Below are 72,089 nucleotides of genomic sequence, written 5' to 3'. Positions count from 1 at the left end.
GCTCGTATCCTCTCCAATGGACCAGGCACTGGAGGGAGCCTTGGACCATCCTGCTGTCTACAATCTTGGCCACCTCGAATTCTACCCCTTCAGGGGTGATAACAGGGACCGGAGGTTTCCTCCAGGGAGCCAAGGACGGGGAGCAGCGTTTAAGGAGGGAGGCATGAAACACGTCGTGTACTTTAAAAGACGGCCGTAACTCCAGTCGGAAGGAGACAGGATTAAGGACTTCAATGACCTTGTACGGCCCTATATATCGGGGAGCAAAAATTTTTGGACGGGACTTTAAGGTGCAAATTTTTAGAAGATAGCCACACCAGATCCCCGACCACAAACAAGGGGTTAGCAGAACGTCTTCTATCTGCCTGAGTCTTTTGTATGCTCTGGGACGCCTCTAGGTTCTTCTGAACCTGGGCCCAGACTGTGCACAGTTCCTGATGAATGACATCTACCTCGGGATTGTTGGAACTACCAGGTGAAACGAAGGAGAACCGTAGATTAAACCCAAAATTACAGAAAAAGGGGGAGACCCCTGACAAGTTACTGACCCGGTTATTAAGGGAAAATTTGGCGAGGGGAATGAAGGAGACCCAATCATATTGACAGTCAGAGATAAAACACCTTAAATATGGTTCTAGAGACTGATTAGTCCTCTCAGTTTGGCCATTAGTTTCAGGATGGAAGGCCGAGGAGAAGGACAGATCAATCTCCAACTTTTTACAGAAGGCTCTCCAAAACAATGAAACAAATTGTACCCCTCTGTCAGAAACAATATTGACAGGAACCCCATGGAGACGCAGGATGTGTTTGACAAACAAGGTAGCTAACGTCTTAGAATTGGGTAGTTCCTTGAGGGGCACAAAGTGGCACATCTTACTGAAACGGTCTACTACAACCCACACCACCGACTTGCCTTGAGATGGAGGCAAATCGGTGATAAAATCCATGGAGATATGGGTCCAAGGTCTTTGGGGAATGGGCAAAGAACATAGTAAGCCCGCTGGTCGGGTCCTGGGAGTCTTGGACCTAGCACAACTTTCACAAGCGGCGAAGTAGGCCTTAACGTCTTTAAGCACCCCAGGCCACCAATAGTTTCTGCCAATGAGATGCTTGGTACCCAGGATGCCTGGATGGCCATATAGTGCAGAGTCATGATTTTCCCTGAGTACCCTTAGCCGGAATTGCAGGGGAACAAACAGCTTGTTCTCAGGAAGGTTCCCGGGAGCTGAACCTTGATCAGCCGCAATTTCGGAGACTAAGTCAGAATCAACAGAGGAAATGATTATACCTGGAGGCAAAACACATGCAGGATCTTCCTCCGAAGGAGGGCTTGCCATGAAGCTACGCGACAGTGCATCAGCCTTAATATTTTGTAGACCCAGCCCTATAGGTGACCAAAAAGTTGAATCTAGTAAAAAATAACGCCCATCGAGCTTGTCTCGGGTTTAGCCTCCGGGCAGATTCTAAGAAAACCAGATTCTTGTGGTCGGTAAGGACCGTTACCTGGTGCCTAGCCCCCTCCAGGAAGTGGCGCCATTCTTAAAATGCCCACTTAATGGCCGAGAGTTCGCGGTTGCCAATATCATAGTTACTCTCAGTGGGCGAGAACTTCCTGGAGAAGTAGGCACAGGGACGGAGATGGGTGAGGGACCTGGTACCCTGGGACAAGACAGCACCCACTCCCACCTCGGAGGCGTCAACCTCCACGATGAATGGCTCCATTTGGTTAGGCTGAATCAGCACAGGGGCCGAGATAAAGCACTTCTTAAGGACCTCAAAAGCCTGGACCGCCTCTAGAGGCCAGTGGAGGAGGTCAGCACCTTTGCAAGATCCGTAAGAGGCTTAGCGATGACCGAGAAGTTAGCAATAAATCTCCTGTAATAATTAGCAAACCCCAGGAAGCACTGTAACGCCTTCAGGGAGGCAGGTTGGACCCATTCAGCCACAGCCTGAACCTTGGCAGGGTCCATGAGGAATTCATGAGGAGTGAGGATTTGACCCAAAAATGGTATCTCCTGCACCCCAAACACACATTTTTCGGTTTTAGCAAACAGTTTGTTTTCCCGAAGGGCCTGGATCACCTTCCTGACATGCTCAATGTGGGAGGACCAGTCCTTGGAAAACACAAGTATGTCATCAAGGTACACTACAAGAAATACCCCCAGGTAGTCTCTTAAAATCTCATTTATGAAATTCTGGAAGACCGCGGGAGCATTACACAATCCAAAGGGCATGACGAGGTATTCGAAATGACCTTCCGGCGTGTTAAACGCAGTCTTCCACTCATCCCCCTCTTTGATGCGGATAAGGTTATAAGTCCCCCGTAGATCAAACTTAGAGAACCATTGGGCCCCCTGAACCTGATTGAAGAGATCAGGAATCAAAGGAAGGGGATACTGGTTCATTACAGTGACCTTATTCAAGTTTCGGTAGTCAATGCACGGCCTAAGACCACCATCCTTCTTCCCTACGAAGAAGAAGCCAGCACCTACCGGAGAAGTAGAGGGGCAAATGTAACCCTTGGCCAGGCATTCCTGGATATACTCTCTAATGGCTTCACGTTCGGGACAAGAGAGATTAAATATCCTACCCTTAGGGAGCTTAGCTCCTGGTACCAAATCGATTGCGCAATCGAATTCTCTATGAGGAGATAACACTTCGGATGCCTTTTTAGAAAAAACATCAGCGGAGTCCTGAATAAACTCAGGTAGAGTGTTCACCTCCTCAGGGAGAGAGATAAAATTAACAGAAAAACATGACGTAATGCATTCATTACCCCATTTGGTAAGATACCCAGTATTCCAGTTAAACGTGGGATTATGCATCTGCAACCAGGGAAGGCCTAAAACCAAATCGGACGATAATCCCTGCATCACCAGTACAGAGCACTGCTCCAAATGCATGGAGCCAACAAGGAGTTCAAAAACAGGGGTATGCTGTGTAAAATAACCATTAGCAAGAGGAGTGGAGTCGATACCCACTACCGGGACAGGTTTAGGCAAGTCAATCAATGGCATAGCTAGAGACATAGCAAATTCCACAGACATAATATTAGCAGAAGACCCTGAATCCACAAAGGCACTGCCGGTGGCAGACCTACCCTCAAAAGAGACCTGAAAGGGAAGCAAGATCTTATTAGGTTTCATACATACAGGAAATACCTGTGCGCCCAAATGACCTCCCCGATGGTCACTTAGGCGCGGAAGTTCTTCCGGCTGCTTATTCTTACGCCTAGGACAGTTGTTCACTTGATGCTTGTCATCCCCACAGTAGAAGCAGAGACCATTCTTCCTGCGGAACTCTCTACGTTGTTGGGGAGACACGGAGGCCCCGAGTTGCATAGGTTCATCCGAGTTTTCCGTGAAAGAATGAAGCAACGGAACCTCAGGAGCCATCATGGGGGGGGGTCAGAGGGGAAGGCACAAAAATGTTCCAGTCGTCGTTCCCTGAGACGTCGGTCAAGACGTACCGCTAAAGCCATAACCTGATCTAGGGAGTCAGAAGAGGGATAGCTAACTAACAGGTCTTTCAGGGCGTTCGACAGACCCAATCTAAACTGGCACCTCAAGGCAGGGTCATTCCACCGAGAAGCTACACACCACTTCCTATAGTCAGAACAGTACTCCTCAACGTGTCTCTTACCCTGACGTAAGGTCACCAGCTGACTCTCGGCAAAGGCAGTCTTGTCAGTCTCGTCATATATGAGCCCGAGAGCGGAAAAAAAAAAGATCAACAGAGGAAAGTTCAGGGGCGTCAGGAGCTAAGGAGAAGGCCCATTCTTGGGGCCCGTCCTGGAGCTGGGACATAATTATACCCACTCGCTGGCTCTCAGAACCTGAGGAGTGGGGCTTTAAACGGAAATAGAGCCTACAACTCTCCCGAAAGGAGAAAAAAGTCTTCCGGTCCCCTGAGAACTGGTCAGGCAACTTGAGGTGGGGTTTAAGAGGTGAGGTGGGGGGCACTACCAGGGTAGCATCATGCTGGTTGCCCTTCTTAGCCAGGGCTTGGACCTGTAGGGAGAGGCCCTGCATTTGCTGAGCCAGTGTCTCAAGGGGGTCCATAATTGCGTCAGGGACCAGGGTAGAAAAGGTATATGGGCCTGTGATTATATAATGACGGGGTAGGGAGACAGACAGGTGAGCCCTAATCTACCCGCCACTCAGTCCCTGCCTTCTTGCAATGGCCCGTCCTAGGCGATGGCGTACAACTGGGCGACGGTCCCTATGCTCAATAAGTGCACAACAGACAAACAAACAAAGGTACACAGAAGCTAAGGGAAATGGGGCAGTGGCACGGCAACACAGTGAGCAACAAGAGTAGTGAACGAGCCGAGTCAAACCAGGAGTGTACGAGGTACAAATCGCAGAGCAGGGGCGTAGTCAGTAAAGCCAGGGTCAAAAATTAAGCAAGGTCAATAATCATAGCAGGAGCAGCAGAGCCAGGAAACAGAAAAGAATCACAGGCAAAGGAGGAGCAGGAAATGCAGGTATAAATAGACAGAGGGCGGGAGCTAGCTCCATCTGGCCAGGCTGTGATAGGCTCTCCGACTCCTCAGCCTCCCAGCCTGACTGGTAGAAGATCGTGTCACTCTCTCAGACTTAGGAGCAGGTGCAGACTTATTACCCACGGGCGTCGACACAGAAGCTGTGTCTGGCAGATCCTTTACAATAGTGCTATTAATCCCATCCTCTATATCATTAATAAATAAGTTGAATAATAGTGGTCCCAGCACTGAACCCTGGGGTACACCACTTATAACCGGGGACCATTCAGAGTAGGAATCATTTACCACAACTCTCTGGATATGGTCCTTGAGCCAATTCTCAATACAATTACAAACGATACTTTCTAAACCTATAGTGCTTAATTTACCCATTAGGCGTCTATGGGGGACAGTGTCAAATGCCTTTGCAAAGTCAAAAAACACTATATCCACAGCGGCCCCTCGGTCTAGGCTTCTACTCACCTCTTCATAAAAACAAATCAGGTTGGTTTGACAACTTCTGTCCTTATAAGACCAAAGAAGAAAGAATGAATGCTGAGAAACACGGGGGTAATGAAAAAAATACGACAATATTTTATTAACATCAAAAGGTTATACAATGATAAAAAATCCATAGACCAACAGTAAAAACACGGACACTCAACTGGGGCGTGTCTGTTGCTTGATCCACGTGACCGGGTCCTTCTGACGCGGTCACGTGTTTCCGGCTCCAGCTCGTCGCTGCTGACGCCGTCGTGGGCCTTAGCGTCCAGGAGACAGCAACCTGTAAGTATACAGGGTGAACAGTCTCATTAATTGAGCTAATACATCAGGTGCAGCAAACTTAGTTCATTGGTCCGTCCCCGAATAAATAGTCACTGACTTCAACCCAATACCACCCCCAGACGAAGGCATTAGCGCCGAAACGCGCGTTGGGGTGGACCTCAACTGTGGTTTGTCTCGTTCTTTCTATCATGGGTATGTTGGTCCTTCATGTTATGTTATATTTATTTGTCTAAACATACCACTCTCACCTTTTGCCTACATGCTTGTTCTAGTCTCCTTACACACAGTGGCGTAACTACCGCCGTAGCAGCAGTAGCGGCTGCTACGGGGCCCGCGGCATGAGGGGGCCCGTGTCGCCCGCCGGCACGGGCCCCCACCATGGCCGGAGGCTCCGCTAGCAGCTGCTATGGTTGCTACAGCGGGACGCCACTGAACAGTACGGCAGAGCAGGGAGGTATCTCCCCGCTCTGCCATTAACTGGTTCCCGACCGCTGGCTGTATTTTTACGGCCAGCGGTCAGGGACGGGTCCTTAAAACCCGAGCCCTAGACTTTCTACGGCTCGGGTTTTAACATGCTCCCCGCGCGATCGGGCAGCTGAATGTCGGGTCTCCGGCTGTCAGTGACTGCCGGGGACCCTGAGGAGAGGATAGAAGCAGCTTTTGCTGCTTCTGTCTTCTCCGATCACTTGTACACAGCGCTGAATGCGCGCTGTGTACAGGAATAGAGACGACAGCAGCAGCAGCGGCGCTGTCTCTATTCCTCCCGGTGATCATGTGACTGGTCACATGATCGCCGGGTGCCGTTAGTGGCAGGCTGCTGCTGGGTCTTACTAGACCCTGCACAGCCCTATTAGTGACAATCGTCACTATGAGAGGGCTGATTTCCCCTGTAACTGGGGCTGCTGTGCAGCTCCAGTTACAGTGAAAAAACATGGTGTAAAAGAGAGGAAAAAAATATATAAAGTTCCATAGTAATAAAAAAAATAGTAACGTAAAGTGCAAAAAAAATTTAAATTATAAATACACATAAAATACCCACCCCAAAAAAAAAACATTCCCCCCGCCAATCATTGTTGTAACGCTAGCGCTGACCCAATTACTCTAATATAGACATGTAATATATAAAAATTTACGGTAGACAATGACGATCACAAATAAAAGGTCTATTTTAGGGTAAAACTATGTTATTACCCAAAAAAAATAGCTGAAACGTAAAAAAGCTTATTTTTTTACTATTATTTTCAAACTTTATGAATAAAAATTCTAAAATAGCAAAAAAGGTGTTTATAAAAATGATAAAAAATGAAACCTGCATTGTCTACGGAAAAAACGTCGCAAAAATCACGTCGTTAGCCCAACAAATAAAAAAGTTATAGCCATTTAACTAACACGTGCTAAAAAGGGCTAAACGGTGTCTGGTCCTGAAGGCGCAAAATAGAGCAAAATACATGTATCCCCTCTCCACAGTACATGTATCCCCTCTCCACAGGACATGTATCCCCTCTCCACAGGATCTCCACTTGATCTCCACAGGACAGGTGATACATGTGTGATCGCTGGCATTGATAGGGAGAACGGGGGACTGAAAGTCCCCTGAAGTTCTCCATCACAAACCTCGGACTTCCGGGGTCTGTGTCGGCAGCTCCGTAGAAATGAATGGAGCGCCGGTCGCGCTTGTGCGTATGCGTGACCAGCGCTCCTTTCATTTTTATTGAGCTGCGCAGACGCCGGAAGTCAGAGGTTAGTCATGGAGAAGTTCAGGGGACTTTCAGTCCCCCGTTCTCCCTATCGCTGCCAGCGATCACTCATGTATCCCCTATCCTGTGGAGATCCTGTGGATAGGGGATACATGTATTTTGTAGGACACACTGTAGGTCGCATTTTTTTGGAAGGGGGGACGCTGTATGGCGTTCCCTACAGGGGGGGAACGCTGTATGGCGTTCCCTGCAGGGGGGTTGCTGTATGGCGTTCCCTACAGGGGGGGAGCTGTATGGCGTTCCCTACAGGGGGGGAGCTGTATGGCGTTCCCTACAGGGGGGAGCTGTATGGCGTTCCCTACAGGGGGGAGCTGTATGGCGTTCTCTGCAGGGGGGCTGTATGGCGTTATCTACAGGGGGGCTGTATGGCGTTATCTACAGGGGGGGCTGTATGGCGTTATCTACGGGGGGGGGGGGGCTGTAAAAAAGGCACTATCTACAAGGGGGGGGGGTTGTGTGACACCCAGGGGAGGGGGGGGGCCCCAGTCAAAAGTTTGCTATGGGGCCCAGTCTTTCCTAGTTACGCCCCTGCTTACACACATAGCATGTGTATGGTGCCCAGCATTTTTTGTATTTTTGTTTTAAACATTAGTTACTGTTTATTAATAATGTTGGGCTACAACTTGTGCACATTCTATGTATACCGTGTGCCACTTTGCTCTAATATATGCTCAAATTTGCTTATTTAAGCTGATTATATCTGATACTATCATATATACGTTAGCCATTACTTCTACTAGGGGATTTACGCATGTTTAACTTTACATCTGTATATATCTGGGCAATTCCCAGTTGAGTGTCTGTGTTTTTACTGTTGGTCTATGGATTTTTTATCATTGTATAAACTTTTGATGTTAATAAAATATTGTCGTATTTTTTTTCATTACCCCCGTGTTTCTCAGCATTCATTCTTTCTTCTTTGGTCTTGTATATTCAGTTGTGATGCTGTTTGGGTTTAACACCCATGAATCAACCCTTTTGAATTTTATATGCCATTTATTTATTCATGTTGCTTTCTTCGGTTTTGTTATTTGCTTTGTTTCTGTTCCTTTACAGATAGTACCAGCAACTCCACTATGGACTTTCGGGCCAGAGATGCCACACAGCCTCCCTGTATATGATGCCACACAGCCTCTTTGTATATGCCACACACCTCCCTGTATATGCCACACAGCCTCCCTGTATATGGTGCCACACAGCCTCACTGTAGATGCTACACAGCCTCCCTGTATATGATGCCACACGGCCTCACTGTATATGGTGCCACACATCCCCCCTGTATATGGTGCCACCCAGCCTCACTGTGGATGCCACAAAGCCTCCCTGTATATGATGCCACACAGCTTCACTGTATATGGTGCTACAAAGCCTCACTGTATATGGTGCCACACAGCCTCACTGTATATGGTGCCACACAGCCTCACTGTATATGGTGCCACACAGCCTCACTGTATATGGTGCCACACAGCCTCCCTGTATATGGTGCCACACAGCCTCACTGTATATGGTGCCACACAGCCTCCCTGTATATGGTGCCACACAGCCTCACTGTATATGGTGCCACACAGCCTCTCTGTATATGGTGCCACACCGCCTCCCTATATATGGTGCCACACAGCCTCACTGTAGATGCCATACAGCCTCCCTGTATATGGTGCCACACAGCCCACTGTAGATGCCACGCAGCCTCCCTGCATATGATGCCACGAGCACCCCTGTAGATGCCACACAGCCCTCCTGTATATGATGCCACACACCTCCCTGTATATGTCACACAGCCTCCCTGTATATGGTGCCACAAAGCCTCCCTGTATATGATGCCACACAGCCTCCCTGTATATGATGCCACACAGCTCCCTGTATATGATGCCACACGGCCTCACTTTATATGGTGCCGCACATCCCCCCTGTATATGGTGCCACACATCCTCCCTGTATATGATGCCACACAGCCCCCTGTAGATGCCACGCAGCCCCCCTGTATATGATGCCACATAGGCCGACATGAATGCCCTACATACTCACCGATGCTGCGCTGTCGTCTTCAGGTAAGGTCTCTCGTCTTCATGGGATCTGCGAAGACAACGCGATGTCACTCACCGATGCAGTGATGTCTTCTTCTGGTGTGGTCACTAGTCTCAAGGGATCTGTGAAGGCGGCGGGGTGATGCCATCGCGCCGCCTTCGCAGAACCCACGAGACTACTGACTAGACCAGAAGAAGTCGGCGCTGCATCGGTGAATCGGTGAGTGTGTGTCGTCGCGCCGCCGATAGCCAGCAAGGGAACTAGTAGTTCCCTTGCAAATCCCCATGTCACAGATCCGTTTTTAACGGTTGTTACATGTATTGACAGCCGTTAAAAACTGATCCATTGACTTCCATGGGGGGAGCTGGGGGCGTTAGGCCGTTAAAATGGCCAAAAATAGGACATGTCCTATTTTTTGACGGCCATTAATCACGGGTCGTTAAAAAAACGGCCGTGTGAATACACCCATAGAACATCATTGTTCTGAAAACGGCCGTGCGACGGCTGTTAAAAGAACAGCCATCACACGGCCGTTTTTCACTGTCATGTGAATACGGCCTTAAGCCTACGCGTTTCTGACAGATCACTGTGCCATAACTAAGGACAGGTGATCTGTCAGAAACGCGTAGTCTTACTGCTGAGACAACCACCCTTACTCCTAGTGGATTTTCCTTTTGTCTGAAATAAAGTTGGAATATGACTTCCTTTTAATGAAACAGCGCTGGATCAAATTCTTCCGTTTCTGCTACATTTAAATAAGTCTTGTTTTTTGTTGCGATATTCAGAAAAATGGTGCCGATTTTGACATGACTCTAAAAACCCTTTAAAAAATGTCATGATTTTGCCTGTGAGGTTTTCACACATTTTCACACATTTTCTCACGCAGAGACAAAAACTGAAGCAAATCGTGGTAAAATCGCGTGTGTTTTTCTCGCGATTTTTAATGCGTTTTTTACCACGTGGCCAAAAACAACTCATGTTAATTCACCCAAAAAACACCCATGTAAAGGTACTCTTCCTCTAAGGCTAAATGTACACGTTGCGTAAACCACACATACCGTAAACGCAGATAATTCCGCAGGTAAAATCCGCATGTAATAATGCGTTTTTAGGTGCGTTCTTTACATTTTGATGCGGAAACAGGTGCAGATTTTATGCCGTGTATTTTGGTGTATTCTTTTATAAACTTGTCAGATACAATTCTGGGACGGAAACGCAAGATAAATTGACGGTGCAGATTTTAAAATACGCACCGCAGGTCAATTTACGTTCGGGAAAATTCTACAACGTGTAGATGAGTTTACTTGGAATCTCAGTTACTTTGCTGGTGCTATATTATGCTGTGGATGTGCCGCAGGAAAATCAGCACGCCAAATCCACACGTAATACGTATAGTGTGCGAGTGGCCTAAGAGTCTATTCACACGTGGCGGTTGAGGTACATCTGAAAGCCGCATGCATTTTTACTGCATTTTGGTGCGTTTTTTAATGCAACATCATCGAAAAACGCACCAAATTGCACCAAAAAGGCATGGGCTTTTCGGATGCATTTTTTAAGGCGGCTCTAACCACACCTTAACCGCAAAGTGAGAATGGACCGTATGACTGAGTTCAAATGGTGCGGTCAAATATAGTTTTTTCCGCCACGACCGTGCAAAATGAATTTATGGTACAGAAATAATGGTTCAGTATTCTAAACCCGGATAGGCCACTGAGGAAAACAACATGGTGCCTTACGGGAAAGGGTACGTTTACATGAGTGATTTTTGGGTGTATTTAAAAGAGTAATTTTTGACCACATGGAAAAAACGCACGCACATATAAAAAATCGCGGAAAAACAGCACACGGTTATACGGAAGTTTGCTGCGGTTTTATAAGCGGTTTTCGCCAGTTTGGTTTTTACAGCTAAAACTTGTAAAAAAAGGGTCGTTTCACACTTTTGACGTGGAAACTGCGCCGGAATCCATGCCAAAAAGCACCCTGAATCGTCCCCCATTCATCTCCTGCGAGGCTTACGGACATTCGCCGAAAAAAAAGCGGCATGCTCCTTCTTTGAGTGGTTTCCGCCTCTAACCTCCCATTGATTTCATTGCCTAAAAAAAATGTCTAGAAAAAACCTTCAAATTTATTGCAGGCAGAAAATTCTGCCTGGAAAAATCAGCTCTGTTTTTTTTTACGTGGTTTGGATCACACACGTTTTTTGGCACATTTTTTTGGCGCGTTTTTCTAGGCTTTTTTTTTTTAGCTATTTCTACAACAGACAGAGGGAATAACCGCGAGCCTTTTTTTTTTAGAGAAAACGTGGCAAAAAACGCGTTTATATTCGTCTCCCATTGATTTCAATGAGGTTTTTGAGGCATGTTGCTACTTTGGCCCTGTTCACACTGAGTTTTTTATACACGTTTTTTGACGCGGAAACCGCGTCGGAAAACATGCAAAAAAACGGACGGCTCGCGCGAAAAAGAAGCGACATGCCCTATCTTTGGCCGCTTACGTCTCTGACCTCCCATTGACATCAATGGAAGGCAGAGAAAGCATTTTTGGCTGCGTTTTTGCCCGCGGTGCTCAATGGCCGCGAGCGAAAAGCTCGGCAAACAGCTTGCAGGCAGATCAAAATCTGCCTCAAAATTCCAGACTGATTTTTGAGGCAGAGTTTTCTGCCTGCAAAAAACTCAGTGTGAACAGGACCAAAAAACATCTCCACCTCCCATTGAAATCAATAGGAGGCAATTTCGGGCATGTTTTCCCCTGGTATTTGCCGCGGCAAAAACTCAGTGTGAACATGCAGCTTCAAAAACGGCTGAAAATCAGAGGCACAGCTCCGTAGTTTTCAGCCGTTTTTGACTCGCGTGTGAACATAGCCTTATCTGATTTAGCATGGGTTTTAAAATGTGTTCAGCAATGAAAGGGTGTTTCTGATTAGAGCTCCGGCGAGCGGGGGTGGGGGCGTGGCCAACTAATTAAGAAGATATAAATACAGCTGCTCGGCACACTGCTCGTGTGGTTTTCGGCCAAGTGTGAGCAGAAGATGTGGAGGAGCCTTCCAGGATAATGTAAATAACGCCATGTTGGTTTGTGCCCCTCCATGTGCTGGCAGCGATCTGCACGTGATGCCCATTTCATTGCTCTGTTTGTATCTGTTGCTGTGTTTAATCTGCACCTGTAATTTATACGTTAGTGCTGATTACAATCTGTTTTTTAATGTTTTATAATTTTATATTCGCTCAGTTACACATTTAGTAGAGGAACTGCAATAGTAATAACTTTACATAAAGAGTTTGGTTCTCCTGTTGTGGTATAAATGCATATATTACCGAAAATCGTGGTAAAACCGCGTCGTTTGGCCGCGATGTTGCGGAAATCGCGGCAAAAAATTGCGTTTTTTTTTGGTGCAAATTGCACCAAACTGCCCATTTTTACAGTGATCTGTAAGCCTAGCCTAATGGTGAAACAAAACTCCTTCCCAACAGCCTGCTTCACCTCGATTTTGATGCAATTTGCGCCAAGACCGCGCCGTTTTTTGCTACAATATTGCGCGGTTTTGGAGCAAATTGCATTAAAGCATGTACGAAGAATCAATGTAGCCGGTGCGCTGAATTTATGAGCAAAAAACCAAGTTGCCGTTGGCAAAATAATAAGGGTATGTTCACACTGCCTATTTACGGATGTAATTAGAGCGTTTTTGCCCCGAATTACGTCCGAAAATAGCGCCTCAATAGCTCTGACAAACATCTGCCCATTGAAAGCAATGGGCAGATGTTTGTTCACACGAGGCGTAATTTACGCGCCGCTGTCAAATGATGGCGCGTAAATAGACGCCAGCGTCAAAGAAGTGACCTGTCCCTACTTTGGGCGTAATTGGAGCCGTTATTCATTGACTCCAATGAATAGCAGCGCCAATTACGTCCGTAATTGACGCGGAGTTGAAGCGCCTGCACATGCCGTTACGGCTGAAATTACGGGGATGTTTTCAGGCTGAAACATCCCCGTAATTTCAGCCGTTACGGACGCCCTCGTGTGAACATACCCTAAGGCTGGGTTCACACGACCTATATTCAGACGTAAACGAGGCGTATTATGCCTCGTTTTACATCTGAAAATAGGGCTACATTACGTCGGCAAACTGCCCATTCATTTGAATGGGTTTGCCGACGTACTGTGCAGAAAACCTGTCAATTACGCGTCGTCGTTTGACAGCTGTCAAACGACGATGCGTAAAAATACAGCCTCCTCAAAAAGAGCAGGACACTTCTTTCAGACGTAAATTGAGCCGTTCTTCATTGAACTCAATGAAGAGCAGCTCAAAATTTACGGCTGTCAGAGAAGCCTCGCAAAATGCGAGGAGGAGCAATTACGGCTGAAACGAGGCAGCTGTTTTCTCCAGGAAACAGTGTCATTTCAGACGTAAAAGCCTGCTACCGTGTGCACATACCCTGAGCCCTTGTTTCCCAGTTACCGAACGGATTATTATAATTATAAAGCGCAACTTTTCACTGTATTCAAGAACAAACTGGTATTAACCCCTTCCCGCCGCAGCCGTTTTCAGATTTTCGGTTTTTACTCCCCACTTTCCAAAACCCATAACGTCTTTATTTTTCCGTCGATATAGTGAGGGCTTGATTTTTGCGGGACAAGTTGTAGTTTTTTGTAGCCCCATTTATTATGCCATATAATGTACTAGGAAAGGGGAAAAAAATTATTTGTGGGGTAGAAAATGAAAAAAACAGCTATTCTCCATTGTTTTTGCGCTTCGTTTTTACAGAATTCACTGTGCCATTAAAACAACATGTTAGCTTTATTCTGTGGGACAACACGATTACGACAATGCCAAATATATATATATATATATATATATATATATATATATATATATATTGTTTTTTTCTATATTTAACTACTAAGTAAAAACCTAAGTGTAAAAAATAAAATTTATTGTCGCCAAATTCTGAAAGCCATAACTTTCTTTATTTTCCGTCGATTAAGTGGTATGGCTATGTTCACACGGCTCATTTTCGGCAGTTTTTCGGGCCATAAACGGCCGAAAAATCGGAAGCAGAACGCCTCCAAACCTGTGCCCATTGATTGCAACGGAAAAAACGGCGTTCTGTTCCGATGGGCCGTTTTTTAATGCGGCTGTTTTGAAAAACGACTGCGAATAAAGTATAGGACCCTTCTTGGGACGTTTTTGGAGCTGTTTTTCAAAGACTTGATTATATATTACATATCTTGAAAACCGCTCCAAAAACAGCCGTAAAAAACGCTGCGAAATTCGGGAGTGTCTTAGGCTATGTTCACACGCTTTTTTGCAATTCTGTTTGGAAGTTTGAGGACCATTTTCCTCTACCTGCACGCCGATTTTCGCGGCGTTTTTCGCCCGCGGCCATTGAGCATCGCTTGCATAAAGCGCTGCGAAACACGCTTTCTCTGCCTCCCATTGAAGTCAATGGGAAGTCAGAGGCGGAAAACGCCAGAAGATAGGGCATGTCGCTTCTTTCTCCTGCGAGCCGATTCTACTGCTCGCGGGAGAAAACCGCCCCCGCCTCCCATTGAAATCGACGGGAGGCATTTTCGGGCCGTTTTTGACTAGCTTTTTGGCGCGGTTTCCACGTAAAAAAACTAGTCAAAGAAACTCTGTCTGAACTTGGCCTAAACGTCTGAAAACCAGCAGCAGTTTTCCTTTGAAAACCACTCCGTATTTTCAGAAGTTTTTAGTCTAGTGTGAACATACCCTAAGGCCTCATGCCCACGACCGTAAAAACTCCCGTAATCACGGGCCCATAGACTTCTATTGGCCACAGGTACCATCCCGTATGCTTACGGGAAGGTGCCCGTGTCGTTGAAAAAATATAGAACATGTCCTATTTCAGGCCGTAATTACTGCACGGGTAGCCCATAGAAGTCTATGGGGCTCCCGTAATTACGGGTGACTACGTGTTTGTACCCGTAATTACGGAAGCGTTGGTAGGCGACGTCAGTACATAGTCACTATCCAGGCTGCTGAAAGAGTTAAACGATCGGCAGTAACTGTTTCAGCACCCTGGACAGTGACTACCGATCACAATATAGATAAAGCTGTAAAAAAAAAAAAAGTTCATACTTACCCCGAACTCCCTGCTTCTTGCTCCAGTCCGGCCTCCTGGGATGACGTTACAGCCCATGTGACCGCTGCAGCCAATCACAGGCTGCAGCGGTCACATGGACTGCCGGGTCATCCAGGGAGGTCGGACTGGATGTCAAGGGAGGGACGTGTCACCAAGGCAACGGCCGGGTAAGTATGAATTTCTTCTACTTTTACCTCGGAAAGGGCTGTCCCTTCTCTCTATCCTGCACTGATAGAGAGAAGGGGCTGCCGATTAGTGCAATTTTGCAGCCAAAAACGTGCCCGTAAATACGGGTGCAATACGGGTCGAATACATGTGACCAAGGACCCGTATTTACGCCAGTATTTACGGATGGACAAAAATACGGTCGTGTGCTTGAGGCCTAAGGGGTTATTTTTTGCAGGATAAGCTTTAGTTTTTAATTATGCCATTTTGGAGTACATGTGATGTTTTGATCACAATTAATTTCATTTTTTGTGGGAGGTTAGGTGACCGAAAAATAGTTTCTGGCGTTTACATTTTTATTTTTTTACGGTGTTCACCGTGCGGGTTAAATGATATATTGTAATAGTTCAGACTTTTACGGATGCGGAGATATCAATTATGTCTATTTTTTTACTGTGCTCCAGGGTGAAAAGGGGGGATTTTTTGACGATTTAATTTATTTTTAATTTATTTTTTTTACAAAAATGTTATTATACTAATTTTTACTTTTTTCTTTTTATTAGTCCCCCTAGGGGACTTAAGCAGCGATCTTAGACTGCTTGTAGATATACAGCAAAACTAATGTATAGCAGTATATAGCGATTCTGACAGGCTTAATAGCAGTGCAAAGATGGCGGAACTGGGGGCCTTCATTAGGCCCCCAGGCAGCCATAGCAACCATTGCCATCCTGCGATTGCATTGCGGGGGGCACGATGAGCCTCTTAGAGGGGGTCTCCCCCTCTGTCTAACGATTTAAATGCCGCGGTCGCTATTGACTGAGACATTTAACGAGTGGAATCCCGCTCGTTACTCTGAAGTGTTGGCTGTAACATACAGCCGACGCCCGCTTTGTATGGATACGTCAAATGTCAGGAAGGAGTTAAAAAAGGTCCATGCAACTAATGGTCCAAGCGATTGTGTACATGTTGTCAATTTAACAATGTGTCACGCTCATTGTAAAGTCTATATGATGTATCAAAGCCACACCAAGATGGGACATGTCACTTTTTTTTCATGTGTGTTTTTTTTCTGCTCGTGGCATAAATACGCCTCCACCTCCCATTGAATTTAAAGGGAGGCAATTTTGGGCGTCTTTTGCCGCGGTTTCCGCTGCAAAAAATGTGTCCTAAAACTCCATGTGAACAGGGCCTTAAAGTTTAACCCCTTCCCGCTCCTGGACGTACTATTAGGTTATGGTAGCTGTATCGTTCGCGCTCCATGACCTAATAGTACGTCTCGGGAGTAACGGCTGTTTCGGCCGTCCTCCCGACACATACAGGAGCTGTGACAGCTGCTGTCTCGTACAGCAGCTTTCGCAGCTACTACAGCGGGGACCGATCGCTGTGTCCCCGCTGATTAACCCCTTAAAAGCCGCGTTCAATAGGGATCGCAGATTTTTAGGCGTTAAGCTGCCATCGCCAGCCTGCTACAAGATAGCGAATGGCGATGGTGACCATGGCAACTGGACGCCTTACAATGGCGTACGGCTATGCCATGGACGGAAGCCTAGTGGGTCCTGACGAAGTCAGGACCCACTATGCTTGCTGTAAGTGAGTAGCTGACAGCTCTAATACACCACTACGCATGTGTATTAGAATAGCGATCAGGGCCTCCTGCCCTCAAGTCCCCTAGTGGGACAAAGTAATAAAGTAAAAAAAAGATGTGTAAAAATAAGAATAAGTTTTAAAAGTGATAAAAGTAAAAGTCCCCCTTTTCCCCTTCTCAGTCCTTTATTTTTAATAAAAATATATAAACAAACTATACATAATTAGTATCGCCACGTCCGTAACGGCCTGATCTACAAAATTATTTCGTTATTTATCCCGCGCGGCGAATGCCGTAAAATAAAATAATACACCATACCAGAATCACAATTGTTTGGTCACTTCACCTCCCAAAAAATGGAATAAAAAGAGATCAAAAAGTCGCATGTACCTAAAAATGGTACTGATCGAAACTACAGTTCGTTACGCAAAAAATAAGTTCTCGCACGACTTTCTTGATGGAAAAATAAAAAAGTTCTGGCTCTTAGAATAAGGTAACACAAAAAGTGAATGATTTTTTACAACATGTATTTTTATTGTGCAAACGCCATAAGACATAAAAAAACTAAACATCTGGTATCGCCATAATCGTATCGCCCCGCAGAATAAAGTCAATGTGTCATTTATAGCGCACGGTGAACGCTGTAAAAAAAAAAATAGAATAAAATGACAATAGTAGAATTGCTGTTTTTTAGTCACCACGCCACCTAAAAATAGAATAAAAACGGATCAAAAAGCCGCATGCACCCCAAGAAAACTACAATGAATTCCTCAAGGGGTCTAGTTTCCAAAATGGGGTCACTTTTGGGGGGTTTCCATTGTTTTGGCACCACAGGACCTCTTCAAACCGGACATGGTGCCTAATAAAAAGGAGGCCTCAAAATCCACTAGGTGCGCCTTTGCTTCGGAGGCCGGTGCTTCAGTCCATTACCACACTAGGGCCACATGTGGGATATTTCTCAAAACTGCAGAATCTGGCCAATACGTATGAAGTTGCTTTTCTCTGGTAAAACTTTTTGTTATAAAAAAAAATGGTATAAAAAGGATTTTCTGAGAAAAATAAATAAATGTCAATTTCACCTACTTTGCTCTAAATATCTGTGAAACACTTAAAGGGTTCATAAACTTTCTAAATGCTGCTGTGAATACTTTGAGGGGTCTAGTTTCTAAAATGGCATATTTGATAGGGGTGTCTAACATATAGGCCCCTCAAAGCAACTTCAGAACTGAACTGGAACCTAAAAAAATAAATAAATTAGGCAATACTTCTTTTCTTACATTATACTGATAATGAGCCTTGCCCACCCCGAGATGACCCCAGTTTTGATTGTTTGTATAAACGGAGACCCCTATTAGACCGTTTCAGTGCCCGGTTTTCCCAAGCATACACCCCAAGAAGTGTATTTCTATTGATGAGTCCTTGGTACATTTTAACCCCTATCCGCACCAGGACGTAACTGTCCGTCGTCGCGGGAGGTTACTTCTCGCACGAGGACGTACAGTTACTGAGTTTTTCCCGGTGCACACTGTCGGCGACAGTGTGCATCGGGAACCGGGAGGTCAGCTGTCGCCGACAGCTGACACTCCACTCTTGCCGACCAGTGGTCCTTTGCTGCTGGTTTCGGCGGATTAACCCCTTAAATTTCGGCGATCAGGTGCAATCGCCGAATTTTGGGGGTTTCTAACATATCGGCAGACCCCGGTCCGAAATCGCGGGGTTTGCCGATAGTTACTATGGCAAACGGAAGCCAAACAATGGCTTCCGGGTCTGACATGGACGGAAGCCCATCAGGACCAACCTTCGGCTGGTCCTGATAGGCTTCCTGTCAGAGTAACAGGAAGTCACTGTGTCGTTCCCGATGGCACACTGTCGGCGACAGTGTGCATCGGGAACTTGGAGATCAGCTGTCCCCGACAGCTGACACTCCAGTGTTGCCGATCAGCGGCTCATCGCCGCTGATTTCGGCAATTAACCTGTTACATGCGGGGCTCGATTGCGATCTCCGCATGTAGCGGGTTTGTTGCGAAACAGCAGCCCCCATGCAATCGTGGGGGCTTCTGATGCTTGTGATGGCACCCGGGGACCAGACAACGGCCCCCAAGTCTGCCATGTATGTCAGCCTATGGGGATCAGCCTCTGCTGATCCTCGTAGACCAACTGTCAGAGTGACTGGGACGTCACACTGACAGTTGGAATACATTACAGTACCTAGGTAGTGTGATGTATTCTAGCAGCGATAAGAGCTGCAGGTAAAAAAAAGAAAGTGTAAAAAGTAAAAAAAAGTTAATAAAAATGTTTTATAAAAGTGTAAAAATAAAAGGTTTTGTTTTCCTATAATAAGTCATTTATTATCGGGAAAAAATGAAAACGTTAAAAAAAAAAAGTACACATATTTGCTATCACCGTGTTCGTAACAACCCAAACTATAAAACTATAATGTTCATTTCTCCGCATGGTGAACGCCGCAAACAAAATAAACGGAGAAATGTCAGCATCGCTATTTTTTGGTCACCACCCCTCCCAAGATATACAATAAAAAGTGATCAAAAAGTCGCATTTACCCCAAAATGGTACCAATAAAAACTACAACCCGTCACGCAAAAAACAAGACCTCCCACAGCTTTTTTGATGAAAAAATAAAAAAGTTACGGCTCAGAATAGCGTGTCTCAGAAAATAAATTATTTTATAGAAACTTCATTTTATTGTGCAAACGCTGCAAAACATAAAAAACACTATACACATATGGTATCGGCGTAATCGTACCGACCGGCAGAATAAATTAAAACGTAATTTATTGCGCACGGTGAACGCTGTAATAAATAATTTAAAGCGCCAAAATCGCTGTTTTTTTGGTCACCTTAGCTCTAAAAAAGATCCTGAGGGGCCAAACTGCTCACTATACCCCTAGAAAAATCCCTTGAGGGGTGTAGATTCCAAAATAGGGTCACTTTTGGGGGGGATCCACTGTTTTGGTCCCGGGGCGTTACAAACCCGTGATGACACTGAAAACCAATCCAGCAAAATCTGCGCTCCAAAATCCAAAAGGCGCTTCTTGCCTCCTGAGCCCTGATGTGGGTACAAACATCAGTTTACGACCACATATGGGGTATTGCCGTAATCGGGAGAAATTGCTTTACAAATGTTGGGCGGCTTTTTCTCCTTTATTCCTTGTAAAAAATAAAAAATTCTATGTTTCCATAGAAAAATAGGTGATTTTCATCTTCACAGACTCCACTAAATTCTGCAAAAAAATGGGTCAAAATGCTAAATATACCCCTAGAAAAATGCCTTGAGGGGTGTAGTTTCCAAAATGGGGTCACTTTTTGGGGTTTTCGACTGTTTTGGTACCACAAGACCTCCTCAAACCTGACAAGGTGCCTAAAATATATTCCTAAAAAAAGGAGGCCCCAAAATCTACTAGGTGCTCCTTTGCTTCTGCGGCCTGTGTTTCAGTCCATTAGGACACTAGGGCCACATGTTGGATATTTCTAAAATCTGCAGAATCTGGGCAATAAATATTGAGTTGCGTTTCTCTGGTAAAACCTTCTGTTACAGATTTTTTTTTATTAGAAATTAATTTCGGCAAAAAAAATGAAATTTGTAAATTTCACCTCTACTTTGCCTTAATTCCTGTGAAACGCCTAAAGGGTTAAAATACTTTCTGAATGTGGTTTTGAATACCTTGAGGGGTGTAGTTTTCAAAATGGGGTGATTTATGGGCACTTTCTAATATATAAGGCCCTCAAAGCCACTTCAGAACTGAACTGGTCCATGAAAAAATGGCCTATTGAAATTTTATTGAAAATATGAGAAATTGCTGCTTAAGTTCTAAGTCTTGTAACGTCCTAGAAAAATAAAGGTACGTGAGAAAAAAATGATGCAAACATAAAGTAGACATATGGGGGATGCTAACTAGTAACTATTTTGTGTGGCATTACGATCAATTTTACAAGCAAATACATTTAAATTTAGAAAAATGCTAATTTTTGCAAATTTTTGCAAAGTTTTTCACAAATATTGAATTTATAGACCAAATTTTTTTACTAATATAAAATACAATATGTCACGAGAAAACAATCTCAGAATCGGTTGGATAGGTAAAAGCATTCCGCAGTTATTACCACATAAATTGACATGTCAGATTTGAAAAAATCATCTGTATCCACAAGGCCAAAACAGGTTGTGTCCTAAAGGGGTTAAAGGGAGGCTTCAATTCCGCGAGTACCTGCCGGGTAAGAGGGCAAGGTATGGAGTGAAGATGTATAAACTGTGGAGAGTGCATCAGGGTATACGTACAGATTTAGGATATATGAAGGGAAGGATACCAGTGTTCAGCCCCCAGAATGCCACCCTTAGGCCTCATCACACGACCGTAGCCATGTGCACGGCCGTGATTTTTGCGTTGGCCGGCTTTGGACTGTCAGCCGCGAGCTGCCCGCAAATCGCGGGACATGCACATGGCCGCGACCATTATTTTCAGTGAGCCTCGACCGCAGAAGACAGCCGTAATAAGACAGGTCCGTTCTTTCTGCGGTGCGTGCTCCCGGGCCATGCACGGTCCATAAAAACTACGGTCGTGTGCATGGCCCCATAGAAATTAATGGGGCCGCAATTCTCTCGTGTATTTTCGGGGGAATTGCGGCTGCAAAAGCACGTTCGTGTGCATGAGCCCTTACTGGGAGTTAATGCAAAAATTGTGTGGGATTTGGTGCAGCCACTTCTGGACCAGGGTTACCACCTCTACCTGGATAATTTTTATACCAGCATCCCACTCTTCAAGTGCCTCGCTTCCAGAAGTCCTGAGGCATGTGGCACTGCTAGAAGAAATACGAGAGGCCTCCCTAAGACTCTGCTTGGGCAAACAAGAAGGGGTGAGAGCAGGGCACATTCTAGCAGCAACATATTGTGTGTCAAGTACAAGACAAGAGAGATGTCACACCAGTACCCATGTACCTGTATGAGGTACCAGTACAGAGACCCCCAAACCAGACTGCATCCTGGACTACAATAGGTACATGGGAGGGATGGACTTGTCCGATCAAGTCCTGAAACCCTACAGCGCCATGCGGTGTGGTATAAAAAGCTGGCTGTACACATCATACCGCTGGCATTGTACAATGCGTACGTGCTACGTCGATGTGCAGGCCAGAGGGGTACATTCCTGGAATTTCAAGAGGTGGTTATCAAGAAACTAATTTTAGGGACCAAGAATTTTGTTTGAATTCCCAGCCCAATTCAAATAAGTTATGTGAAAAAACTATGGGGTCAAAATGGTCACAACACCAATAAATGAATTCCTTGAGGGGTGTAGTTTCCAAAATGGGGTCACTTCTTATGGGTTTCCATTGCTTTGATACCTCTGGGGCTCTGCAAATACGACATGGCACCCGAAAACCAATCCAGCAAAATCTGCACTCCAAAGAACACACAGCGCTCCTTCCCTTTTGAGCCGTCCCATGGGCCCAAACGTCAGTTTATCGCCACAAATGGGGTATTGCTGCATTCCGGAGAAATTGGGCAACAAAATTGGGTATTTTGTTCCCTGTGAAAATAAGACATTTTGATGAAAAATGACATCATATTGGAAAAAATTTCATTTTTAATTTCACAGCCCAATTCAAACACGCGCTGTGTAAAAACTGTGGGGTCAAAATGGTAACAACCATAAATGAATTCCTTGAGGGGTGTAGTTTCCGAAATGGGGTCACTTTTTTGGCACCTGAACAGCTCTTCAAACCTGGCATGCTGCATAAAATATATTCTAATAAAAAAGAGGCCTCAAAATGCACTAGGTGCTTCTTTGCTTCTGGGGCTTGTGTTTTAGTCCAGGAGCGCACTAGATCCACATGTAGGACATTTCTAAAAACTGCAGAATCTGGGCAATACATATTTAGTAGTGGTGGTTTCTCTTGGCTCAAATACCCACAAAATATCTCTCAGACCGGAGCAGGCAAAACTAAATTGGGTATGATCCAACAAATACCCTAAATAGCATATATAAAGTACAGTGAAGTTTACCGCTCAGACGGCACTGGTAACAGTCCAATATCATTCAGTATAGACACTCTCTCCCAGAAAAATGCAGTGGACAGTCCGCATTCCAATGAGGGTGTGGATGGTAATTCTTATCCTTGTAGTTCCACCAAGCTCCTTATCGTCTCCCTCCACATTCAAAGAACTCCTGGTAGGAAAAGGATCTTATGTCTCTAATAGATGGAAAAAGGAAGACACATAGTGCAACACCCTCTGCAAAAAGATTGCTCCACGCCAAGTTTAATCCATACTCACAGAAGTAACAAGAAATAAAAGCATCAAGGTAAGTAAAAATCGTTAAAATTTCTAGGCGGCACGCCAAAAACTCTCGCCCGACCCTGGGTTTTTGGCGTGCCGCCTAGAAATTTTAACGATTTTTACTTACCTTGATGCTTTTATTTCTTGTTACTTCTGTGAGTATGGATTAAACTTGGCGTGGAGCAATCTTTTTGCAGAGGGTGTTGCACTGTGTCTTCCTTTTTCCATCTATTAGAGACATAAGATCCTTTTCCTACCAGGAGTTCTTTGAATGTGGAGGGAGACGATAAGGAGCTTGGTGGAACTACAAGGATAAGAATTACCATCCACACCCTCATTGGATTGCGGACTGTCCACTGCATTTTTCTGGGAGAGAGTGTCTATACTGAATGATATTGGACTGTTACCAGTGCCGTCTGAGCGGTAAACTTCACTGTACTTTACATATTTAGTAGTGTTTCTCTGGTAAAACCTTCTGTGTTACAGAAAAAAATTGAATACAATTGAAATTCAGCAAGAAAAGTTAAATTTGCAAATTTCACCTACTTTTCTATAATTACTGTGAAATGCCTGAAGGGTTAAATAAACTTTCTAAATGCTGTTTTGAATACTTTGAGGCGTCTAGTTTTCAAAATGGGGTGTTTTATAGGGTTTCTAATACATAGGCCCCTCAAAGCCACTCGGAACCGAACAGGTACCTTAACCCCATAGTGACCAACAATACGCCTTTTCACGTGAGCCTAGTCATAAGTCCTGCATGGGTCACCCGTGCAGGCTGGAGCGGGGGCTCAGCTGTCTGATGACAGCTGGACTCCTGCTCCAACACCCGCGATCGAAGTTTACTTCGATCGCGGCCGATTAACCCGTTAAACGCTGCAGTCAATAGCGACCGCGGCATTTAACTTGTTTACAGAGGGAGTAAGCTCCCTCTGTCACCCATCGGCGGCCCACAAATGCAATCGCGGTCTCCGATGGGGTGTCATGGCAGCCGGGGGCTTTATAAAAGCCCCCAGGTCTGCTCTGAATATATGCCTGTTAGGACGTGCCGGAGGCACGTCCTAATAGATTGCCTGTCAGATTTACACTGACGGGCAATAATGCTCAGGTATACGAAGTATACCAAAGCATTACAGCAGCGATCTCAAGATCGCACAGTGAAGTCCCCTAGTGGGACTAATGAAATAAACTAAATAAAACCACTTATGATAGAAAAAATGGATTTAGTTTTTTACTGTAATTTTTATTAATCTTTATTTCACATTTATTATTTGTGTAAAAAATAAAATATAAGTACACATATATGGTATCGCCGCGACCATGATGACTCCATTAATAAAGTTAATACGTCATTTAAACCGCAAGGTGAACACTGTTAAAAAAAAAAAAACTCAAAAAACAATGGCGAAATTTCAATTTTTTTCAATTGCCCCCCAAAAAAGTCATAATAAAAATGAATCAATAAATCCCATGCACCCCAAAACGGTGCCAATCAAAACTACGTCTCGTCCCGCAGAAAACAAGCCCAAAAAATCACTACATTGATGGAAAAATAAAAAAGTGACAGCTTTTGGAAAGCAACAATGCAAAAACAAATCATTTTAGTTCAAAAGTGTTTTTATTGTGCAAAAGTCGTAAAACATAAAAAACCTCTACATATGTGCTATCGCCGTAATCATACCGACCCATAGAATAAAGGTAACATGTTATTTACGCCGCACAGTGAACGGCGTCAATTTAAAAACGCATAGAACCATGGTGGAATTTCAGGCTTTTTTTATAATCCCCCCCCCCCCAAAAAGATACTAAAAGTTAATAAAAATTTTCTATGTACCCTAAAATGGTGCTATTAAAGAGTACAACTAATCCCGCAAAAGTCCTCATACAGCTATGTAGACGAAAAAATAAAAAAGTTATAGCTCTTTGAATGCGACTATAGAAAAACAAATAAAATCGCTTGGTCATTAGGGCCTAAAATGGGCTGGTCACTAAGGGGTTAGAAAGCTTTTGATTTTTTTTTAAATATGAGAAATTGCTGTTTAGATTCTAAGCCTTGTAACGTCCAAGAAAAATAAAATAATGTTCAAAAAAACGATGCCAATCTAAAGTAGACATATGGTAAATGTGAACTAGTAACTATTTTGGGTGGTATAACCATCTGTTTTACAAGCAGATGCATTTAAATTCTGAAAAAGGCTATTTTTTTTATAAATTTCCTCTAAATTTTGCAATTTTTCACCTATAAATACTGAATATATCGTCCAAATTTTACCACTAACATAAAGCCCAATGTGTCACGAGAAAACAGTCTCAGAATCGCTTGGATAGGTTTAAGCATTCCGACGTTATTACCACAAAGTGAAATATGTCAGATTTGAAAAATGGGCTCTGAGCCTTAAAATAATAAAGTATTTTTAAATAAACCTTTTTTAAAACAATACACCCGTTTTTACAATAAACCATAAAATAAGTCTCAATACATAAAATATTCACACATTGGGTATTGTCGCGACCGTAATAACCGTCACAATAAATTTATAGCATCATTTATAATATGTAAACTGAAAATATAAAAACTGCTTGCCTTCACTTATTAACCCCTTAGCGCACCAGGACGCACCGGTACGTCCTGCATTGAAGTGCTTTAAGCCACAGGGACGTACCGGTGCGTCCTGGCTAAAAACTGTCACCCAGTCAAAGGACAAGGTGACAGAACTGTGCCGTCAACTGCGATCGCTGTGATTGGTCAGTCAAAGCAGACTGACCAATCACAGCTCTATGACGTGTGTATATGATGACGCTGGCTCAGAAGCTGAGCCAGCTGTCCGACACCCCTCTGCAACGGCCAGGACCGGAGCTAGGCTCCGATCCGGCCGATTAACCCCTTCGATGCATCGATAAACGTGATCGATGCATCGAAGTGGCTTGTAGCCTGTCGGCATCCACGATGGTTGCCACAGGCGCGGGTCTCAGCTATTGGTCACAGCTGACATCGTGCCCTAACGGCGAGGACCGGAGCAAGGCTCCGATTCGGCTGATTAACCCCTTAGATGCAGCTATCGCTGCATCTAAGTGATTAGATCGTACCCTATGGTTGCTAATAACGATCATCGGCACCCGCGAGTGTTCCGATGGTTGCTATAGCAACCATAGCCTAACAATCGCTTCCTAGTACGGAAGCCTATTAGGCCCCGCTGGGAGGCGAAGCCTAATAGGCTTGCTGTCAGTGAATAGCTGACAGCTCTAATACACTGCACTATGTAGGTAGTGCAGTGTATTAGAATAGCGATCAGGGCTTCATGCCTTCAAGTTCCCTAGTGGGACACAAAAAAAAAGTTAAAACAAGTTGATAAAAATGTAGTAAAAAAAAATGTTTCATGTTAAAAAAACACTATAACAGCCCTTTTTTCTATAATAAGTCTTTTATTATAGGAAAAACATAAAAAAAGTACACATGTGGTATCCCCGCATCCGTAACGACACAAACTATAAAAATATCACGCTATTTTACCCGTACGGTGAACACAGTAAAAAAATTGAATAAAAAACTATTCCAGGATCGCTGTTTGTTAGTCACTACCCCTTGCAAAACAGAATAAAAAAAGGGATCTAAAAGTTGCATTTACCCCAAAATTATACCATTAAAAAACGCAGCCCGTCCCGCAAAAAACAAGCCCTCTCACAGCTTTTTTGACGGAAAAAGAAAAAAGTTATGGCGCTCAGAATATGGTGACACCAAAAATAAATGATTTGAAACAAGTGATTTTATTGTGCAGACGCTGCAAAACATAAACTATATATATATATATATATATATATGGTATCGCCGTAATCGTACCGACCCGCAGAATAACGTAAAATTGTCATTCATAGCGCATGGCGAACGCCGTAAAAAAAATAATAAAAAACATGAGAATTGCAGGTTTTTGGTCACCTGGCTTGCCAAAAAAATGAAATATGAAGTGATCAAAAAATCGCATGTACCCCAAAATGCTGCCAATGAGATCTACAGATTGTTTCGCAACAAATAAGCCCTCACACAGCTCCGGTGGAGAAAAAATAGACGTTTTGGCTCTCAGAATATGGCGATGCAAAGTGTCCAAAAGCGGATAAGATCGGGCGCCGTTTGTCAGTGTGACACCGGCCACACATCTGTGGATAATTATTTATTTACCGCATTATTATACCCTCTTATTATACCCCTGATGTTCTCCGCACAGATTACATATTCCCCCACATCATAAACTGAAATACCAGCAAAACCCCTAACAGAACAACTAGCGAGCAAAATCCACGCTCAAAGCCAAATGGGGCTCCCTCCCTTCTGAGCCCTACAGCGTGCCCAAGCAGCAGTGTACGTCCACATATATGGCATCGCCATACCCGGGAGAACCCGCTTAACAGTTTGAGGTATTTGTCTTCAGTGGCACAAACTGGGCGCAAAATATTGTGCACTAAAATGGCACATACCAGTGGAAATTTGCAATTTTCACTTTGCACCATGCACTGAGCATTAATTTCTAATATAAAAAAAAAAAAACCTGTGTGGTCAAAATGCTAACTACGCCTGTTAATAAAATGCCTTCAGGGGTGCAGTTTCCAAAATGGGGGTCACTACTTGGGGGTTTGTTGTACTATTTGACCCCAGAGCCCTGCCGTTGTGGGCTAATGCTGCGAAAATCACCAAAATAGGTTTCACATGCACCTTTCACTCCTAAGCCCTGTCATATGTCCAGGCAAATGATAAATGCCTTGAGGGGTGTAGTTTACAAAATGGTGTCACTTCTCATGGTTTTACACACTACTCTGGTACTTAAGAACGATCTGCAAATGCGACATGGCGCCCATACACCAGTCCAGCAAAATCTGTGCTCTAAAAGCCACATGGCACGTCTTCCATTTTGAGCTCTGCCATGTGCCCAAACAGCAGTTTAGGGCCACACATTGGGTATTGCCGTACTCGGGAGAAAAAAACACATAATTTGTTACCCAATTTCTCCCATTACCCCTTGTGGGGAAAAAAATTGGGTGCAAAACAACATATTTTTGGGAATTTTTTTTTTTTTCATTTTCACTGCCTGATTCTAATACAATCTATGAAACACCTGTGGGATCAAAATGCTCAGTACACCCCTAGATGATTACCCTGAAGGGTAAAGTTTCCAAAATGGAGTCACTTCTCAGGGGTTTCTACTGTACGGGTACCTCAGGGGCTCTGCAAATGCGACATGGCGCACAAAAAACAATCAACCAAAATCTACATGCCAAGTAGCACTCCTGCCATTCTGAGCCCTGCCGTGGGTCCAAACAGCAGTTTATTACCACATATGGGGTATTGCCGTAATCGGGAGACATTGCTTTACAAATGTTGGGGTGCTTTTTCTCCTTTAATCCTTGTAAAATCTAAAACAGCGTATGTTTTTTCAGAAAAAAAGTAGATTTTCATTTTCACAGACCAGTTCCAATAAATTTAGCAAAAAACCTATGGGCTAAAAATGCTAACTATACCCCTAGAAAAATTCCTTGAGGGGTGTAGTTTCCAAGATGGGGTCACTTTTGGGGGGTTTCCACTGTTTTGGCACCCAAGACCTCTTCAAACCTGACATGGTGCCTAAAATATATTCTAATAAAATAGAGGTTCCAAAATCCACTAGGTGCTCCTTTGCTTCTGAGGCCGGTGTTTCGGTCTTTTACCGCACTAGGACCACATGTGGGATATTTCTAAAAATTGCAGAATCTGGGCAATAAATATTGAGTTGCATTTCTCTGGTAAAACCTGTGTTACAGAGAAAACTATTACAAATGAATTTCGTAAAAAAAAATTGAAATTTTTAAATTACACCTCTACTTTGCTATATTTCTTGTGAAATGCCTAAAGGGTTCAAATAATTTATGAATGCTGTTTTGAATACTTTGAGGTGTGCAGTTTTTAAAATGGGGTTTTTTACAATTAAATCTTGAATTTAAAGACAAAATTTTTTCCAGTATCATAAAGTACAACATGTCACGAGAAAACAATCTCAGAATCGCTTAGATAGGCAAAAGCATTCTGGAGTTACCACATAAAGTAACACATATCAGATGTGCAAAAATCGGCTGTGTCCACAAGGCCAAAATAGTCTTAGACCTTAAGGGGTTAATGTGAAGCACGTGGTGTTATGAATTTTATACTTCCATGTGCCTCATTAATAGTAATTAACCCCATCATGTACCTCACACATTAACCCAATGTGTTGTCCATTGACTAAGGGGTTAATTACTATTAATGTGAGGCACATGGAGGTTCAAAATTATCCAAACCATGTGCCTCAAGTCAAACTGGAAAATGTTTTTTTTTTTTTTTTATTGTTGGCCAAGTTTTGTTATAGTGAATCGCAATACTACACAATGTATCAGTATCGAAGTCCAAATTCTGGTATCGTGACAACCCTAATGTTTTGTGTACTGTCTTCAATTGTATCTATGTCCTTAGGAAGATGCAACTAAAAGCGCAGGTGAAGCAAGGGAACCATTCATTCCCTTCCTCCTCATTCGGCACTTTCTGGTGGCACAGGCGGTGCGATGACGTTCTCGCCGCCTGACATCGTTCCGCCGGAGCAGGCCTGATCACAAAAGACCAGGCGTGCATCACCAAAAAATTTATTGCTGTGCCCTGCCAGCTTTAGTAACTCCTAGTGCTTGAATGCCTATGTGACCGTTTTTTTTACGTTCATTGGCCTAAAGTAGGCCAATGAACTGAGGTAACCTGGGACCGTGATTTCAATGAACCAATGACCGCTAAGAGCTGCTTTGTTTGCTGTCACAGACCCAGGAAGGCAAGTTTGATAATGGTTTTGCTTTCTTACTTAACCCTTTCCCGACATTTGCCGTATGGGTTCGCCATGGAAAGCCGTGACTTCCTGCCAATTGCCATATCCATACGCCAAATGTTTGGCACCGGCTCAGAAGCTGAGCCTGTGCCATCATCGCCGGATCTCAGCGGTATCTTACAGCTGACATCCGGCTGTAATGGTGGTGACTGAAATTAGCTTCGATCCCCGCCATTAACTCCTGAAGTGCAGCGCTCAAACACAAGCGATCCACTTAAGGTGTTTGCAGCTCATCGGATCCCCAGCAATGAAAACCGGATAATACTAATACTGGCCTCCCGGTCTGCCTAGCACGGAAGCTGGTCAGGACCCGCCTGGCGACGGAGCCTGATCAGCTTCTGTAGCCACCGGCAAGATGGCGCCGGCTCAAGAGCTGATATGGCGTCATCAGTGGTGCAAGTCAGCTGTATGTTACAGCTGACATACACCTGTGACGGCAGAAACCGGAGCTAGCTCTGATCCCTGCCAAATCGAAAGTGATAGCTGCATCTAAGCAGTTGCCAACAGTTCGCCAGCCCTGACAGGCAATCAGGACTGGCGACTGCTTCTATGGCAACAGGAGACACAATGGCCTCCTGCTCTGCCATTACAGAAACGAGTAGGCCCTGCCGGGAGGCGAAGCCTAATCGGCTCGCTGTCAGTGAATAACTGACATATCTAATACATTGTAACAACCAAATATGCAACTCGGCTCTCTACTCACTTAAATATCTCAACAAGGAGATGAACAACCGGAGCAGGTAAAAAAGAGGTGAAATCCTCAACACCACAAAAAAACAGACAAAATGATAGTTTTTTTTTACCGCTCAGACAGTTGTAGATGTAAAGTCTGAAGTGTCCATCAAGGGTTTGACCTTCCCCCAGCTAGCATGCAGAAAAAACGATCCAACTTTCCACTGGTGTGTATCTTGCTGGTACTTGTGGTTCCACACAGAAATGAAACTGCAGAAATGCAATTGCTTGCTGTGTATATCCTCGTACTTGATGTTCTAAATCTCCAACAAGGGAGAAAAAGGAGATAGTGCACTACCTTTTGGAAACTACAAATTCCACGAGTTTATTCCATACTTACAAAAATAGATATAGATAAAAACATAAGATAACACGCCAAATAATGCAACCCGACCCTGGGTTTCGCCCTTCTGGCTTCCTCTGGGGCATATGGGCGTGTACCATACATGTGTTTAAATAGCGGTCAGTCTTCTTAACATAAAACAGTTTTAAATTGCTTATGTATATAAAAACAGCCAATTTTAAAAACAACCATGAGAAAATGACATGAAAAATAAAATCATTCACACAATAAGTGTAGTTTATGACTAAATTTAATAAAAAAACATTTTTTGTTGTTGAACTGCGCTGCAGCATAATGAGATCTAATTGCATGACTCGTCTATGCTACTTAACTAAAAGCTGTGTGAATAAGTTTTAATCTCTCCAAGACTTATACAAAAAACATACATAGAAGTACAACCAATACGATGCACTTTCCATGATGATCCCCACATTCCTTCCACCTATATGAATAACTATATAATAATAATAATCTTTATTTATATAGCGCCAACATATTACGCAGCACTTTACAATTTAGAGGAAACATGAAACAAACAATATCAGACATTACATAGTGACAAAGTTCATTTACAATTCATACCTGGGGAGTGAGGACCCTGCTCGCAAGAGCTTACAATCTATGAGGACATAAGGGAGACACAAAGTGTAATAGTGTTTGTTCTGTACAATGGTCCGGCCATTTTTATACACATGCGGTGGGAACATAAAGCTGCATGAGCCGGTCACCAGCCAGTATCTGTGTATGACGGACATGAAGAGGAGTGTGAGGGAATCTTATTCTGATGACTAATCTAAATGGAGGGCCATGGAAGGGAGTCAGATTAGGGAATGTTATAGGCCTGTCTAAATAGATGTGTTTTCAGGGCACGTTTAAAACTGTGGATAGTGGGAATTAATCTGATTGTCTGGGGTAGCACATTCCAGAGGATGGGTGCAGCACGAGAGAAATTCTGGAGACGGTAGTGGGAGGTTCGGATTATGGAGGATTTTAATCTAAGGTCGCTGGCAGAACGTAGAGCCCGAGTAGGGTGGTAGATGGAGATGTAAGGAGGTGCAGCACTGTGGAGAGCTTTGTGGGTGAGAGTAATAAGTTAGAATTTTATTCGGAAGGGGATGGGCAACCAGTGCAGTGACTGGCACAGATTAGAGGCGTTGGTGTAGCGGTTGGTCATAAAGATGAGCCTGGCTGCTGCATTGAGGATAGATTGGAGAGGGGAGAGTTTAGTGAGGGGAAGACCGACTAGTAATGAGTTACAGTAGTCAAGACGAGAGTGAATAAGAGCAACAATGAGAGTTTTGGCAGTTTCCTCTGTAAGAAAAGAGCGGATTCTGGAGATGTTTTTGGGGTGAAAATGACAGGAGCGTGAAAGTGATTGTATGTGAGGAGTAAAGGAAAGATCTGAGTCAAAAATAACCCCGAGACAGCGGGCGTGCTGCTTAGGAGTTATGATAGTGCCACACACAGAGATGGAGACATCAGGTTTAGAGAGGTTAGTAGATGGTGGGAACACAAGGAGCTCCGTTTTAGAAAGATTCAGTTTCAGATAGAGAGAGGACATGATGTTAGAGACAGCGGACAGACAATCACTGGTGTTTTGTATTAGAGCAGGGGTGATGTCACGGGAAGAGGTATATAATTGGGTGTCATCAGCGTAGAAATGGTACTGGAAGCCAAATCTGCTGATGGTTTGTCCAATAGGAGCTGTGTAGAGAGAAAAGAGGAGCGGACCTAGGACTGATCCCTGAGGAATCCCGATATCAAGGGGAAGAGGAGAAGTGGAACCAGCAAACGACACACTGAATGAGCGGTCAGAGAGATAGGAGGAAAACCAAGAGAGCCGCGTCCTTGAGGCCAATAGAGTGGAGCATGTTAAGTAGGAGTTTGTGGTCAACAGTGTCAAAGGCTGCAGAGAGGTCCAAAAGAATCAGGAGAGGATTTACCGTCCGATTTAGCCGCCAAGAGATCATTTGAGACTTTAGTAAGGGCAGTTTCTGTGGAGTGTAGAGTGCGGAAACCAGATTGTAAGGGGTCAAGAATGGAGTTAGCAGAGAGATAGCGGATAAGGCGAGAGTAGACCAAGCGTTCCAGGAGTTTGGAGATGAAGGGCAGATTAGAGACTGGTCGGTAGTTAGCAGCGCTGGATGGGTCAAGTGTTGGTTTTTTCAATAATGGGTTTATAATGGCATGTTTAAAAGCGGAGGGAAAGATACCAGAGGAAAGAGAGAGGTTAAATATTTTAGTGAGGTGACTAGTGACAGCTGGGGAGAGGGACTTGAGGAGGTGTGAGGGGACAGGATCACTAGGGCAGGTAGTAGGACGAGAAGAAGAGAGGAGCCTCGAGACTTCTTCTTCAGTTATTGGGTCAAATGCTGAGAGTGAAGAAGAGTGAGTGCGTGGGGGAAGGGGATCGATGTTACTAGGGGACTGGGAGATAATATCATGCCGGATGTTGTCAATTTTAACTTTAAAATAATTGGCCAGGTCTTCAGCACTGAGATCTGTGATTGGCGTCTGCACTTTAGGACTAAGGAGGGAGTGAAAAGTATCAAAGAGGCGTTTTGGATTATTAGATAGTGTGGAGATGAGAGAAGTGAAGTAGACTTGTTTGGCGCGGTGAAGGGCAGAGTTGTAAGTTTTGAGCATAAATTTGTAATGGAGGAATTCTGCATCCAAATGCGATTTTCTCCACAGTCGTTCGGCACATCTCAAGCACCGCTGAAGAAAGCGGGATTGAGGCGTGTGCCAGGGTTGTCGTCGTCTTTGTCGGGTTGTTCGGAGTGTAGTGGGGGCTGCTTCATCCAATGCATTTTTGAGAGTGTTATTATAAAGTTTGGCAGCCAGATTGGGACAGGAGAGGGAAGAGATAGGGGACAATGAGGACTGTAGACTGTCTATGAGTTTCACAGTGTTAATGGCATGTAGATTTCTGTATGTCTGATACGTAGGGATGACCTGAGGAGGCCGAGAATATTTGATAGTAAAGGAGAGAAGGTTGTGGTCAGAAAGCGGGAGAGGAGAGTTAATAAAGTCAGAAACTGAGCAGAGCCGGAAGACCAGGTCAAGTGAATGCCCGCCTTCATGTGTATGAGAGTTAGTAAGTTGTGACAGACCGAGGGACGAAGTTAAAGATAGAAACTGGGAGGCAGATGAGGAGATTGGGTTATCAATGGGGATGTTGAAGTCACCCATGATGAGAGTGAGTGTTTCAGAGGATAGAAATTGTGGAAGCCAGGCAGCAAAATGATCCAGGAATTGGCAGGGTGAGCCCGGTGGGCGGTAGACAACTGCCACTCGGAGGGGAAAAGGGTAAAAGTTTGAGGGTGTGGACTTCAAAAGAGGGAAATGTGAGTGAGGGGACCGGGGGAATGACCTGGAAAGTGCAGTGTGGGGAAAGAAGTATACCTACTCCTGCACCCTGCCTGTTCTCAGTTCTGGGGGCATGAGAGAACTGGAGACCACCATAAGATAGAGCAGCAGGGGAAGCAGTGTCAGACAGGTGTAGCCATGTTTCTGTAAGAGCCAGAAGGTTGAGAGAGTTAGGGTATGTTCACACGGCCAAATTTCAGACGTATACGAGGCGTATTATGCCTCGTTTTACGTCTGAAAATATGGCTACAATACGTCGGCAAACATCTGCCCATTCATTTGAATGGGTTTGCCGACGTACTGTGCAGACGACCTGTTATTTACGAGTCGTCGTTTGACAGCTGTCAAACGACGACCCGTAAATTTACTGCCTCGGCAAAGAAGTGCAGGGCACTTCTTTGCCACGTAATTTGAGCCGTTCTTCATTGAAATCAATGAAGCACGGCTCAAGGTTTACGAGCGTCTCAGATGCCTCGTAAATTACGAGGAGGAGCTTTTACGTGTGAAACGAGGCAGCTGTTAACAGCCTGTCTTTTCACACGTAACTGCCTCTCAGCGTGTGAACATACCCTTAGAAAGGAATAAGTCATGACTAAAGGTGAGTGTGTTGCACACGGACCGAGAGTTCCAGAGAGCACAGTTAAAAGAGACAGGAGAAGACATACAGGGAATGGTAAAAAGATTTGCAGGGTTTCTATGTGTGGCAGGTAAGTGGTTGAGCTTGGCAGAAGAAAAGGGTGGCCCAGGGTTGGGAGAGATGTCCCCTGCAGCTAATAGCAGGAGAATGGAGAGAGACAGCAGATGGTTCTGTGATTTATGAGAGCGTTTTTTATGTTGGGCAGTGGAATGAGATGGGGTAAGTTGACTGAGGAAAGTGAATGGTGAATGGGAGCTGTACATGGGGGAGGCCAGGAGAGAAGGACTGATGTGGACTGTTTTTTAGCAAGTCTTAAATGGGCGATAGGATTGAAAACCAAGAGCAGCTCTAATGATGAGAGCGGTGGCAAACATTTTTGTTTACAGATCGTTCGAAATCTAATATTTAGAGCGTGGGCTAGTTTGGTAATGCAGCTTACCTGTCACTGACCCTGTGCAACTGCCATGTATAACTGCCAGGACACTTTGACAGTATGACACTTAGACAGAGATGACTTCTGCCTTCGTGCCCCCCTGCACGAGTGCCTTCACCATATGCTACATCTAAATTTATAGGGAGTAGATGCTCAGATCTAGGCCTAATTAAGCTCGTTCAGCTATTAATCAAATCAACTAGACACATGAGGTGAAAAGCTATGCAGAGATAAACAAACAAACTAGCAGGTCTGGATGATCATAAAACTTAACGACGATCAAACACTGACAAAACTTAGGGTATGTTCACACGGCCAAATTTCAGACGTATACGAGGCGTATTATGCCTCGTTTTACGTCTGAAAAGACGGCTCCAATACGTCGGCAAACATCTGCCCATTCATTTGAATGGGTTTGCCGACGTACTGTGCAGACGACCTGTTATTTACGCGTCGTCGTCTGACAGCTGTCAAACGACGACGCGTAAAAATACAGCCTCGTCAAAAGTGCAGGACACTTCTTTGGACGTTTTTGGAGCTGTTTTCTCAGACTCCAATGAAAACAGCTCCAAAAACGGACGTAAAAAACGCAGCGAAAACGGCGCGAAAAACGCCGCGAAAAATGTGAGTTGGTAAAAAAACGTCTGAAAAGCAGGGTCTGTTTTCCCTTGAAAACAGCTCTGGATTTTCAGACGTTTTTGTTGACTACGTGTGAACATACCCTTAGAGATAACATTAGACTATATAGCAAGACAGGAAAGCAGAGTACCATAAAATACAAGTTTCAGCTTTTTGAAATGCAGCTACAGCAGGGATGAGGTTTGCTTGGTTATATAAATCACAATGAGCCACCTTATACAAATGACAATTTTGAAATATAGGTTATTACAACTTTATGGATCTATCAATTAAAAACACTATGCCCTTTGGGATTAAACTTGGACTTTGAATTAAAATGTTTTCTTTAAATCACAGCTCTAATTACATCCATAAATTTTTTCTTTTTTGTTGCCACCTTCTAACCAAAAAAGAAAATAAAAAGGGTATTTTACCCACATGTATAAGATGTAAGATCGGTATATAATATTGTAAGATAAACACATAATGTTGTAATAACCTATATTTCAAAATTGTCATCTACAACCGTCTGAGCGGTAAAAAACTCATTTTATATCTAATACATTGCACTACTTAGGTAGTGCAATGTGTTAGAAATAAGAACATCAGACAGTTGGACCTTCAAGTCCCCTATTGGGACTTGAAAAAGTGTAAAAAAAAGTGTAAAAAAATAAGTTTGAAAACAATAAATGTTTAAAGTAATAAAATAAAACACAATCGCCCTTTTTCTCTTATCAAGTCCTTTATTATTGAAGAAAAATAAGAAACCATACGTATTTGGTATCGCTGCGACAAATAACGACCTGAGGTATCAAAATATTATATTTATTGCACGCTGTGAACAGCGTAAAAAAAAAACGTAAAAAACTATACCAGATTTTCTGTTTTTTGGTCACTTGGCCCTACAAATATTGGAATAAAAACAGAGAAAAAAGTTGCACGTATTCAAAAATGGTACCTAAAAAAACTATAGCTTGTCTCGCAAAAAAACAAGCCCTCATACAGCTCCATCGACAAAAGAATTAAAAAGTTATGGTTCTCACAACTTGGCGACAGAAAAAATACATTCTTTTTACAAAAGTAATTTTATTGTGCAAAAAGTTGTAAAACATAAAAAAGTTCTATAAATTAGGTATCGCTGGAATCGTACTGACCCACAGAATAAAGATATGTAATTTATAACACGTGGTGAACGCTGTATAAAAAAACCTAAAAAAAACTGCCAGAATTGTGTTTTTTTGTTTACCTGGCCTCCCAAAAAATAGGATAAAAGGTGTACCCCAAAATGGTACTAATAACTACAGCTCGTCCCGCAAAAAAACAGCCCTCGTACCACTACGTCTATGGAAAAAATAAAATTAGTTATGGCTCCATTAAGTCAGGAAAAATATGCAGTTGTGCAGCCCGAGGGAAACATTTCTTCTGTTTCAAGAGGCGATTTATCAAGGACCTAAAATTAGGGAACCAGGAAGGGGAGGGCCCACGCATATCCGCTGGAAGCGACGGTGCCCGTATTATACCAGGACAACACTTTCCCAGCAAAATTCCCCAAACTGCAAAGATGCGGTGTGTGGACTAAAAGGGGCATAAGAAAGGACGCCATATATCAGTGCGACACTGGCCTGTGCGGAAAGGATTGCTTCACAGCGTAACACACATCTATGGATTATTTTATTGTTTTTTTACCACATTATTATACCACCTGACTATGCCCCTGATGTACTCTGCCCAGCTCACATATGCCCCACATTATAAATGGAAACACCAGTAATAATCAAACAAATCAACTACCAAGCAAAATCCGCTCTCCAAAAGCCAAATGGCGCTCCCTCCGCTCTGAACCCTACAGTGTGCCCGTGCCCAAACAGCAGTTTACTTCCACATATATAGCACCGTCATACCCGGGAGAACCCTTCTAACAATTTTTGGGGTGTCTCCTGTGACATAATCTGAGCATGACATATTTGCCACTGAAATGGCATATCTAGGGAAAAATATACATTTTTGATTTGCCCCATCCGCAGCGCATTCATTTATGCAAAAGACCGGTGGGGTGAAAATACTCACTACACCCCTTAATAAATGCCTTGAGGGGGTGTAGTTTCCAAATGGGGTCATTCTCAGGGGTTTCTTTTATTTCACATCAGAGCCTCGGCAATTGTGAACCAATACTTTGTAAATCGCCAAATTAGGCCTTAATTTTACATGCTACGCTTTCACTTTTGAGCCCTGTCAAATGTAGGGTGTCTCTAAAACCGGGAAACACAGCACAATAATTAGAGACCTGTCTTATGATGGTGGCACAAGCTGGGCACCACATATTGGTATATCTATGCAAAAAAATAAAATTTTCACTCTGCAACATCGAGTGCACGCTAATTTCTACATAACACCTGCAGGGTTAAAGAGGCTCCCACCAGATTATAAGTGCCCTGTCTCCTACATAATCTGATCGACGCTGTAATGTAGATAACCGCAGTGGTTTTTATTTTGAAAATCGATCATTTTTGAGCAAGTTATGAGCTAGTTTCGATTTATGCTAATGAGCTTCTCAATGGACAACTGGGCGTGTTTTTTACTTTTTACCAACTGGGTGTTGTACAGAGAAGTGTATGACGCTGACCAATCAGTGACTAATCAGCGTCATACACTTCTCATTGTTCCAGCCCAGCTTTTTTCACTGCACAATCACACTGTGCTGTGGATCATGCTGGGCTGGAACAATGAGAAGTGTAGGACACTGATTAGTCACTGATTGGTCAGCCTCATACACTCCTCTGTACAACACCCAGTTGGTAAAAAGTAAAAAAACACCCAGTTGTCCATTGAGAAAGTCATGAGCTAGTTTAGATTTATGCTAATAACTTGCTCAAAAATGATCGTTTTTCAAAATAAAAACCACTGCTCTTATCTACATTACAGCGCCGATCACATTATGTAGGAGATAGAGCATTTATAATCTGGTGACAGAGCCTCTTTAACATGCTTACTACACCACTAGGTAAATGCATTGAGGGGTGTAGTTTCCAAAATGGCGTCACTCCTGGGAGGGGGGGGGGGGGGGTTCCACTGTTTTGGGCCCTCAGGCGCCCAGCAAGCAATCCAGCAAAATCTGCACTCCAAATGGCGCTCCTTCCCTTCTGAGCCCTGCCGTGTGTCCAAACAGCAGTTTATGACCACATATGGGGTATTGCTGTACTTGGGAGAAATTGCTTTACAAATGTTGGGTTCTTCTTTTCCTTTATTTGTTGAGAAAATTAAAAATGTTGCGCTAACTTTATTGAAGAAAAAGGATTGTTTTTATTTTCACTGCCCAATTCGAATAAATTCTAACATCTATGTGGTCAAAATGCTTACTACACCGATAGAAGAATTACTCAAGCGGTGTAGTTTCCTAAATGGTGTCACTTTTTGGGCGTTTTCATTGTTTTGTCCCCTCAGGGGCTTTGCAAATGTGACATGGCCTCCGCAAACCATTCCTGCTATATGTGAACTCCAAAAGCCAAATAGCGCTCTTTCCATTCTAAGCCCTGCCGTGTGTCCAAACAGCCGTTTATTACCACATGTGGGGTATTGTTTTACTCAGGAGAAATTGCTTTACAAATTTGTTTGTGCCTTTTCTCTTTTAGTCCTTGTGGAAATGAGAAAAAAAATCGCTAAACCTACATTTTCTTTAAAAACTTCCAATAATTTCTGTAAAAAACCTGTGCGGTCAAAATGCTCACTATACCCCTAGATAATTTCCTTGAGGTGTGTAGTTTCCCAAATGGGGGATTTCCACTGTTTTGGCACCGCAAGAGCCCTTCAAACCTGACATGGTGCCTAAAATATATTGTAATAAAAAGAACGCCCCAAAATCCTCTAGGTGCTCCTTTGCTTCTGTGGCCGGTGCTTCAGTCCAGTAGCATGCTACAGCCACATGTGGGATATTTCCTAAAACTGCAGAACCTGGGCAATAAATATTGAGTTGCATTTCTCGAAGACTTTGTTATAAAGAAAATTGGATTAAAAATTAATTACTGAAAAAAAATATGAAATGTATAAATATCACCTCTACTTTGCTTTAATTCCTGTGAAAAGTTTAAAGGGTTAAGAAATTTTCTAAATCCTGTTTTGAATACTTTGAGGGCTGAAGTTTTTAAAATGGGGGTGACTTTTTTGGGGTTTCTAATATATAAGGCCCTCAAAGCTACTTCCCAACAGAACTGGCCCCTGTAAAAATAGCCTTTTGAAATTTTCTTGAAAATGTGAGAAATTGCTGCTAAAGTTCTAAGCCTTGTAACGTCCTAGAAAAAAGGATGTTCAAAAAAACTATGCCAATCTAAAGTAGACCTATGGGGGATGTTAGTTAGCAACAATTTTGTGTTATAACTGACTGTTTTACAAGCAGATACATTAATGTTGAGAAAAACGCTAATTTTGCAATTTTTCGCTAAATTTTGGTGTTTTTGACAAATACTGAACATATCGAGCAAATTTTGGCAGTAACATAAAGTCCAATGTGTCACGAGAAAACAATCTCAATCGCTTGGATAGGTTTAAGCATTCCAACGTTATTACCACATAAAGTGAAACATGTCAGATTTGAAAAATGAGGCTGTCCGTAAAGTCAAGTGGCTAAAGAGGGAAGGGGTTAATGTTACTAATGGTTTTTTTGTGTATTTTGTTTTTTACAGGTTGTTGGACTACGTCAGATTCAAGGATTTTAGATTACAGCATTTTTATTTTCATTACATTTAACTAGTGTTGTGTGGCCTTTTATTTCAAATATATATATATATATATTTTTTTTTAACTTTATTACCACTGCCTTAGTGATGGTGGCTGTCTGATAGATGGCATCCATTACTAAGGCGGGGCTTAGTGTTAGCCGGTGCAGAGGCTAACACTCTCTCGCCCATTATTTCCCCGATACCCACCGCCACCAGGGATACTGGGAAGAGCCAGGTACGATCCAGTACCTGACCATCTGAAGTGACGGTCGGGCACTGGGGCGGCCGCAGGCTGGGAATTCCCAAAAACAATGGGCTTTCCCACCCTGCTAATGCAAGCCTGTGGTTTTGTCTGGCTGGATATGAAAAATAGGTGGGGACCCCCACATCTGTTTTTTTTTTTTTTCAATAAACAATTGCTATAAAAATTATTTTTCATAACCAGCTAGATATTATAAAGCCGCTGCAGCCTAGCATTATCAGGGTGGGAAGGACCCTTGTTTTTGTGCTTTCCCAGGGTAATACCGGCCTGCAGCCGCCCCAGTTACCAACCATCACTTAAGATGGTCGGGTAGTAGATTGTACCCTGCTCTTTCTGGCACCCCTGGTGTCGGTGGGTATCGGGGTCATAATGGAGGGGTTAATGCTAGCCTCTTCACCGGCTAACACTAAGTCCCACCTCAGTAATGGACGCTGTCAGTCAGACAGCCGTCATTACTAAGTCAGTAGTAATAAAGTTATAAAAAACACCTATACAGAAAAAACATTTTATTGAAATAAAAGCGCCCCACATAACCATTTCAGTGAAAATAAAAATGCCGTCATCGAAGTAGTCCTCGAATCTGACGTATTCCAACAACCGAACCTGTAAAAAAACACAAAAAAAAGAAAACGCATTAGTACTACTAATAACTTAATAAGCAAAACAATTATACTTGCCATCCTGGGTCTGTCGAAATTAAGCAGTGACAGCTCTACGCGATCATTGGTTAGTTTACATGGTCCCAGGTTACGTCTGTTCATTGGCCTACTTTTAAAGTAGGATGATGTACTGAGGTAACGGGCATAGTTTTTTTTGCTCCAGTTGGGAGGGGGGCTGCTTCAGGAGTGATTTTTATTTTTCTAAAAAATAAGCTGACCTGATCAAGTATAGGGGAAATGGCCCCAGTGTTCATGTGAGGGAGGGGGCAGGGGAAGGATTGTTAATGGGTTAGCACTGAGCTTTTCTTCAAGGGTATGTCGTAGCGTAAACTCTACAGATTTTACGCAATGGATTTCATTGCAAAAAATCCGCAGTGTAATACAGTAGCTTAGAGTGGATGATATTTGAACAAATCTCCACACGCTGCATAAAAAACCTCACCGAAAACAGGTCATAATTTGATCTGCGGAGCGTTTTTTAATCCGGAGCATGTCCATTTATGCTGCGAGATCGCTGGTTTTCTGTCGCAGGTTTTCCCCTATTGAAGTCATCTGGCAGGTAAAATCCACAACAATTAACACATGGTGCGATTTTTTTTTTTTTGCCGTTAAAGCTGCGTTTTCGGGGGTGTCGGCCCTAAAAGTGCCAAGGGCAGCACCAACTCCAAATATGGCCCTGTCTGGAGGGGTGACCACATTTTTCCATCAGCAGCATCCATTGAATAACATTGTGCACCATAAAGGAAACTATCAAGTGCCGTGTACAGCGTTATTAAATGGAGGCTTCTTATTTACGGGTCTCGTCACACGCCCCTCCATCAGTGGCCATATTTTGCCAGTATACCACTAGCTCAAAAACAAATCTCACTCCATTGCACCTTATAAAAATGGAAATAGTTACCATGAGAGGACAGTAGGAAAACGTGGATATCCGCAGTTCTCATCAGTTGCTAGATTACTAATATGTAAGAAGCGGACTGGAACCAAGGGACAGCTTCACTCGGACCATGGAGAGGGGATGACAGACCAGAGAATTGCATTACAGCAGTCATTTGCAGCTGTCGGTGCATGCTGACAGTTGTAGTTTCTCAACCGCTAGAGGCGCGGTTTGCCAGCTGCTGGATTAGTCTATAACCTGTCATCACTTCTCTCGAAGGTCAAAACGCGTAGGGCACTGTAGATTCGGCTCTTTCATTCTAGCCACCATAGTCTGACAAATCTGAAGTTATAGTATATCTTTCAACTGAATTTGTAATTGAAGACTGGCCTGTACAAATGTGTGCAGCAGCTTGCAAAGGCTTTCCACATAAAACTTATCAGTAATTATTTCCCCCTTAGAGGCTCGGTCACCACATTATAAGTGCCCTATCTTCGACATAATGTGATTGGCGCTGTAATGTAGATTATAGCAGTGTTTTTTTTTATTTAGAAAAACCATCTATTTTGACCAAGTTATTACCTATTTTAGCTTTATGCTAATGAGTTTCTTAATGCCCAATTGGGTGTGTTTATACTTTTGACCAAGTGGGCGTTGTACAGAGGAGTGCATGACGCTGACCAATCAGCGTCATACACTTCTCCATTCATTTACTCTGCACATAGTGATCCTGCGTTGTTCACTATGTGCAGCCACATACACACACACACACACACACACACACACACACACACACACACACACACACACACACACACACACACACACACACTAACGTTACTGAAGTGTCTTGAGAGTGAATAGACATTGCTACCAGGACGCGATGTCTATTCACAATCCCGACACTACGCTAACGTTTGTGTGGGACTTACAGCACAGCAAGCGTAATCTTGCTGTAAATGAATGGAGAGGTGTATGATGCTGATTGGTCAGCGTCATACACTTCTCTCCACAACGCATTGGGCATTAAGAAAGTCATTAACATAAAGCTAAAATAGGTCATAATGTGAAAATAGATAGTTTTTCTAAATAAAAACCACTGCTGTAATCTACATTACAGCGTCGATCACATTATGTAGAAGATAGGCCACATAATGTGGTGACAGAGCCTCTTTAAAATAAAAACAAAAAAACTTTGCCTGAGGAAGAGTGGGGCATAATCTCATTTTGATTTTCTATGAACCCGTCGTGCTCTGTCCCCTAGTAAGCAGCACTATCCATGATGCTAAATGGTTTTCTTGGAGTGTTCTTAAAAGCTTACTTCTCTTGTTTTCTCTTTTAGCCTCAAGATTTATTGCTGCCTCCTGACACTGGACACCCAATTCCTAGAGAAATGTGAAACAACCAGATCTCCGTGCCAGCTTCTACCATGTCGTCGCTAGCCAGAGTTGCTTTCAAATAGTAGGTACATAGTTTAGTTCCTTAGTCTGAATGACTTTGTCATATCCAATGTCCTTGTCCCATAAACCTCCAACTACATGCTTTCTGTAGAAAGGCTAATCCTAATCCCCATAAATGTTTCTGGCCTTGACTGGGATTACCGTTCCCTGCCTTAGGCCTTTTGGCCAGCTAGAATAAAGTTCCTGGCTCTGGCTCTTCCTTTCAGGTATTTACATCCTATTTTCCTTTCCATAATGCCCCTTGGCTGTTTTTAGCATACCGTGTAATCTCATTAGCATTTCTAGGTTAATAGCATACATAATGGCTTTAGAATTCTAAACCATTACTGTAATAAACATAGTAATAAGGTGTTCACCATACAACTACATGGTGAAAATGTCAACCCATCCCTAGTTGCGGCAGGATAGGTAGTAGCTACTTGAGCATGATTTGCGCAACTTCTGTCAAAAGGATTAATGAAAACAGAAAAGCACCACGTGCTTTTCTTTTTACAAACATCCAAATGGAGTGTCATAATGATGGCGGCTGCGCGAAAACCACGCAGCGGCGCATCATATGATGCTGCCACACGGAGCTGTCAAGTGCCTTTTGCGCAGTCAAAACACCGAGTTTTTTGCGTGCGCAAAAGGCACACGCTCGTGTGAATCCAGCCTTAGTGTTTTTCTTTCTTGTAGGCATGAGAAGTTGTTTCTATCTACTGTGGACCTCCGAAGTAACCAACAACCACCCAACTTTGCCATCCATGTGCTAGTCATTCAACAAGACAGGGCAGGAAGCCAACATAAGATGGTATGTGTAATTTTTTCATTATTTTCCCACTTTACATTGTACCCAACACAAGAGGCAGAAAATGGCAGTCCTTCGCTGGTCTCAATAATTCCCTTCTCTCTGTTAAAACTAAAAAAATATTGATTCATAATCCCCCCGTTATGAATCAAATCTTTTTAGTGTTATTGGGGGAAAGGGATTGTTGGCATTGGTGATTTTGTTTATTTTCTTAATCTTTGGGTTTTATTAATAGTAGGACGACTTATGTTCTACTCAAAGTAGTTTACTTTTCACCTTTTCTGGTGAAGACCCACCCAATCATCCCAGATTTCCTTAATTTTTATATGGAGTAGTGCTGTATATGATTACGGCCTCCACCTAGTGCTAAAGTACATTGGCTTGTGATATTTCGTGAGACATGAAATGTACTCTGTAGATCCCATAGTACCAGGTTTTAAATGGCTATCCAAAGCTGGTTCCCAGAACTGCCCCTTTCATTTTCACTTAAAGGTATTATGGTTCATAAGCCCCCCCATTATGTATCAAGCCTTTCTGTGTTAATGAAGGGGTGGTGAAGGGCGTTGTTGGTAGACGGTTATTTAACTGGTAATTTCCCTTTAAAAGGTGGAGTTCATCTTCAGACTATGTTTGAGATGGGCAGTGTAAAGGTAGCTTGTAATCCATTATAGTGGCTTAATGTATGGCCATCAGGTGTAACGTTCCCTTTTTCAGGTTACTCCATTAGGAAGCTAAAGAAAAAATAAAGATTACAATGGCAGTCTGAAGCTGGTTCCCAAAACTGCCCTTTTCATGATCACTTAAAGTTATTATGGTTCGTAAGCCCCCCATTATGTATCAAGCCTTTCTATATTAATGGAGGGATGGTGAAGGGAGTTGGTGGTAGACTGCTGTTTAACTGGTAATTTCCCTTTAAAAGGTGGAGTTCATCTTCAAACTGTTTAAAATGAGCAGCGGTAGATTGTAATCCATTATGCAGGATAAATTAACATTATCAAGAATCCGGTTCAATCCTTCAGTGTAGGGGTTGGAAGGGAACTTCAGGTTGCAGGAAGGGGATAAAGATGTAATTTTACCAATATTAGTAGAGATGTGTAAAATGTTTTGGTAGCTGACCTTTTACGATGAACAAATCTTTATACAAAGGTACAAGGAACGTCATGTATCTAATCGGCAGTTGTAAATCCGTAAATGAATTTAGCAAAACTTTCCTAGTTTTAAATGCACTTCAATATACGGTCATTTGAGATAAATATAATCTGAGAAATGAGGTTTCTCTTCTAGGGTCTCGCTGACTGGGGAATACTCTGCATCTCTACATCTGCTATGCTGTGTAGTAATCATCCACTTGAAGTATCAAGAACACGTGCAACTTGGAGACTGGGCTGCACCGGATTCTTAACCCCTTCAGGACTGAGCCTGTTTTGGCCTTCAGGACGAAGCAGATTTTTCAAATCGGACGTGTCACTTTATGTGGTAATAACTCCGGAATGCTTTTGCCTATCCAAGTGATTCTGGGTGTTTTCTCGTGACATATTGTACTTTATGTTAAAGAAAAAATTTGGTAGATAAATTCAATATTTATTTGTAAAAAACACCAAGATTTAGAGAAAATTAGCAAAAATTTGCATTTTCTAAATTTAAATGTATACTTGTAAAACAGATAGTAATACCACACAAAATACTTACTAGTTTATATTTCCCATAGGTCTACTTTGTTTGCATCGTTTTTTGAACATTCTTTTATTTTTCTCGGACGTTACAAGGCTTAGAACTTTAGCAGCAATTTCTCATATTTTCAAGAAAATTTCAAAAGGCTGTTTTTTCAGGGACCAGTGCAGTTCTGAAGTGGCTTTGAAGGCCTTATATATTAGAAAGTACCCATAAATCACCCTATTTTGAAAACTGCACGCCTCAAAGTATTCAAAACAGCATTCAGAAAGTGTTTTAACCCTTTAGGTGTTTCACAGGAATTACAGCAAAGTAGAGGTGAAATTTACAAATTTCTTTATTTTTTTTTCGAAAATTCATTTGTAATACATTTTTTCTGTACCACAGAAGGTTTTACCCAAGAAATGCAACTCAATATTTATTGCCCAGATTCTGCAGTTTTTAGAAATATCCCACATGTGGTCCTAGTACGGTAATGGACTGAAACACAGGCCTCAGTAGCAAAGGCGCACCTAGAGGATTTTGGGGCCTCTTTTTTTTTTTTTAGAATATATTTTAGGCACCATGTCAGGTTTGAAGAGTTCTTGTGGTACCAAAACAGTAAAGACCCCCCAAAAGTGACCCCATTTTGGAAGCTATACACCTCAAGGAATTTATCTATGGGTATAGTTAGGATTTTGAACCCAGTTTTTTTGCTAAATTTATTTGAATTAGTATGTGAAGTTGAAAATCTACTTTTTTTGTGAAAAAACATAGAAATGTTACAATTTTTGCAAGGAATAAAGTAGAAAAAACACCCTAACATATGTAAAGCAATTTCTTCCGATTTATAGCAATACCCCATGTGTGGTAATAAACTGCTGTTTGGACCCACAGCAGGCCTCAGAAGAGAAGGAGCACCTTTTTGGATTTCTGATTTTGCTGGAATAGTTTTCAGTGCCGTTTCGTGTTTGCAATGCACTGGAGGGATGAAAACAGTGGATACCCCCCCAAAAGTGACCCCATTTTGGAAACCACCCCTCAAGGAATTTTTCTAGGGGTATAGTTAGCATTTTGACCCCACAGTTGTTTTGCTGAATTCATTGGAATTAGTCTGTAAAGGTAAAAATCTACTTATTTTTTTTCTGTAAGAACGTAGACCTTTTTAATTTTTATAAGGAATAAAGGAGAAAAAGCACCCCAAAATTGTAAAGCAATTTTTCCTGATTACGTAAATACCCCATATGTGGTAATAAACTGCTGTTTGGACCCATACCGGGGCTTAGAAGAGAAGGAGCGCTATTTGGCTTTTGGAGCTCATGTTTAGCTGGAATAGTTTTTGTCATGTCGAATTTGCAAAGCCACTGAGACACCAAAACAGAAACGACACCACTTAAGGAATCTATCTAGGGGTATAGTGAGCATTTAGGCCCCACGTCTTTTGCAGAATTTATTAGAATAAGGCCGTGAAAATTTGTAAAGCAATTTCTCCCGAGTACGGCTATATCCCACGTGTGGTCATAAATGTTTTTTCATTAGAAAGTAATTAACCCTTTCCGAACTGATCCATGTTTTGCTTTTTCTTTTTCGTTTTTCCTCCCTGCTTTCCGAGAGCCACAACTTTTTTTAGTTTTCAGTCAATAGAGTGATGTGAGGGCTTATTTTTTGCGGGACGAGCTGTAGTTTTTATTGGTACAATTTTTTGGTACATAAGACTTATTGAGCACTTTTTATTACATTTTTTGGTAGAGCGAAGGTGACGAAAAAATTGATTTTGCCGTTTAAATTTATTTTTTTCACGGCGTTCACCGTGCGAGTTAAATAATGGTATATTGTAATAGCTTGGACTTTTACGGACGCAGCGATACCAATTTTGTGTATTTTTTGTGTATTTTTTTACATTACTTTAGAGAAAAAATGTGAAAAGGGTTTCTTTTTGCACTTTAAATATTTATTTAATTTTTTCCACTAATAATAACTTTACTTTTGTTTTTACACATTTTATTAGTCCCCCTAGGAGACTTGAACCAGCAATCATTAGATCACTGGTAGAATACACTGCAATACTAATGTATTGCCGTATATTGTCATTTTTACATGCTTCTGTAACAGCGTGTTCCCTGTTTCTGTCAGTTAGTCCCTCAGTGCGTAAGACGATCCATACGTCACCCCCCCCACACCACAAAATGCTATTAAGTCATGGTGCGTGAAGGGTTTAATGCGCAGCGGATGGTGCAGAGTGAAAATTAAAATTTTCCGCTGATGTGCCATTTTGGGGTACATGGCACTTTTTTTTTTTTTCACTTTTTATTCCATTTTTCAGCAAGCCAGGTGACCAAAAACCATCAATTCTGACAATTATTTGTATTTATTTTTTAGTGTTCACCCTGGGCTATAAATGACCATTATATTTTATTCTGCGGGTCGGTACGATTACAGCTATAACATATGTATATTGTCACCGTATTCTGAGAGCCATAAGTTTTTGGTTTTTTTTTCAGTTAAAAAAAAGCTGTGTAAGGGCTTGTTTTTTGCGGGACGGGTTGTAGTTTGTATCGGTACTATTTTGGCGTACATGCGACTTTTTGATCACTTTATATTGTATATTTTGCAAGGGGTGGTGACCAAAAAATAGTGATTCTGGCATTTTTTTTCGTTTATTTTTTTTGTGGTGTTCACCGTGCCGGAAAAATATTAGTTTTATAGTTGGGGTCGTTACGAATGCGGTGATACTAAATATGTGTACTTTTATTTTACGTGTTTGTTTTTCTTCCTATAATAAAAGACTTATAGGAAAAAAAACAGTTCTTGTTTATATCACTCATAACTTTTAATTTTACACTTTTTTTTTTTTAACATTTTTATTTTTTACTTTTTTCACTTGTCCCACTAGGGGACACTTAGACTTGCAGCTCTGATCGCTGCTGGAATACATTACACTACACACGTAGTGTAATGCATTCCAACTGTCATTGTGACGTAACAGTCACTGACAGGAAGCCTAGGAGGACTAGCAGAGGCTGGTCTTCACAGGCTTCATTACATGGCAGCCCGGAAGCCATTGTCTGACGTCCGGTTGCCATGGGTACCATCGCCAGCCCCCGTGATTTCACATGGGGGCTGCCGATCGGCGCTAAACACCTTAATTGTGGCGTTCAAAATCGAATGCCGCAATTATGGGGTTAACTGCCGAAATTAGCAGCGATGGGCCGCTGATCGGCAACGGGGAATGCAGGGCGGACACCCTACACAGTTAACCGCCGCTGCGGTGTAGCGCCGCACGGCGGTTAACTGTCAACGCACAGACGTTACTGCACGTCAAGGTGCGCGAACTTACTGCAAACATTGACGTGCATTAACGTCAAGGTGCGGGAAGGGGTTAATGGGCTACAATTGAGCAATGTTGATAAAATGTAATTTCTTACATTGAATCTGTTTCTGCTCCCGCTTTAAGACTGTTTTTGGAAAGTCTATTATGAGAATAAAATTAGCATTTTCCTTTTAAATGTACAGACTTTTTGTTATACATTTTAATATATGCATAAATTACAGGGAGTTGGTATTGGCAAGCCATGCATGTCAGGAGGTGGGAGGGGGGGGGGCACACACCAACAGATCTTGTCTCGTATATTTAGATAGGGCTGCAAACAACCTTTTACCCAGGTGAAGAAAATCCTAGCTTTGACAAACAGCAAAAAAAAAGTTTGTAATCGTAAAACGCAGCTTCTGTAGATTGCTTAATGTACACTTATCCATAAAGGGTTTGGAATAACGCAACAGTTAAGGGAACCGGTCACCAGCATTTCACATATTGAACTCTACTCATTCCTCGCTGGCCGCTGCTGTCAAAAGTTCATTTCCCTTAGCCCCTCTCCTAAACTACTCCTCAGACTATAATTAACGGTCTTCAAACATTTTGCGGCTCTTATGGTAGTAATATGAAAGTCTTGTTCGTTGCTCTTCTGCTCGCCCACTGCCAAAAACTGTCCCGCCCTGAATTCTAAAATCTCATTAGAGCACGCGCCCGTCCTGTTTGGTCCTATATCAGTCGGTGCCTCAAATCTAGTTACTGCGCATGCACCACTATGTTGTCCTGTTGCGCGCATGCACGTACCAGGACATGGATGTGCAAGCGTGGGATTTCGTGTGTGCTGGGGGAGGCGAGGTGCTGTCAATCAGAAGTAAGCAGGTGGGGTAAACGCAAAGGCTTGAAGAATGAAGATATAATATCCAAAATTGGCGACCGCGCTCTTCGAACACTAATGCCACCTAAGCACTATAAATAAATATGCATTGCTGCTGAATCTAATTACAATAGCGAGGTTCTTGGTGCAAATTTTGATCAAACTCTGTGAGCCCATCTGCCACGACAAGGCGACCTCTATAACGTGGATACCTACACTGCTCATACACCCAGAACTGGGGCTAAGCCCACATATACTTGGGGATGGTAGGAACCAGTATTAAACAAATTAAAATCACCTAGGGCAGAATGGGAGGAGTGCAAGATCACAAATGGAGGCAGTCAACCCCACATATATGCAATACATAAGAGACCACGACGTTTGAACAGCACATGTCAACAAAATGGAATAAAATTTGCATACAAAAGCAAGGAAGCCTAAGACTGCAAACAATACAATATTCAGAAATGACAACTTAACTCTTCGAACACTAATGCCACCTAAACACTATAAAACAATAAGGAATGAAGATATGAATATTCAAACGAAGATGAGTCTTTTATGCTCATTAGCATATGGCACAGGAATGCTAAAACATGGAATACTAAAAGTACAGAGACTACTAGACAATTATCAGCTACATAACGATTTTTCACCCACTTCCACCAGGTATTGCTGGTTTAATAGGTGAAATACTGGTGACTGATTCCCTTTCAGCATTTAGTTTTTTTAACATGCAATACTACTTTACAATGACCAAATAATTTCACCTAGTGACCACATATAACTACGGCAAAGACCAGTATCGCCATACAGAGGTCACTTACCAGGGCCTCCATTTAGGGGTCTGGTCTAGGGTCTGTATTAGTTTAGGGGGTCTGTATTTAGGGGGTCTGTATTTAGGGGGTCTGTGTTTAGGGGGTCTGTATTATGGGGGTCAGTGCTGGGGTCTGGTCTGAGGTCTGAATTTATTTATGGTGCTTGTACTGGGGTCTGTATTAGTTTATGGGGTCTGTATTTAGGGGGCCTTGTCTAGGGTCTGCATAAGTTTAGGGGTCTTTATTTAGGGGTCTATTAATTTAGGGGGTCTGGTCTGGGGTCTGTATTTAGGGGTCTGGTCTAGGGTCTGTATTTAGGGGTCTGGTCTAGGGTCTGCATAAGTTTAGGGGTCTTTATTTAGGGGTCTGTATTAGTTTAGGGGGTCCGGTATGGGGTCTGGTCTGAGGTCTGTATTTAATTAGGGTGCTTGTTCTGTGGTCTATTTGTTTAGGGGGCTCTGGTCTGGGGGTCTACAATAGTTTAGAAGGTCTGGGTTTGTATGTATTCTATGATCTAGTCTGGGGTCCAAATTTATTAGTCTGAGTAAAAGAGGTTGTCCAGGCACCTTGATAGGTCACCCGTATAAAAAAATGTTCTGTGCCCGGACAACCCCTTCTATAGAGGCTGGGAATGGCTGCAGAAGTGATGGGCAAAGATGTCTCATCAGGAGAAGTCGCCATAACGGTCTCTGTCAGATGGAGAAGAAAAAACTACCTCGATCAGAGAAACCTCACCTGTGAGTCACTGGATCTATAGAGCATCTGTCACCGTTCCTGACATGTCTGTTGTAGGAAATCCTTGTATTCTACATATCTTTTATCTTTGTGTAATAGACAAATGCGTGTTACCATTCCCATTGTCAGGAGGATGTGTCCCTACACAGTGTTATACTGTCATTGATGGTTGGAGACTGTCCGTATGTAGGGACACAGCCCTTTGACAAGGGGAATCGTAACAACCATTTGTCAATGCTCACACAAAAAGGTGGTGTTCACTATAGACACATCAGAGCGGCGGTGGGGAAGGGGGGCCCAAGTTTGTGGAATAGCCCAGGGCCTAGGGTCTACGTAATCTGCCACTGAGCCTAACATGTGGTAGGCTTAGATACAGGGCCCAGCAGACAGGATCACACACCGTTTAGCCATTTTTAGTATGTGTTCGTTAAACGGCTATAACTTTAATTTGTCAGGCTAGCGATGTGGATTCTATGATATTTTTTTTCGTAGACAATGCAGGTTTTTTTTTTTATAATTTTTTGCGGTTTTAGAATTTCTAGGCTCAACTGGCGAGCGCTTCGCACATTAGGACGAGCATACTTGTCCTGTGTGACAGCCGTCTGTGCGCGCGATCGAGAGCGGGGCAACAGCTGTAATACACAGACACGGCCCCGCTCTGACAGCGGAGAGGAGAGAAACATCTTCTCTCCGCCGTTAACCCTTTGAACGCCGCGATGAAAGCTGATCGCGGCGTCCAAAGAGGGGGGACTGCACATTGATCGCGTCACAGAAAATAACTGACGCGATCAAAGCCCACAACTCGTATGGGCAGACAGCCTAGGGTCCATTGAAGGACCCCAGGGCTGTATGAACATATTTCCTGTTGGGGCATACTGAGAGATGCCCTAACAACTGCCTGTGTACAATCAGTACACAGGCTAATGTACTAGCATATAGATCTATGCCAGTACATTAGTTACAAAATCAAAATGATAAATCCCTTTATGGGATTAGAAAAAAAAGTTAAATGAATCTAAAAAAAAATTAATGAACAATAAATAATTAAAAAGTAAAAAAAATACACAAACACACATTTTTTATAATAAATTAACTTTTTAAACTTTAAGTCCCAAAACATGAAATAATATAGACATATTTGGTATCGCCACGACCGTAACAACCTGTACAACAAATGTATAACATTATTTATGAGCGGTGTATGGTGTAAAAAAATAATTAGCTGAACTGCTTTTTTTTCTGCATTTTCGCCAAAATAAAAATGTATAGAAATTAAACGATAATGTATTTGTACCAAAAAATGGTACCTACATGAAGTACAACTCGTCCCGCAAAAAACAACTACGTCGTGCAAAAAATAAGAGTTATGAGCGTCGGGATGCAAAGAGGGGAAATGTAAAAAAACTTTTGCTCTGTCCTCAAGGCCAAAATTGGCCGTGTTCTTAAGGGGTTAAAGAGGCTGTCAGCACATTATAAGTGGCCTATCTTGTACATGATGTGATCGGCGCTGTAATGTAGATTACAGCAGTGTTATTTATTTAGAAAATGTCATTTTTGACTGAGTTATGACCTATTTTAGCTTTATGCTAATGAGTTTCTCAATGGACAACTGGGCGTGTTTTACTATATGACCAAGTGGGCGTTGTGGAGAGGAGAGTATGATGCTGACCAATCGGTGACCAATCAGCGTCATACACTTCTCTCCATTCATTTACACTGTAGATAGCGATATAGTGAACAACGCAGGATCACTATCTACAGTGTAAATGAATGGAGAGAAGTGTATGACGCTGATTGGTCAGCGTCGTACACTCCTCAGTACAACGCCCACTTGGTCATATAGTAAAACACGCCCAGTTGTCCATTGAGAAAGTCATTAGCATAACGCTAATGTAGGTCATAACTCGGTCAAAAATGATCGTTTTTCTAAATAAAAAACACTGCTGTAATCTACATTACAGCGCAGATCATATTATGTACAAGATAAAGAACTTATAATGTGGTGACAGAGCCTCTAAAAAAAAATATAGTAAAAAAAATGTTTTTTAAAGTTTCAGCTATTTTTTTTTCTGGTAATTTTTGTTTTACACTAAAATAGACCTTTTATTTGTGATTGTCATGGTCTACCATAAATGTTGATATATTAGATGTCTATTTTAGGGTAATTGAGTCTGGGCTAGCCTTACGACAATGATTGGCGGAGGGAACATTTATTTTGAGCAGGGTATTTTATTTGTAATTATTATTACGTTCTTTTGCACTTTATTTTACTTTATTTTTTATTATTATTATGGTCAAAAAAGGCCTTTGGAAGACTTTATTTGTTTTTTCATCTTTTACACTATCTTTCCACTGTTAGGGTATGGTCACACGCTTAACAAAATATGGCTGAAAATACGGAGCTATTTTCAAGCGAACTAGCGTTTTTTTGTAGTTTTTTTACGGCCGTTCTTGGAGCGGTTTTTCTATTGAGTCAATGAAAAATGGCTGTAGAAATGGCTCAAATAGTGACATGCACTTTTTACTAGGCGTCTTTTTACGCGCGGTCTTTCGAAAATGAGGCGTAAAAAAACGCCCTGTCGGAACAGAACGCCGTATTTCCAATTGAAATCAATGGGCAGATATTTGGAGGCTTTCAGTCCCCGCATTTTTAGCTGTTTTTCGGGGCGTTTACGGCCCGAAAAACATCTGAAAATAGGTAGTGTGAAGATACCCCAACAGCCCTAGTTACAAGGGAAATCAGCGATTGTCACTAATAGGGCTGTGCTGGGTCTAACGGCACCCGGTGATCATTTGATCGCTGCCTCTATTCATATACACAGTGCTCATTGAGCGCTGCGTACAAGTGATCAGAGAAGATAGAAGCAGCAATAGCCGGGGACCCGACATTCAGCTGCCTGATCGCTCAGGCAGAAATCTAAAACCCGCGCCATAAATACTCTATCGCCGGACGTTTATATACAGCAGGCGGTCGGGAACATGTTAAAGAAATACTGTTTTGTTTTCAAACTGTTTTTATTGAGAATGTCACAGAATCATGTAATATTTCAAATATTATGCATTTCACAATCTCGGTTTTACAATAAGGCATAAAGTACATTCATACAACTGTTTATGTCAATCGGATTTATCCATGAGGAATGTACTATGAAATCAATTTTTTAATACATAAACATAACCAGATAAATTAACCATAACTTTAACCATTCACGTGGTATGCCATGTAGCCTCTCAAGAATCTCGTGAAACATGTAACAATCACAATCCACATACCCTTGGAGTATACAATGTCTCGCCTGAAATGACTCTTTAGTATCCTCTCTAAAAGGATCTGGTTTTATCCAGATAGGTCATCCATGGTGACCAGATATGTAGAAAACCCAGCCTCATATGTCTTTCCCAATGTAAAAGTTCCTCAAACCTACGTATCTCTTGTACCTTCCTAATCCAATCTTCTATAGTGGGTGGGCCTGGTGGATTTCCACAGTATCGGAATCAGCAACTTAGCAGCAGTAAGTTAGTCGCCAGATCTTGTTTCTTGGGCGTAAAGGAATCAGACGATAACCATAGAAGTACCACTTGTGGGGATACAGTAATTGTTGTTAAACAAATCGAATTAATTTCAGAGATAACCGCTCTCCAAAATCCCTGTATCAAGGTACAGTCCCACCATATATGCAGTAAAGAACCCTTATTCAGTGAGCACCTCCAACATGTCTCTGGTATATCTGGATTAATCATGTGCAGCCTTGGGGTTTTGTACCACCGGGAGATAAATTTGTAAGAGTTTTCTCTAATTCTAATGCACTTTGAAAACCCCTGGGAGCACTTCAAGATAATTCGTTGTTCCTCTACCGTAAAGGTAGTACGGAGGTCCTGTTCCCACTTAGCGATTAATTCCAGCTTATCTTCTTTTTCTCCCAACAATAGCCTATCATATGATCTAGCTAAAGCGCTTTTTTGGGCTGTAATGCTTTTTCAAGTGGGGACAGATGTAAAGAATTGACAAAACGAGCTGTGTACTTATCACATACTGTCTGGAAATCTTGCCTCTTAATAAAATCAGAAAAGTAGACCTGTACGTCTAAGCAAAAGAGCTGACCAATACCGAGACTCTGATTAAAAAAATTGAGATATTGTAATATTATCCATGTGTTTCCAAAATGAGCTTACTGGGATTCTCCTCTTATCAACTAGGTAAGGAAGAAAGACCATAGGTAGTAGCGGAGTGTTTTCCGATAAAAGAGGATCCCTCCCATTAACCTCCTTATGTAGGAGATAGGGCACTTATGTCGTGACAGAGCCTCCTTAAGGTAATTGTTTGTTCTGCCTCTAACCAGTACTGTAGTCACTGTATAATCTGCAGTGAGAGGATGGGTGGTATGATTATGATATCATTTTTTTTACATTTTTTTTTTTTTTTTGAGACCGCAACTTCCAGCATATCCTTACCATTGTTCGAGTCATGCTGGGAGCTGGAAACAATTTAGTGCAAACCTATACGGCAGGGGTTGCACTAAATTGAGCTGTGTTTGTGCTGGTGTTATATATACGTAATGAGCTGGGTTCTGTTGCTGTATATACGTACTGAGCTGTGTTCTGGTTGTGTACAGAACTATATTGCTTGTAAAAGAGGTTGGTGGGAGGAGCCAAACTGAATTTTTGCCCCGGGTACTGGAGAACCTAGCTACGCCTCTGGGAAAAAGATGGAGCTTGAGCTGTGCATGTTGAGCAGACAGATTTCTGTTCTCTTTTTTTACTGGGTAGAATAATATAACAGATCAATCTATCCTGTCTACTAAAACAACAGAATAATAAATAATCCCAACTGATTGCACTTTCCATGAGCAAAATACTTCTGAGATCAATCAGGTAACCTAAATATTTCTCTGCTTTTTTTTAAAATATATATATAAGAAATATAAAACACAACAATCCGTTTTCACTTAGCCCTAACAGCAGCACAATAATGGGGTATTTCTTCCCCTGTGTACTAGTAAGACAGATGGAATTTTTAATTTTAATCTATCTTCTAAGCACTTCTATCTTCTAAACTCTTATTAACTAAAACCCCCTCCCTACAAAAGGTTGTCTAGCCCCTCCTACCATGTGTTTATCGTAGAAGTAGTAGCCTTAATTATTGGGCGTGAAGCTTGTGCTGCTGTTAGGACTAAGACCTCATTCACACGACTGTAATTTTCATCCGTTATTACGGAATGCGAAACCCGTACGAAATTGCAGACCCATCAATTTCTATTGGCCATGGACACCTTTCCGTCTATTTACGGATGTCTGTCCGTGCTATAGAAATTATCTGCAATTCATAGGACATGTCCAATTCTTGTCCGCAAATGCAGTATGGACTTGGTCATAGAAGTCTATGCGCGCTTCTGCAATTGCGGATGGCTACGGATGTGGACAGCAAAATCCCTTATGTTCGTCTGCACCTCATGACGCCCCGCAGCCATGTGTCGGCGAGCACTGGCCCCAGTCTCCTCCTCAGGAGACTCAAGCGCTCAATTCCACTCACCTCGGCCGGGTCCCGTAGGACTTTAATGTGTAATCAGCCCATGAGTGCCCTGGACTATAAAAAGGGCCCAGTCCCTTTCTTCCAGGCCTGAGCATTTTGTCGTATCCTTGTTAGTCTCCTAGTGTTTTCCAGTTCCCTGTGTTTCCTGTTCCTGTATCTCGTGCTGTGCTGAGCTGTAGCCGTGCTGAGCTGTAGTCGTGCACACCTGTCCTGCTACACCACGCCTTACGTCTGCCTGCTGCCTAGTCCCAGCCGTGCCTGCCTTGCTACTGTCCGAGTTGCCACAGGTACCCTATACTAACTATAGACTATACGAACTATAGACTGTGACCTGCCCCCTGTTGGCCAGCTGCCATACCGCCAAGGCGGTATGGCCCAGTGTATTCACGAACCCTACGTGACAGTACGCACAGGCCATGGACCCCGCTGGTCGATCTAAGACCAAGATGACGTCACAAGTGATGCAGACGGATATGCTGGACCACCGGTCTCGACAGGACCAACTCCTCCAGGCCTTGAACATTTTCGCACGTCGGCAGGAGGCACAAGCTGCCGTTCCTCCTACTACACCTCCTGGCAGTACTCATTCTCAGACTACACCCCCTGGCAGTGTTGATCGTCATTTTTCTTTGCCACTTCCTGACCGCTATGATGGAGACGCAGGCACCTGGGTTTTTGAACCAGTGTCAGATCCACTTCAGCCTGTATTCAAGGGCATTTTCGTCTGATGGCGCAAGGGTCGCTTTCATCATCTCTCCTTACTGGCAAGGCCCTTGCATGGGCGAATCCTATCTGGGAGAGACCAGGACCAGAGACCCGTGACTTCCAGGTGTTCCGGACATTTCGCACAGTGTTTGAGGAGCCTGGACGAGTCTCCTCTGAAGCAGCTTACTTGCTGAACCTGCGCCAAGGAGACATCTCCGCGGGCGGGTACGCCATCCACTTGGCGGGAGAACTGTTGTGGAACAATGAGGCCCCGGTGGCTAAATTCTGGCATGGACTGTCTTCTAAAATGAAGGACGAACTTGCCACTCGAGACCTGCTGTCTACCCTGGATGACCTCATCCTTCTGGACGCCTGGATTGAAGGCTCCGAGAACGGCTCCAAGAGGTTAGTCGGGAGAGGTCTTCCTAGACCGTTCCCTACCTTGCAGCAACCCCTGCTGTCCTCAGATGCCGATCCTCCTAAGGAGTCTGTGAGGATGGACCAATGTAAGCTATCTACCCAGGAGAGACCGCAGACGCACTTCGGGACTGTCTTTATTGCGGCCTCGGAGGCCATCTTGTGCGTTTGTGTCCCCAAATGCCCCAAAGCCTAGGGTTGGTAGGATAAACAACCTTGGGCAAAGAAGGACTCCCGTCTAAATTGTCCTTACCCGTGACCATAGTGTCTGGTGAGAAAATGCATCAGGTCTCTGCGTATCTGGCCTCAGGATCCGCTGCTAATTTCATTTGTAGAGACCTGGGGGACCTTCTTCAATTACCCACTACACCTTTGGAGAGACCGTTGATGGTTGCATCGGTAAATGGACTACCTCTGCCAGACCCAGTTATAGCCGTGACCAAGCCGCTGAGGCTCCAAGTAGGGGCTCTCCTCTCCGAGCTTCTATATTTCTATGTCCTATCCAAGGCCGTTAACCCCGTGCTGCCTTGGCTCTGACTACATGCCCCAGTCCTGGACTGGAACTCTGGAGAGGTTCTCCAGTGGGCCCCCGAGTGTCAGCCATTGCCTGGTGCAGATTCGTTCGGCTCAGCCTCCTCCGCCTCGGTCATTGTCAGGATTGCCTGGTCATTATGCTGCATTTTCGGACGTCTTCAGCAAAAGAGAGGCGGAGACACTGCCCCCACACCGGGTGTATGACTGTCCTATCGAGCTGATTCCTTGTGCATCCCTTCCCCTTGTTAGGGTATATCCTCTCTCCTTGCCAGAGACTCTGTGGTATATGTGTGATAGGGTGCCACCATTCTTGGAACTTGGAACTCTGCATTACCTATACCTTAAACTAGAGATTATAGTATACCTTGTCTAAAGCATAGGTTTTATTATCCTGACATGTACATGTGAGCTTGTATAGAGTTCTAGCTTTTGATACCATTTTTAATTGGCTGTCTAACCTGCATGTTAAAAAAAATTGTTATATAGCTATTGTACTCCGTTTTTCTGTATGGCATTAATTGTGGAGTGGCCTCATTGTTATGAAAGGGAAGAGGTCCCTTGTGGACATATCTCAGCCAGTTACCGTACTATTCTAGGAGTTTATATATTCATAAAGCTGTATTGTCACTATTTTTCTGTTTGTGATGGAACAAATCATTTGCTTTCCACACACATATTTATTTGTGTATATGTAGAGATAAGCAGCACTCTGCGACAGATTCCAACACGGTAATGGGTGCAAGCAGGTAATGCAGATCCGTGTATTATAAAACCTAAACGAAAGAAATCCCACAGCACTTCGATGGTTCCAAAAAGTATGAGATTTATTCAGTCAACAGCTGCAACGTTTCCATCCTGCTATAGGACCTCTTTCAAGCATAGTGACTCAGCAATACATGCAGGTATATAAGACATGTGCTGTGTCACTGCTTGAAAAAGGTCCTATATCAGGACGGAAACGTTGCAGCTGTTGACTGAATAAATAACATACTTTTTGGAACCATCAGAGTGCTGTGAGATTTCTTTCGTGTGTATGTATGTATATATATGTATATATATGTATATATATACACACACACACTACCGTTCAAAAGTTTAGGGTCACTTAGAAATGTCCTTATTTTTTAAAGAAAAGCAGTTTTTTTTTTTTCAATGAAGGCAACTTTATTTTCAATTATATTTTGCTTTATATATTTGTCATTTTTATTTTATTTAAAGACACTACTGATCACTAATTGGTTTGTCAGGGATAAATTACCCAAATAAGATTTTATATGCAATGTACTGGAGGTATATTTCATAGTACCAAATATATGTGTATGTTTCCCGATAGAACTTCTTGATGGAATATTTATGGGAATTTATAAAAAAAAAAAATACATGCATGACATGACGTTCCAGGTTTGAATTACCGGAATAGAATCAGTATCTAATGATATATCTTAACATATGGGTCTAGTTCCCTTTAAATTTGGCACTATAAAGATGCCAGACTTTATTGAATTTACGGAATAGCTCTGAGGAAATCCCGGTCCGGGATGAAACGCGTCAGCTGATTAATCAATCCACACCTGGCAGGTAGTGACGTCAACCTTGCCTCGTTCTGCAGTCTCCTGCGTTGCCGAAAACTCAACGTGGATGCCAGCACAGCACGATACTGACTCTTCAGAGTGCTTCATTGCCAATTTTATTCCCCCTCGTGAAATCTCGGCTGCCCCCGAGTATATGAAAATCTAAGCCGCTTAAATAAGCATCGACCATTGATGGACTGGGTACAAGAGAGATCTCCTTTGTGAGAATTAAGAGCGACCATTGAAAGATCGAAGGGGCAAAAACCTGACTGGTATAGCTCAAAAATCTGTTTCAACTCAACGCATGTCCCAGGAGGAAGAACACAGTGGAAAGGAGGGAATCTCCAGTCTACCCTAAATTATGAGAAACAAACATAAAGATGAGTATTAACCCCTTAGTGACCAGCCCATTTTAGGCCCTAATGACCAAGCTGTATGAGGACTTGTTTTTTGCGGGATTAGTTGTGCTTTTTAATGGCACCATTTTTGGGTACATATAATTTTTATATTAACTTTTATTAACCTTTTTGGGGGGGATTATAAAAAAACCCTGAAATTCCGCCATTGTTCTATGCGTTTTTAAATTGACGCCGTTCACTGTGCGACATAAATAACACATTACCTTTATTCTATGGGTCGGTACGATTACGGCGATACCACATATGTAGAGGTTTTTTTATGTTTTACGACTTTTGCACAATAAAAACACTTTTGAACTAAAATTATTTGATTTTGAATCGTAGCTTTCCTAGAGCCGTAATTTTTTTATTTTTCCATCAATGTAGTGATTTTTTGGGCTTGTTTTTTGCGGGACGAGACGTACTTTTGATTGGTACTGTTTTGGGGTGCATGGGACTTATTGATTCATTTTTATTATGACTTTTTTTGGGGGCAATGGAAAAAAATTGCAATTTCGCCATGGTTTTTTGCGTTTTTTTTTAACGGTGTTCACTTTGCGGTTTAAATTACATATTAACTTTATTAATGGAGTCATTACGGTCGCGGCGATACCACATATGTGTACTTTTTTTTTTTTTTTACACTTTTACTAAATAAAACCACTTTTTATGGAAAAAAATGGTTTTATTTATTTTTTTACTGTACTTTTTATTAATATTTATTTCACTTTGATGACTGATTTTATTAGTCCCACTAGTGGACTTTACTGTGCGATGTTCCGATCGCTGCTATAATGCTTTGGTATACTTCGTATACCAGAGCATTATTGCCTGTCAGTGTAAATCTGACAGGCAATCTGTTAGGACGCGCCGGAGGCGCGTCCTAACAGGAATATGTCCAGGGCAGACCTGGGGGCTTTTATCAGGCCCCCGGCTGCCATGACACCCCATCGGAGACCCGCGATTTCATTCGCGGGCCGCCGATGGGTGACAGAGGGAGCGCACTCCCTCTGTAAACAAAGTTAAATGCCGCGGTCGCTATTGACGGCGGCATTTAACGGGTTAAACGGCCGCGATCGAAGTAAACTTCGATCGCGGGCGTTGGAGCAGGAGCTCAGCTGTCATCAGACAGCAGAGCCCCGGCTCCTGCCTGCACGGGAGACCCGTGCAGGACTTAGACTAGGCTGACGTGAAAAGGCGTCAGCCTAGCCTAAAGCCCATTAGTGAATCACGTAAAAAGGCGTATTGGTGGTCACTAAGGGGTTAAACAGATATGAAGTCTTTACTCACACTATCATTACCATCTTATAAGAGGAACTATCCTTGCTAAAACACCGAAAAAGGCCATACTTACAAATGGACACAGCCAGGTCAGAAACGCTGATGAAGGCGAGTGAGCAGGTGCTTTAAATAATAATAGCCACTCCCACTAGTCTTGAGGGGAGTGGTATGTGGTGCATGGGATGTGTAGTAAGAAATAATAAATGAATAGTGTATGTGCAAGTGTAATAATGTAAGTGAAATATAGGGGGCAGTAATGAGTAAAGTGCCTAAAAAATAAATGAATAATGGGATGCAAGTGTGTGAAACATGGAGGGATAGTGTGTAAGTCATGAGGCGCAACGTGACTAGCCAGGTAGAAGCCTATTTGTGACGCCTTGATAATTCATAGAGCGGGCTACCCTGCTTGCTAGGCCAAACAACAACACACCATGCTCTCCCAGCATCAAAGACCTGGCTGTGTCCAAAAGAAGCGAATATAAGTAATAATGAAAAATACCTGGGGTATTAGTGATCAGTTTGGCCAAAAGGACGCAAATTGATGGAAGTAATGTTTTAAACGTATGTGTTGGTATCCTGGCCAGGACACCTTTTTAATTGTGCACATCTGGTTTGAAAAAAATTTGTTAATTCAAACCTTTTCCTCTTCCCGAAAAAATTTCTTTCATTATGGAAAGAGGAAAGAGATATATATATATTAGTAAATTCTTTCAAAATACGAGACAGCACACCTTGATAGTGAAAAAAGTGGATTTATTCACCACATGCGACGTTTCAGCCCTACTCCATGGGGCCTTTCTCAAGCATTATATATATATATATATATATATATATATATATATATATATATATATATATATTTATATATATATATAATCTTTAAAGTATGTTTTTATATAGAATTTAATAAAATTTATACTAAATTAATCTTATCCCAAAGAGTGTCTGGTTTGTTTTGTAAAATATTTTTTTCTTTCTTTTTTTTCTTTTTACATTAGTCTCTAGTTTGAGAATTAGACGCCTCACAGGTCCTCAACTGGCAGCTTCATTAAATAGTACCTGCAAAACTCCAGTGTCAACGTCTACAGTGAAGAGGAGACTCCGGGATGCTGGCCTTCAGGGCAGAGTGGCAAAGAAAAAGCCATATCTGAGACTGGCTAATAAAAGGAAAAGATTAATATGGGCAAAAGCACACAGACATTGGACAGAGGAAGATTGGAAGAAAGTGTTATGGACAGACGAATCGAAGTTTGAGGTGTTTGGATCACACAGAAGAACATTTGTGAGTATCAGAACAACTGAAAAGATGCTGGAAGAGTGCCTGACGCCATCTGTCAAGCATGGTGGAGGTAATGTGATGGTCTGGGGTTGCTTTGGTGCTGGTAAAGTGGGAGATTTGTACAAGGTAAAAGGGATTTTGAATAAGGAAGGCTATCACTCCATTTTGCAACGCCGTGCCATACCCTGTGGACAGCGCTTGATTGGAGTCAATTTCATTCTACAACAGGACAATGACCCAAAGCACACCTCCAAATTATGCAAGAACTATTTAGGGAAGAAGCAGGCAGCTGGTATTCTATCTGTAATGGAGTGGCCAGCGCAGTCACCAGATCTCAACCCCATAGAGCTGTTGTGAGAGCAGCTTGACCGTATGGTACGCAAGAAGTGCCCATCAAGCCAATCCAACTTGTGGGAGGGGCTTCTGGAAGCATGGGGTGAAATTTCTCCCGATTACCTCAGCAAATTAATAGCTAGAATGCCAAAGGTCTGCAATGCTGTAATTGCTGCAAATGGAGCATTCTTTGACAAAAGCAAAGTTTGAAGGAGAAAATTATTTCAAATAAAAATCATTATTTCTAACCTTGTCAATGTCTTGACTATATTTTCTAGTCATTTTGCAACTCATTTGATAAATATAAGTGTGTTTTCATGGAAAACACAATTGTCTGGGTGACCCTAAACTTTTGAACGGTAGTCTGTGTGTGTGTGTGTGTGTGTGTGTGTGTGTGTGTGTGTGTGTGTATATGTATATGTATGTGTGTATGTATGTATGTATATATATATATATATATATATATATATATATATAAAACCTGTAACACTTGTTGCTTTATTAAAACAAACACAGAAACCGTCATTGGTTTGGTCCGAGCCTATTCTTGTAGTTTACCTAGACTTATAGACAGCGAGAGACTTGAGATTTGTTTAAGAGACTATGTTTAGGGCTAGTCTTAGGGGTGTGCGACCTGTACGTAATCACGTGGCGCTGCATCCTCCCAGCATGTAGGGGGCACCTCTGGGCTCTGCCACTATTCTGTCCTCTCCTCCTCGTTACACACACGAAGGAAACCAGAGCTGAGGAGCAAGAGCAGAGGAAGCTCCGTCACAGCCCGTCCTGAAAGAAACCTGTGATCCTGTCAGCAAGGAGAGATATTGTGTGTGTGTGTGTGTGTGTATATCTTCCAGTATGTATGTGTATATATGTCTTTGTTAGTGTGTGTGTGTGTGTGTGTGTATATATATATATATATATATATATATATATATATGTATATTTGTATGTGTGTGCCTGTGGGTGTAGTTATCAGAGTGTGATATCTGTGATTTTACATAGGACTGCATGTAACATCTACTACATTATCTGCACAGTGTATATATGGGTATGTATGTAAAGTGTCTTTGTGCTTGTATATCTGTGCCTATTATGGATTTGTTCCTATCAGTGTATTTGTGTGTTTGTGTATATTTATTTGCCTGTTTGTCTAAATATGTCCCTCTATGTATGTGCAGTATATATGTTCCAGTATGTGTGGGTCTATATATGTGGTTCATTTTTGATTTGTGGATGGCGGCAATAGAGAATCCCGCACAGGGCGCCATCCAACCTAAGGCTGGCCATGACGATGTTTATATATAAGTGAGTGCAAATATGGCAGCTAAGAGCTTTTATAATGAGACATCTAGTCATGAAATCCATGAAATATGGACAGAACCGGAGGAAAGTCTCTCAGCTTATGTGAAGCAGTAAATGACGCTACAACTTGTAATGTTTATACAAGGACCTTCCCAAGAAACTTTCCTCATCCTCTGTTGTAATATTATACAATGCGCGGACCTGACCTATCTGGCAATGATTGTTACTTCATGGTACAGTCACTAGTACAGCTGTAAGGAAGGTGAGGACTACAGGCAGGACAAGAACACAGAGACATAAGACACTAAGGGGGGGGGGGGGGGGGGACGGTCATTTATCAACTCTTCTACGCCAGGCGTAGAGCACACCTCCCAACCGTCCCGGATCCGGCGGGACAGTCCCGGTTTCTCACTGCTGTCCCGCCGTCCTGGGCAGTCTGCAAAACGTCCCGCTGATCGCTGCTGACTGCAGCAGCGATCAGAAGAATGCAGGCCCTACTGTAGCCGGCCCTAATGCTGCCACTCTCCGCTCTGCTTTGACGTCACTCACCGTCCGAAGAATGCAGGAGTCTTGCGGCGGTTTTCTCACTGGGATCGATGCCGGCCTGGGAGTTGACCAGTCCAGTCACCTAACCTGTCACCTGACCTCACCTGGACTGGTCCACTCCCGGGCCGGCATCGACACCAGTGAGAGCGCCGCTGCAAGACTCTCAAAGCAGAGCGGAGAGTGGCAGCAGTAGGGCCGGCTACCTCTACCGCTCTCCGCTCTGGAGGCAATGTGGCACCTACAGGACGACTGTCTGGAGCTATTTACAGGGTACTGTGTGTGTGGAGCAATCTACAGGGGTGCTGTATCTGGCGCTATGTACAGGGGGGCTGTGTCTGGAGCGATCTACAGGCGGGGGGGCTGTGTCTGGAGCTATCTACAGGGGGGCTGTGTCTGGAGCTATCTACAGGGGGGCTGTGTCTGGAGCTATCTACAGGGGGGCTGTGTCTGGAGCTATCTACAGGGGGGCTGTATCTGGAGCGATCTACAGGCGGGGGGGCTGTGTCTGGAGCGATCTACAGGCGGGGGGGCTGTGTCTGGAGCGATCTACAGGGGGGCTGTGTCTGGAGCTATCTACAGGGGGGCTGTGTCTGGAGCTATCTACAGGGGGGCTGTGTCTGGAGCTATCTACAGGGGGGCTGTGTCTGGAGCTATCTACAGGGGGGCTGTATCTGGAGCTATCTACAGGGGGGCTCTGGTGGATGATTTTTCCATTGACCGGTAGCAGAGTTACACAACTGGAAAAAAAAATCCCTATCATGTAACTCTGCTACCTGTCAATTGAAAAGTCATCCACCACATGGTCTCCCTCTTGACTTTCATTGTTCTCAGCCTTTTGGTTTGTCCTACAGCTGCTGCAGTGATGAGCAAATGTTATACCCAAGATGGGAAAAGTAACAAAGACGATATAGCCTGAAATATAATATCTGTAATATCCAGACAGTCTAGAGATCCACAGTGAGAATTTGCGCATGTTATTTGCAGAAGGATCTGGCCGTGATTTGATGTGTTTATGAGCGATATTGGGCGTGGTTAGGGCCGTGTCTTAAGATGTCCCTCTTTTCCGAATTCAAAAGTTGGGAGGTATGGGCGTAGAAAAGTCGCAAAAGGGATTAAAAGTCGCATTTTGTGATGCAAGTTGCAATTTTTGCCCTTTTGTGCCACTTTCCACACTTTTGTAGAAATGGGGCGTGGTTGAGGGAAAGGGGCGTCGCCACTGAGCAAACAAATTTATTATGATTATCCCAGAAAACTGGCGTAAATTATAGTCTAAATCTATGCCAGCTCCTCGCTAATGTATATTTCACTCCATGAGGCATAGCAAGGTAGAGGCCCGCGCTGAACCTCACAGATCTGGCACAGTTTAGAATTTTCTGTAAAAGCAGAATGAGCCATTACAGAAGAGAGAAAGCAGATTACATTGGGACCCTAAAGAGGTCAGGAGCTTTAAATTGTTTGGGGTTTCCGTAAAAAATCTTCTGTGCGTGAATATAACCTTTAAGAACCAGTTCCTGTTTAACCCCTTAACTGCTTCCCGCAAAATGACGTGTCAGATATGTCATAGTGCGAGGGGTGATGTATGGAGCGCTCACATGCTGTGCGTGCACCATACGCTGCGGTTGTCAGCTGTGTATTACAGATGACACCCGGGACTAACAGCCAGAAACAGTGATCGCGCTGATTTCCGGCGGTTTAATCCCCCAAATGCTGCGGTCAATCGCGACGGCAGCATCTGAGGTGTTAAAAAGAGGGCGCGGCCCCCTCTGACAGCTCGTCACCGCCCCCGCAATGAGATCGCTGGGTCACTATGATTGTCATGGCAGCCCAGGGCCTAATGAAGGCCCCCAGGACTGCCTTCACTCTGCCTCTCCTAAGCCCTTAGTGCTTGGACCCCCACCAATCAAAACATCTGACATGTCACTATAACATGTCAGAAGTTTGTTAAACGTTTAGCTACACTTTAAGGCTGGATTCACACGAGGTCATTACATCCGTAATTGACGGACGTATTTCGGCCACAAGTCCCGGACCGAACACAGTGCAGGGACCCGGGCTCCTAGCATCATACTTATGTACGATGCTAGGAGTCCCTGCCTCACTGCCGGACAACTGTCCCGTACTGAAAACATGATTACAGTACGGGACGGTTGTCCGGCAGCGAGGCAGGGACTCCTAGCATCGTACATAACTATGATCCTAGGAGCCCAGCTCCCTGCAGTGTGTTCGGTCCAAGACTTGCGGCCGAAATACGTCCTCCAATTACGGACGTCATGACCTCGTGTGAATAAAGCCTAAAAGAAGCCTATGGAAATTACAATATACTGCAATACATTAGTATTGCAGTCTATTGTACCAGCGATCTAACAATCGCTGGTTCATGTCCCCTAGCAAAAAAAGTGAAATAAAGTTTTTAGTAAGGAAAAAAAGAACCAATTAAAAGTTAAAAAAAACACCTTTTCCAAGTTTTCCTCTAAAATAATGTAAAAAATAAAAAAAGTTAACAAAATTGGTATAGCTGCTTCTGAACTATTAAAATATAGCGTTATTTAACGCGCATGGTGAACGAAAAAATATTTAAAACCCCAAAATTGCTGTTTTTTGGTCAATTTCGCTCTTTAAAAAAACATAATAAAAAGCGATCAAAAATTGCATGTACCAAAAAATGGTACCTAGAAAAACTACAGCTCGTCCCGCAAACAATACGCATCTCACCGCTCAATCGATGAAAAAATAAAAAACGTATGGGTTTTAGGCCGCATGCCCACTTAGGATTTTTCCTTCAGGGTGCTAGCCGTTTTTCTGACTGCTAGCACCCTGAACCCATTCATTTCTATGGGGCCATGCACACTACAGTTTTTTTGACGGTCCGTTGCTCCATTCCGATCCAAAGTAGAGCATGTCCTACTTTGGTCCGGGATTCCGTGACCGTGAGGCCCATGCAAGTCAATGGGGCCGTCCAAAAAACTAAAGGCACACGGAAGGCATCCGTGTGCCGTCCGTGTGTGACGGAGCCGTTGCCCAGCAACCGCCGGGCGGCCTGAAAAGATTAGAAAAATATTACACTAATCGGCAGCCACTTGTCTCTATCAATAACTGATAGAGAAAAAAGGCTGCTGATTTAAAATAAAAAGCCTTTCATACGTACCGGGTCGTTGTTTTGGTGACGAGTCCCTCTTCTTCCTCCAGTCCGACCTTCTTTTGTGACGCGGCAGCCTGTGATTGGCTTCAGAGGCAGCTGCAGAGGTCGCTGCAGCCTGTGATTGGCTGCAGAGGCGGTCACGTGGCATGAAGCGTCATCCCTGGAGGCCGGCCTTCTGACGTCATCCTGACGTCCGTGACCGCCACTACAGCCTGTGATTGGCTGCAGCGGCGACATGGATTGAACGTCATCGCTGGAGGCCGGACAGGAGGAATGTAAGTATGAACTTATTATTTTTTTTTTATTACATTAAAATTGTATTTTTCACGCGCAGAGCATGGTACTGTCCAGGGTGCTGAAAGTTACCGCCGATCAGTGCAGCCCATTAACTCTTTCAGCACCCTGGACAGTACCATTCTCGGCGCATGGAAACGCAGTGCACACAGCCGCTAAAACAGGTTCACGGACCCGTCAAAAGCGGCCGTGAAAACGGTGATGTAAGTGTGCACGAGGCCTTAGAATGTGTTTTTTTCTTTGAAAGTAGTATCATTTAAGAAAACCTTTTATAAATTTGGTATCACCGTAATCGTATTGAGCCACAGCATGTAGTTAAGTTTTCATTTTTACCGCATGGTGAAAGCTGTAAGAATGAAACCCAAAAAACCATGAAGGGATCAGTTTTTTCCAATGTCAGCATGCAAATCATTTTTTTTCAGTTTACCAGTGCATTGTATGGTACTTTAGATGCTACCATTAGAAACTACAACTCCTCCCATAAAAATAAGCCCTCACACCACTCTATTGAAATGGCTTCGGCCTGAAGAGGTTATAGTCCAAGCCATTTTTCATTTGTCACTCAACTTCCTAGAGTCATAACTTTTTTATTTTTACGTCAATGGAGTGGTGTGTGAAGGATTATTTTTTTGCGAGAGGAGTTGTAGTTTTTTAGGCACCATTTAAAGTACCATGTAATGGTTGAATTGGAAAAAACTGAGCTTCCTCCATGTTTTTTTGGGTTTAGTTTTTACTGTGCATATTTACCTTCTCTTAAGGTAAAAGTAGATTTAACATCTACTTTAACCTTAAGATAAGGTAAATATATACAGCCCCATAACCACGCTCACTACATATATATACAGCCGCAGAACCACGCTCCGTACATAAATGCAGTACCAGAACCAAGCTCAGTATATAAATACAACACCAGAACCAAGCTCAAATCATAAATACAGCTCCAGAACCAAGCTCAGTACATACGTACAAAACCAAGCTCAGTACATAAATACAGCAGCAGAACCAAGCTCAATACAAATATACAGCACCAGAACAAAATTCAGTACATATGTGCAGCATCAGAAACAAGCTCAGTACATAAGTAGACCAGAACAAAGCTCAGTACATAAATACAGCAGCAGAACCAAGCTCAGTACATATATACCCTGCCAGAAGCAAGCTCAGTACATATATACAGTGCCACAACCAAGCTCATTAAATAAATACAACACCAGAACCAAGCTCAGTACATATATACATCACCAGATCCAAGTTCTGTACATTTATACAACACCAGAACCAGCCTCAGTACATATATACAGTGCCAGAACCAAATTTAGTACATATATACAGCACCAGAACGAAGCTCAATACATAAATAGAGCACCAGCGCAAATACAGCTCGGTACAGAGATCATTTGCAAATTCAGTTTAACACTTGCCCTATAAGTTTGTTCGTCCTAAAACGATAGCTCCCAATATAGCCAGAACAATGGTTAGAATATGCTGGGAGTTGAGGTAAGTCTCCAAAATAGGGATATAATGTTCAGTGTAGGGACCCCCTGATAGAGGTCGCCTTGTCGTGGCAGGTGGGCTCGCACATTTTGATCAAACTGAGCGCTAAGAACCTCACATTTATTAACATAACTATAGCAGTAATGCAATAAAAATGCATAATAAACAATAAGTGTGTGTGTGTGTGTATATATATATATATATATATATATATATATATATATATATATCTATCTATCTCTCTTCGAGCCTGCGGTGTGCAGCTGTATTTTCTTGTTACTGGTAATAAATTAGTCACGGCAGATTAGCACCTGCATATCTATTTCATGTTTTAGGAGGAGCTGACCAACTCTTTTTCTTTACAGTATTGATCAGTCACAGGGAGAATAAACATTTACATTGAGTGACTCCCATGTGACGCCTCAGATTCTTTTTCGTTGTTCTTCTCTTTTCTTCTCCATCGGGACCAGACCTCTATGATGACTTCTCCCAGCCACAGCCCATTTCTGCAGAGTTTGCCGGTTATATGTCTTCGGCTCCTCACTTTTCCAACATTTCTGCACCTATAAACTAAGATAAAATTCTCATGCTGCCACACGCTATGCCCCTGAATATAATGGTACTATGCTCCAGTACCACACACACACTAACACTAACAATGCCCCCTGTAGATAGCGCCTGTCATAATGCCCTCTGTAGATATCGCCAGTCACGCTGCCCCCTGTAGATTCCGCCAGTCACCCTGCCCCCTGTAGATAGCGCCTGTCACAATGCCCTCTGTAAATATTGCCAGTCACAATACCCTCTAAGTAGCGCCAGTCACACTGCCCCCTGTAGATTCCGCCAGTCACAATGCCCCCTGTAGATCTTGCCCAGTTTAAATAGCGTCCCCTGTAGATATTGCCCCCAATGCTGCCCACAGACAAAGAG

The 72,089-nt window shown here is 43.0% G+C and overlaps 1 long non-coding RNA gene across 2 annotated transcripts; it reads left to right on the top strand.

Moving 5' to 3' along the window:
* Positions 1-12,046: 12,046 nt before the first annotated feature.
* LOC142656371 (uncharacterized) lies at positions 12,047-46,550 on the top strand. Of its 2 annotated transcripts, none has more exons than XR_012849665.1 (4): positions 12,047-12,104; positions 44,045-44,163; positions 44,838-44,952; positions 46,234-46,550. It is a non-coding gene; the product is annotated as an uncharacterized LOC142656371 (long non-coding RNA). The 2 variants fall into 2 exon arrangements; XR_012849666.1 differs by having other exon boundaries at positions 44,045-44,167.
* The last annotated feature ends 25,539 nt before the right edge of the window (positions 46,551-72,089 follow it).

This window comes from Rhinoderma darwinii, chromosome 6, assembly GCF_050947455.1.
Source record: "Rhinoderma darwinii isolate aRhiDar2 chromosome 6, aRhiDar2.hap1, whole genome shotgun sequence".
NCBI classification, from domain to species: Eukaryota; Metazoa; Chordata; class Amphibia; order Anura; family Rhinodermatidae; genus Rhinoderma; species Rhinoderma darwinii.
The sequence above is the reverse complement of the archived record's forward strand: the minus strand, read 5'-3'. Positions and strand labels throughout refer to the sequence as shown.